Raw genomic sequence first — 72089 nt, 5'->3', positions numbered from 1 at the left:
TTTCCAAAGCATTCCTGTGATGCCGTCGAAAGCGCGTTTAATATCCACAGCAAACTAGCGGCTACAAAATGTGAGATAGCGCAGTATACGAGCTTTGATGAGTGTAATTTTGCAATAAATGTGACCATGTATGGGTTTGTGTGAGCACAAATTGTAGATTAAAGTTTTAATCGAACAGTTTAATGATAAAACAATGCAAGGAATATGCATTGAGACCATAATATTTTTCATATATGTATGTACAATAGAGCAGGTCGATTCTTTTTCAATAAAGTAGCGAATGCTAAGAAACTATGGGTCTAAAGCTAGTTTAGAGCCAGCGATTGGAGAATTATATATGATATTTATATAAATAAGCTCTAGAAATAATAACTCCAAGGTCTAGTAGACTAAAAGAAACTGTGAGGTATTTCTTTTTCAATATGTAAGAGTTCCTATCCGAGATATTAAAATTAACAATAAGAATAAAGTAATATCCACATAAACCAGAGTAATGGAATGAGTGTGGATTCAGATGCATAAGTTGATTAGAGAACAGGAAGGGATTCGTAGATATATCGGGTAGTCGAAAAAGTCTTTTCGTATTTTGTCAATAGATGTCGTTGCAGTGGTATATCTCCAGTGCCACCAATCATATTGTGTAAATGCCTCGCAAGCCACCAATGAAATTTGTAAAGCTTACGGAGACGATGCTATACCAGTTCTTGTAGCACAAAAATGGCTCGCTCGCTTCCGTTCTGGCAATTTCGAAATTTCGATTTACACTGATCCAATAATGTCTCTAGCGAAAAAATGGCAAAAAAGTGGTCGACCAAAATAGTACATATTTGTTTATTTATTTATTAGTATAAATACAAAAAAAAATAAGTTAAAATTTTATTAGAAATACGAAAAGACTTTTTCGACTACCCAATATTTATTATAATTTTGGATGGGTGTAAGTATCTATTTATGTTGTTAATAAATATAATAGTTACGCTTTACTTTGGATCGAAACCTCTAAAATGGGAATGAGAGGACTAAAACTTTGCACTTTACGGTCTCTCTGAGAATAATTTTTGCTAATTTTTAGCACGGCATAACGCAATAGAAAATAACGTAAAATAGCATATGTTAAAATAATATAGTTACCTAACTTAACATAATATAAAATAACATAGTACAGTGTGATATAACATAACATGGCATAACTTAACTTAACGTAACATAACATAACATAACATGACATAACGTAACATAATATAGCATAACATATCGTAAAAATACACAAATTAATATAACATAACGTAACTAAACATAACACAACATAGCATTGCATAACATAACTTAGCATAACATAGCATGACATATCCTAAAATGATACAACTTAATATAACATTACATTATGGAAGTTAACTCAACATAACATAACTTAGCATAGCATTGCATGACATAACGAAACTTAACATAACATAACTTAACATAGCATAACAAAACTTAACATAACACAATTCAACATAAGTTAGCATAACATTAACAGAGCATGACATAACATAACTTTACCTAACATGGGATTACATAATTCTCAGTACGCCGTCGGTTAATGCCAAACATAAGCATATACGGCAAGGAACAGTAAACAAAACGGACAGAAACAAGTTTCTAAGCGAAACTCGTTAAAACGTATCAAAAATAATAATATGCAAAAAAGTTCTGTTTTAGCGAAGCACACTGTACTTGGCATACAAATTATTCGCAGACATTGCAAAATAATGCTGTACAGCAAACTCATTTGAATTAATGTCGCTATCAATTAAATGTTACTTATACGCCCCTGCGCACTGTACATATATTTGTAAACATCTATGTACATTTCCATATATTTCTATACATCTACATATATACATTTACATATATGTGTATACGATTCGTTACATACAGAGCACATAATTACCACTGTAAGTTGACGCACAAGGTTGGTTAGCTTTTCATTAGGCGATTATGCTAATCTCACCACTAATTATGGGTCTGAAAAAGTTACTGCAACAGCAGCAAATTAATTTAAATGCCACAAACGGACCTCAGCAACAACAAGAAGAGAAAACCCAAAACACATTCATAAATGTTGGTGAGAGCTGCAAAAAGTAGGGAAAATGGTATGTTGTACTGCCAAATTGACCAGCAACGAATGATACAAATGGTGATAATAATGTTGAAAGGTAGTGCGAAAAGTAGTTCAACAACACACACACAGTCATACTTAGATACAAATAAACGTTAGCACGTTGAAAGGCAGCACTGAAAATGAAATGAAATTTGCGGAGCAGAAAAACACGCAGAAACATTTCCTCCACAGCCACAACTTCCTCACCCGCTCGAGCAGGTGAGCTGGTATGCGAAGACTGCATGTTATGTAACAACAAATATTTAATTTAATTTCGAATGAAAGAGGGTGAAAAATGTGCGGCAATAAATAAGAAGGGATCTACTTGTGTGTAAGCAGCAAATCCTGTGGTCAGCTACATTAATAACTGTAAGAGAACACAACTGAGTCGTCGGCTAGCCTGGAGCCTGAAGCGGAGTAAATGCAACAACAATTATATCAACACAAGCAAATAGCAAGCTATCTAACTGTGTTAACGTAGTTGCGAAAACCCGACATAGTCTAGATGGATAGTGAACTCGATGGTTAAAGTAAGCCATAATGAAAAAGGTCAAGAAAGGAAAGAGAATACTCGTAAGTGATAGCAGGTAACATAAAGCAAGAAATGAACAAATAAGAAAAAACAGTTAATTTCGATCGCATCGAAGCTATAATACCCTACACAATAAAAAAAAAAATTCCATACAAAAATTTGTTTTTGATCTGTCAGTTAGTATGGCAGCTAGAATGGTTCGAGATTATAGCGCATCTATAGGCAATATTTTTTACCATAGTTCATGAAGATATGTTTTCAAATAAAAAGATTTTTCATATAAGAACCTCATTCTATAGGTTAGTTTGTATGGCAGTTATATGCACTAGTAGTCGATCTAAACAATATATTTGGAAATTGCAGCATTGTCTTGGACATTAATCCGTGCCGAATTTTGTGCAGATATCTTGTCAAATAAAATAGTTTTTCATACAAGTACAAAGTCTTAATTTTGGTCGATCAGTTTGCATGGCAGCTATATGCTATAGTGGTCTGATATCGGTGGTTCCAACAAATGAGCAACATCTTGAAGAGAAAAATACGTCTGCATAATTTCGAAGCGATATCTCAAAAACTGAGAAACTAAACCGTCATATTTTATAGGTTTCCAGCTTTTCCATTTGGATGGTACAAACCTCTTAGCAAACTGTTCAGGGCATAAAAATCACAACAACAAATACAGCACAGTAAAAGCCTCAATGGCTAACTGCAGTAGTTCTCGTCAGGATATTCATATCCAAATATACAACGACACATATGTATGTATGTATATTTACTCACCAGCCGCAGCGTGAATTGGGTTAAAGACGAAGCTTGAAGAGCTGCTGAACTCTTTTCGTGCAAATTGCCAGCAAAAGGAAGTCAATGATTTCTGTTGCCTTACGACAAATTGCGAATGTAGACAAAACCACACACACATACAGCCAAATGTATGTACACATGTATGTAAACATATGTATATATATCCGCTCAGGTGTGCGCATTATTTACCCTGTGCACACGGCATTACCGTGGATTACAGTTTATTTCGTGCGAGTATTTATTTGTTATTGGTTTTCTTCATTTGGTTTTGCACTTTTATTGCGTCTCATTGCGGTGCCGGGATTTCTGTCAACGTAAAAACTGGATTTCAGCCTAGAATACAAATTGGCAAATGAAGCAAGTTGATCTTTAAAGATGGTCTCGCTTGCAGGCAGAACAAAGCAATATTTTGGAAAGAACACCAAAATATACTAACAAGCTAACAAGCAAGCTAACTTAAAAGCAAGCTTATAATACATAACCAGCTTTTTGTGGACTTGGATTTTGCTAATGATGTTTAAGTATCGCCTAATGGTTAAGAAACGTTTTAGGTGGATAATAGAATCTAATTAAGTTTGGGGTCCACACGAAAGTTCTCGGTACTTTAGTTACTAAAAGGTACAGAGCGACTTGGTATTTATACGGTAGCGTAATATTTTTCCATAAGTGGCTATACTTATCATTACGGCATAACCTTTGCTGAATAAAAATTATTTTTTTTTTTGCTCGTGGAATGTTCCTTACATATTAAGGAATTTGTTAAAAAGATTAAAAATCGGTAAATGCATAACATATCACATACCATAACATAAAATAACATAGCATAACATAAAATAACTTAACATAACATAACGTAACTTTGCATATTGTAATTTAACTTAACGTAACATAGCATGACATAACCTAACATAGCATGACATAACGTATCTTAACTTAACGTAACATAGATGACATAACATAACATAACGTGACATAATGTAGTGCAACATGACTTACCGTAACATCACAAACCATAAGATAACACAACATAACTAGACCTAACCTGATAACAGGACATAACATAAAATTGCATAACATAACATGATATAACAGAATTTCATCATACAACAAAACGAAATCCATAATACATAACAGACAGACAGACATAATTACGTTTCATACAGACAACAAACCAGATAAAGAACATAACAACGACAACAGCTAGGGCTGTCGAGGATATCTTGTCCAAATATCAAAGATAAACAATTGGAGATAAGCTTTAAACTCACTGACAAGTCAACTCGTCTTATGCATAATATCGGTTCCCGGTCATAGGAACATATTCGGCAACGAAAAGGCAGAAGACGAGTCGGCAAACTGCCTCTTTAGATCAGGGACACCCGCTGCAACGATCAAAAGAGAGCTTTATATTCATTTTATACAAATAGCTCAGAGCAGATGGAAATCAATAACAAGCAAGATAACAAAACAGATAAGACACAAGTATGACAAAAAAATAAACAAGAGAACCAAAAGAACCTTATTAAATAGGTCAAGAGATAGTATAGTATATACGGATTTACAGTCACAACAACTTGACACTTGTCCTTTGGAGATCGTGCGCCAAACGTGGAGCTGCCATATAACAATATTTACCGCAGCTGCAAGCTAGAAGGGAATAAGGAAACGGTTTTCCACTTACTCAGTGAATGCCCAACTTTATCATGAACCCGATACAAAATACTAGAAGCCCATCAGGCTCCAAATCTTAAAGGTTGTCCGCAGAAAGCATTACAGATATAAGTGGTTTCATCGAGAGTACCAAATGGTTTAAGCGTAACGCTGAAACGAAAAAAGTATAAGGACCTAAGACAGTGCATCACAAGCCCATCTGGGCAAAACTTCTATCCACCTACCATAAATCGGAAAATTTGGGAAGATAATTGGGTCTTACTTTAACGTACGTTCATCGTTTTGCTTTTAAGGGGTTACATGAGTTTACGGGTTTAATTTTTTATTGTCTTATTCAATTCTATACCACCTCTAAAATATTGTCCTAAATTTTCAAATTGAGCCGAGTAATATTATTTTCCGAGATACAGCCCTGAGAACTTGTGTGCTCGAGGCTAGCTAGGCAATGTGCGCCTTGAAACGTGTTTTTCGAAACTGCGCTTTTGAAGTCACCCCATGTTACCCCTTAAGGAAATACGTATTCTATACAATGTTTGTACTTCGAATTCTTCATGACAACTTGAAGCCACAATCTAACATAATCGTAATAAAAAATAATAAATAAAGGAAAAACATCGTTCCCTGTCATCTCGTCAATTTATTTCAAGTTATGAATTTCTTTAATACTTTATCGAGCCCGTTGCTCAGAAAAATTACGGTCTCCGTCTACAGATAAACTAGCAGGGCTATTAGGATGAGTTTATTAGAACTTTATTGATTTTTCCACCAAAATTTATGATCGAAAAAAGTAAAATTTTTCGAAAATTTATTACATTTATATTATGATAGGTTATACTTTAAAAAAAAAATTTTGAGCATATTCTATATTTTTGTCCTCATTCAGAATCGAACTTTGGCAGGTTAAAAATAATATATTTTTTTTTAAATAAAATGTAAAATTAAAAAAAAATATATTTTTTAATTCCTTTTTTTTATTTTACCCAAAAGGCCGTATTTTGTCTGCCAAAATTCAATTCTGAATCAGGTCAAAGTTTTTTTTTATTTTTTTTTTTTTGACCATAAGTCATTTTGCAGAAAATATATTTAAGTAGAGGAGAAATTTTTTTTTTTCGTGTACAAAAACCAATTCTGAAATGAAACCTTGGAGATACTCGTAAGCAGCTCTCAGTGTATGATTTTTGACTTTTTGCCTGCTAGCTTTTATAGTTTACTGAAAAAACATATAGATGTAACATTAAAGGTTCCTGCAATGATTTCTGCTGGTTCTAACAGCGAAACCTTTTTAAATATATGGCGGAATTTTGCGAAAAGACAGATTCCATAAATTATCTCGATATATTTGCTATAAAAAAGCTACTTTTCGTCACATAATTTTAGGAATATAATTAACATTTTAATGTCAGTATTTGTTTTTTGTTTTGTGACAATTTACTGAAGAACACTTAAGAGCTCTTAAGTTGCAGCTGCCAACACTTCCACTTCAACAGCTTCTATACACAGATATTTTCATTTTTCAGCTGAATATAAAAAGTTATATGAATACTCATACAAAGATTTGCAGATATATAGTATATATGTCTATAGATATACTATATGTATACATTAGGGTGTCCGTTATTTATCAATTTAAATTTTTTGCTTCCAATGATGCTTTAGTTTTTGCGCTAAAAATATTTTCCAACGTAAACAAGTTGTTGATTTGCCAATTAAATTTTTCCCATGTACTCAATTGCGTAAGCGGTGTGGTGTCTACGCCAACAAAGAAGGAGAACAAGATTTAATTCGGGAATTTTTGATATTTTGCCTTAAATTTGGCAAAAAGTAAATAAACCTACAAACTTTAATAAAAAGTTATAGGCAATTAAAATTATGCCTCAAATGTACTGAACAGTCATACAAGTGCCTTATAAATTCATTGTTGCTCATACGTCATGGTGTACTGTATGCAACCATAGACACTTGACAAATAACTTTAACTGCTTGTAACCTTTAAAGGAGTTGTTTTATGGAAAAAATCATTCAAAATTTTTTGTAAAGCGAAAATTTGTGTATTAGAATATTATTTTTTCAAAATTTTAGGTTTAGTTGTTTAAAGGCAAAATAACAAAAAACGATTTGAATTGAAAATTTTCTTTTTTTAAGGTAAAAGCTCTAACTTCAGTGAGCGTTTGAAAAAAATCAACTGAAACAACACCCTAATTTGTATATATATGTTTTCACTGATAAATGTCTAACATTTTGCTTCATAGACATTCACATTCATTGCTTTCATGCTCTCGTGTACAAACATTTAGCAAACAAAGGTCTTTTCACTCTGCCGCCATTTTTATTGTTCCTTTATATTTTATTGTTGCTGTTTAACAAACAAAATCCATCAGAATTTGACAAGTGGACAATTAAAGGGGAGAAAACACACATTAAGCGAGCGCACACACAAACACTTTCACAAACAAAGTGATGAAAGCATATATGCAACATAATAAATGGTGAAAAATATACAAGTGTGGCACGAATATTCATTGTGTGGTGGGTATTGAGTATATACCATTATATGTATATACAGTTACGTATATAACCATGTATATATATACAGCCAAATATAGCATATTGGAGCAGCAGATTGTTGCTTCACTTTCACTTGACTCTGCTGGTTCTGTGTCTTCGAGCCAGCCAAGTGCTGCAGCATGCCATCCATTATCTCTCCTTCCAGCAGAAGACGTCTCAACACAGATTAACAGCATTCTGCACCCTTCAGCGTACATTTCTTGCCTTGCGGTAGTGTCTTGTGCGCTTGTGTACTTGAGTATTTGTGCGTGTGTGTGTGTGGCTGGCTTGAGGGTTGCCAGCAAGCATATTGCCGCTTGTTGCTTTCGGTTCTCATTTGTGCTTGCCAACTTTGACAATTACACACGCAGTGCCCACTCAGTTAAATGACTTTTGCGGTATTAATGTTATTTGTGTTCTTGTTGTTGCTGTTTTTGCTTTTCTCACAGCTATTCTGAGCATTTCATTGCGTTGGCTTATCTTCGCTGCTGCGTTTTATACACTTTCCTTGGCTCTTATTCATTACACTCTGCTTTTGAACTTATCTCGGTTAATACAGTACATTACAAAAGTTGTTGTTGTTGTTGTTTTTTATTGCTTTCACTGTTCGTTGCGCTTAATTCGCTCGCCGACACCGCCCTTCGGTTGCACGCCCCACCATAAACCTTTTTGGTTTTCGCAGGCGTCTTCAGTGCTCTGGCACTTTGTCTTAAACGCGCACATACAAATGCACATGTATATATATATATATATATATATATGTATTTGTGTGTGTGTTTATTGCTTACAGCTTAACGCTTCGCCACGGCTAGCTAGCCAAAGTATGAGATAAAAGTAAATTCGTTTCATAGAAAATTATTCGCTACGAGTATCACTCGGCCGCCGCCATCGCCGCTCTGCGCCGCTACTCTCCACCTATGCAACCTTGCAGCTGCAAGTTTGCCTTTCATTTGTTGCCGACATTTTGTTCAACTTTTTTGTATTTGTTTTTCTTTTTTCGTTTATCTTTGTCCGGGTCCATGTGTGCGTTTCCGCCACAAGGTCGTTTTATTTCCGCTTGGTTGCTGAGTTTTTGCGGCGTATGCTTCGGGCGTACAGTTAGTTAGTGTCTGTTTTTAATTTTCCTAGCTCAACAGGAGCAAAAATAGCGCACTCATACATACGAACACATACTCCTTTGCACATGCAACGGTACTTGGTACGCGAGGAAGCAATGAATGTGAAATATGCGCCTCTGTAGGCATGCAGCAACTGTTGCCAATCTAAATATGTTTTGTGCGAAGCCATTTTAGGGGCGATTTTTTTCTATTTTACTTTCGCTTTCGTTCTGTTTTTATTTTTAGAGCGTTTGCAGCAAATAGAAAATTCCTTGTGATGCAAATAAATTTTATGTATATACATATGTGTAGGGTGTATGATATTTTATTATATAGCATTTAAAGTAAATAATTCAGTGTAATATTAAGGAAAGATTGTAGATAAACTGTAGATGTCGCTGTTGCCAAAATACGCCTCATAATCGCTGCGGCTTCTAAATTAATTCAAGATTGAATTATACTCTTCTAAAGCCCTCAAAGGCTATTTAATGACTGATACATACTAACATTATGAAGGGAACAGTGAAAATACAACGCCAGGAGCAGGCGAACCCGTTTCCACAATCAATGACGATGGAGCAGATGTTCCGTTACCCGAACATAACGAAGTTCGAATAGCAATTACCCGTCTGAAGAACAACAAAACGACTGAGGTCGATGGATTGCCGGCCGAGGTATTCAAATACGAAGCGAAGAAATGATAAAGAGCATGCAAAAGCTTCATTGTAGAATATGGTCGGCCGAAAGCATGTCCGACGATTGGAATTTAAGTGTGCTGCCCAATCCACAAAAAGGGAGACCCCACCATCTGCACCAGCTACTGCCGGGCAAGCCTCCTCAACATCGCATATAAAATTCTATCGAGCACATTGTGTGAAAGATTAAAGCCCACCGCCAACAAACTGATTGGACCTTATCAGTGTGACCTTAGGCCTGGAAAATAAACAACTGACCAGATATTCACCATGCGCCAAATCTTGGAAAAGAACCGTGATAAGAGAATCGACACACACCACCTTTTCGTCGATTTTAAAGCTACTTTTCACAGCACGAAAAAGAACCGCCTTCATGCCGCCATGTCTGAATTTTGTATCACCGCACAACTAATACGGTTGTGTAAACTGACGGAAAGACCTTTCCGATCCGTTCGATACCAACCGAGTTTCCAGGCAAGGCGACTCCCTATCGTGCGTTCTTCAGTCTACCCCTGGAGAAAATAATTCAAGCTGCAGAGAGGGCTATAGAGAAGGCTATAGAGAAGGCACAATATTTTACAAGAGTGTACAACTGTTGGCGAGCGCCGATGACATCGATATCACTGGCCATAACAACCACGCCATTAGTTGAAGATATGAATGCGGAGCTATTCATGCGGTTTGTCAAGAGACGCCTTAAAATTGATTATTAGTCAATTGTTTTCATATTCTGAACATGCATTGGTGCTTTTTTTCAGTATATATCTTTAATTTAATGCGTAAAGAACATTTTTTTCACTGTAATATGTTGAACTTTGTGCTTAAAAAGTGTTTTGGCGAAAAGTTCTTCTTCTTTATTTTAATATAGAGAAAACCTCAGCAAAAGTTTTTTGGTGGAAATTTATGGTGAACATCTTTACCAGTACAGACCAGGTACAGTCGTTAAAAGCGCAGATTTTGGTTTGAACGAAGAACGTCCAAGTCGGGCAAAAAAGTATAAAGATGGGAAGCTGGAGGCATTATCCCAAGAAGATTACTGCCAAACACAAAAAGAACTCGCAGAACCTTTGTGAATCCAAGAGACGTAGCCCAGACGATTTTTCATTTCATAAATGCTCTTAAAACGACAAAGTAATCCTATTTATTTGGTGCAATCAGAAGGGCGTGCTGTACTATAAGTTTCTAAAGTTCGGTGAAATCTTTAACTTTGGAACTCTACCTCTAATTCATGAAATTGAAGTTATCGATGGCCGAAAATTGCACGGAATATGCGACTAAACACGAAGCAATAATTTACACGAAAACGCTCGGCCTCATGACAAGACCTAGTAAAATTTATTTTAAAAACAGCGGCTTGGAAATTTTCCTTCACTCGCCATATAGTGCAGATCTTACCCCTTCGGATCACCATTTGTTCCAGTGAATGCAGAAGGTGAATATGGTTCACATCATAATAGGGTATCCAAAATTGGTATATTTCATTCTTAGCCACCAAGCCGGCGTAGTTCTTTTGAGATGGAAACCACAACTTACTAAAAAGATGGAAAAATGCTATATCTTCACATTGATTATATGAAGAAACCCACACGAATAAGCTTCGGATGGGATGGCCTTTGGTGGCTCCAGCGTTAATTGGTTTTAACGTCATTTCAGGAATTTAGGGTCTTTACCTCTTTGCTACCTCTAATCGCCATTGCTTTTGCAAAAGATTCAGCTCTTTAACAGAGATGAAAGGGCGACACGGATAAAACGAGTTCTCGATGACTTCACTAAAATACTTTTGTTCGTGAGAAACACTTCTGCAACATTTTCAACGATTAAACGATATAAAAAACTCACGTTTTGGAGTCAAATTTGTCAGGACGGTATGCCTTTCTCATACGAAAATTGAGAATTGATTACTGAATTTTCCTTTATTCACTATATATACTCGGCTCTTTAAAAAAATAATACGCAAATACTCGCACTTTTTCGATAAACTCTTCTTCAAGCCTTGATTAGAAAAATGATGCTGAGATTCCATTTACATTTTGTTTCCTACGGACTTAATTTGATATCAATAACTTAACGTTAGTACTTCAGCACTTTCCTACAGCCTGGAAATGTGCAGAAATAGTTATGATTGCTAAACCAAAAAAACCCGAAAACTTAGTTAGTTCGTATCGCCCCATAAGTCTACTGGTCGCTTTCTCAAAGGTGTTCGAAAGAATTCTCTTACGAAGACTGATATTGGAAAATTTAAATATAATTCCGGACCAACAGTACGGGTTTCGCAGACACCACGGAACTCCTGAATAATGCCATAGACTGTTTAATAAAATAAGGTCAGCTTTAGAGCAAAACGAATATTGTTCAGGTGTATTCCTTGATGTGCAACAAGCATTCGATAAAGTCTGGCACCCGGACTGCTTTACAAATTAAAGAAAAATTTACCTGCTCGCTTTTTCTTTCTTATTAAATCTTATTTAAAAGATAGACAATTTTATATCAGGGTTGGAAATGAGTACTCAAGTATGTATAAAATAAAATCAGGCGTACCAGAGAAAAGTGTTTTAGGGCCAATCCTTTATTCGATATTCACAGCGGATATCCCAAAAAAACAACGATGTCACGATAGCAATATTCGCTGATAGCACTGCAGTCCTAACTTCAAATAAAGTGCATTCAGTATCTTCTGACATAATACAAAATTACTTATTCCAACTAGAAGACTGGCTCAAGATGTGGAACATTAAAGTCAATTCAGATAAATCTGTCCATGTTACTTTTGCCCTAAGAAAAGGTGATTGTCCTTCAATCAAAATTTTTAATACAGCCATACCTGTTAGTGATCATGTGAAATACCTGGGGTTACACAGAGATAGAAGGCTTGCCTGGAAATATCATGTAAAAGCGAAAAAAGAACAAATTAATATAAAATTGAGAAGTCTTTATTGGCTTCTGGGTAAAAAATCTGTTCTTTCTCTTGAAAATAAACTGCTAATTTATAAAACCATCATCAAACCTATTTGGACTTATGCGATACAAATATGGGGCACGGCAAGCAATTCAAATATTAAAATAATACAGCGCGTTCAATCAAAAACTCTCAGGTCAATTCCAAAAGCTCCATTGTATGTTTCAATTCATACTATTCACAGAGATTTAAAAATATGCAAAGTGAAAGATGAAATAAAAAAGTTTAGTGAAAAATACAAAATCAGGTTAGAGATCCATCCCAATCCTTTAGCAGTGGCATTACTACAGGCACCCACTACAACAAGGTTAAAAAGAAAAGACATATTAACTTGTAAACCAGCACGCATGCACGTGTAAATGTAAATACATAACTTTAGCACAAACTAGTGTATGATTATGTTATTTTAGCATAAAGAAAATAGCAAATAATTATGTAAATTAGTATGTATGTAGTTTGAATTTTTATTTTTATTATACTGTCACTAAACAGAGGGTCACTTAATGAAGTAACACTCACAATTTGTTTGTACCTTAACAGCACATTTACTTATTGTCTATTAACATTAAGACAGATTGCAAATTTAACTTGAATAAAAAAAAAAGTGCTTCGGAAATGATATCTAATGTTGCGGAATAACGTAAAGAGGCCTAAAGTTGTTTAATCGCACGTCTGCTGGATCTCAAAACCGATCAAACGCTCTACGGTTAATCATTTCATATTATTGAACAACATCACTACGCCGGACGGATCTTAATAAAACTTAATAAATTTTAGATCAAAATTATTTCTAAATTAAGTAAGCCATTAATCAGAAACATCGCTACTTTGGTCAATAATTGACATAGAGAAGTTCCACAAAACATTCACAGGAAAAATCGTAGCGGAGTTCATGTCGTTCTCTTGTGGTTATAGTGCGTTTTGTGGTATTAATCAAAATATTTCTCGGTATTTTCAATGCAATCACACATTTTTGCTAATTTTCCGTAACAATTAGTTTGGACTCACGCTTCTCGGAATTAGTTTCATTTTATTTACGCACCCGTATTTCCATTTTTTGGCGATTTTACTTTATGATCCTCCAATTAAGGCAGATGCCTTCGCAAGAATTTAATTTATCCCATAATAATTTCTCAAATAGAAATTTACTTTTAATAGAAGTTATTGTTTGTGTATGCCAAGGCAGAGATTCACAAGAAATATGATAATTTACTGATACAAACCGCAAAGACCAACAGAGAAAATAATAAAACCAACCAAAGACGAAACTAAACCAAACAAACAAAAATAGCACAAAGACACAGCAGCAAATGAATTTTGTTTTTGTAAAATGAGATTTTACGATGCAAAAACGAAAACTGAAATGGAGCCTGGACGGAAATGAGAGGAAGGACACAGCCGCTTGGCAGACTGGCCAGAGGCAGCTGGTTGTTTTTGAAAATTTGCTGATGGCCAAGCGTGTCTGTGTGTTTATATATAGGCATTGCGCGTGTGTATGTGTGCGTGTACAGGCATACAACTTGTATATTTATGTGTTTTGCTTTACTCGCTATGTATTTATGAATGTAATAAAATGCTGTGCGGAGCTCCTTGCCCTCTACTCCCGGAGTGTCATCAACAATTCTGTAAATTTGGAATGCCTAGAAAAAACAAAAAACAAAAAAAGACATGGATGCTGAGTGTTGCACGCTATGTGGGCATGAAATACTTATTAAGGGGTATTTCGTAGTGTGGGGGTAAGGAAATTGCCCTAATGCGCTATACCAATGGTTTTCGGGTTTCAATCCACAATTACCATGACAAATGGAAATATTTCATTCAGCTGCAAACGCAATCCGTGAAGCATACTTGTGGGCGTGCAAAAGACAAATAATCAGTATTGGACGAAGTTTCTTGTATACAAGGCTTTGTATGAATATATATTCTTATATGGATTCGTAATGATGCTAGGACTGTGCCTGTTTTAAGTGTAGCTTGCGTTAAACCACTAAGTAAGCAAGGTGATAGTCTAAAACTAAATTGAAAACTTTTCTGTAAATATAAAAAAAAATATCAAAAAACATTTTTGATACGTGAATTATAATTTTTTTTTCAGTGAGTTCAGGTTGGAATGCTCAGACTGGGAATAGAATTTTCGAATTTCTTGATAAATTGCCTCATTAAATTGATGCTGTGTCAGCTAAGAACTTAATTTCACCAAATATTTACATTATTACATAAGATTATTCGTTTTGACTTATCTTATTCATGAATATATTGGCCCTATTTGGTTTAAAATGAACTTGAAATGGAGTTCTTATTCATCCATTCAACATTATGTCCAGATCTTAAATTAAAACCGTCCCAAATACAGCTTGAGCAAGAACTGAAGCCGCCCGAAATTCCCAAACGACATCACTTCACTCTTCGGGCTCTTGGAAAGTTCCCATTTCTAGATCAATGGGTATGTAAACAAGCATAATTGCCGCATTTGGGACGAAGAGTAACTTGAAGAGATTCAAAAGCTGCCATTTCATCCAGAAAGAAATGTTTTTTTTTTCCTGTGAGGATATGTGATTTCGAAAGTCTATGCGGAGAATTCCATTTCCATTCAGCCCCGGAGCAAAATTTTCAAGCGTGTCATTCGCCAGTTACCAGTCGAAATGCTCGAACTAGTCAACGAAAATTGGACTCAACGGATGGATCATCTAAGACCTAGCCGCGGCCAACATTTGAAAGAGATAATCTTGAAAAGAAAAATATGATCCAGAAAGTAGTTGTCCTGCCAACGCGGGCGCATCTATTATCCGAGGGGTCACCGGAAATGGCATCGCAATGGACGAATTTAAAATATTTTTTTTCCAAAAATATCAGAATTTCTTTGTTAATAGTGTATGTTTGTAATAATAAAAAATTCTAATAAAATATCTCATTTTTTATATGAGAGAAACATTGTTGAAAAAAGACTGTGTTTTACCCGAAGAAACCCATGGAAGCCTGGATAACTTTTTACATTTATTTGTACATAATTTTAAGTTTTATTTAAAACTTTTATTAATTTTTATAGAATCCTTTGACTTACCTTAAACCGCAAAATATATCTATATATGTATGTATGTACTTGTAAGCTATTGCTGCTAATCCGTTGCTACACTAAAACGCACTTGAAATGAATTGGAATTAAACTATGAATTATTAATTTAAAAACCGCACTTAATATCTTTTTTTCTTTTTTATTATAATTTTTTTTATTATGAATATTTTTTTTAGATTTGAATAAATTGCTTTTTTTATTAATTTCGATTTATTTATATTTAATGATATTGGTTTTATAATATGCACAGATTTTTGTGGTAAACCTTTTTTATGAGATTTTTTTATGTTTTCAGTTTTTTGCTATTAATTTGGTTAACAGTGATGCCATATGGATGTTTTAAACTTTAATTCTTTATTGCGTTATTTTTTTGTTTGGCCTTTGCATTTGCTACTCGTTGCAATTTTTTTCAATTTTTAATCATTCTCTAGTGAATTTCACGTGCCACACAATTATTTATTTATAATTTTTTTTACGGTCTGGCATTCACTCTTTCCGTTTTGTTTTTTTTTTTTGGTTTTATGTTTCGTTATTTGCTCTGAGCGGGCGGGCTTTTTATTGATATGCCTTGTTGCAGTTAATGATATATGCTACATTAATTATAATTAAGCAGAATTGTTTTTTTTTTATTGTTATTATTTTATTTATGCTTTTCTCATTTATTTTATATTTATAGCGATTTTTATTTCGCTTTTTTTTTTAATTGTTTTTAATAAAAATACTGAATTACCGCCTTAACGCCTGTGATTCTTCACGTTTTAGCCAGTTTATTGCACTTGTTTGTCACATTTTATTTCACTTGGAGCGACGCAAATATTTTTCGCTTCAATTCAGTAAAATTTCTACGAGCAATTAACGCGCCGAGCAAGGACATAGTCGAGCTGCAAGTAAACGAGAAACGGAAAAACTAATTAAAACTCTTAATAAAAGCTGCAAAGTATCATTGAATATTATAAGAGTACTCCTAAAAGCAATAAATGTCATTACTGCGTGCGTATTGGTTGTCTTATATTACGATTTATAAATCACGCTTTTATATACACGCTTTTGTATAATATAGACTTTTTTCACAGTAATAATAATTTTTGTAGTTCTCCACTTTCACTAACGCTCCTTCCTCTCACACTACTTTTTGTATTTTAATACCTTACTTTTCTAATTTCCTCTAGCCCTCTTATACACAATCAGTGCCCAACCCACGGCAATAAATGCATTTGTGCACAAAAATAGCGGGGAAGAAAAAAATTCGCAAGCACTTGGCTTTGCCGTCAGATAATAAAATTCTCTGAAAATTGCAAAAGTTCGCAAATGAATGCGTCGCCCCGCCCACTTGACCGGGAAGCACTACAGTTACCGCAATTTGCAGATACTTCACACTTCCGCTTTTCAAGTTCTTCTTATTCTTACTTGTTATTACAACAAAAAAAGCAAGTGGAGCATATGCTCAACCCACACTCACACACATCACCTACATACTAATGTATTACATATACTTACACAGATATATTTTTATGTTTTGCACTCACACATCTGCACACAAAACAACCAAAAAGTTCGGGTTTCCTGCATTTGGAAATTGCTGTGTTTAACCTCGATTTTATTTGTGTTTTATTGATCGTTAGCTAACAGTACTTTTAAATTTTAAGGAAAGAAATATTCTACAACAAATGCAACTACAAACTCTTCATTGAACAGCTTATTACAGTAGCTTTATCTGCCTCTTTGAGAATTTCAAATTATTCAATACTTTATACATGTTTCAGGTACCTGACGATTCGCTTTTTTTGCCTTTCTTACATTGCTAAGAACAATCAATTATTTATAACAGAATTGGGGAAGGTTGATATTACTACCCGAAATACTTTAAAGCCAACTAGCCAGGCTAACTAGAAATATGATATCAGACTCTCTCTAGCATTCAATAGCTAGGAGTTCAGGGCATCACAAGCGTCTCCATTTATCCAAGTGGGAGTTTTCCTGGGCTCCTTTATTTACCTGACCTAATTTAGCCCTATGATATTTTTTATTACACTGTTATAGTATATATTACTAGTGGATCCAGCAAGGAGTGGCCTGCTGTGGTATACATTTTATACTATTATTCATATAATAAGCTATTCAATATATAAACCATTAAATATAAGATTTATTTACGAATAAAGGTGAAAAGGATGTTGTCGGTATAAGAATCCAAAGAATTGTACTTGATGTTTAATTTCGAATATGTTCATAGAAATAAATTTCATTGGAAAAAATAACGAATTTAAGGCTGCTTTCTCAATGTCTGGTTACCAGCCTTTCTGTACTGTTGAAAGAGTTGTCCGCTTAATAGAGCGTCCATTTAATAGAGCTTTCACTGTATTTTTTACTTATGAATTGCTTTTACTATCCTATCTTCTAAGTTAGTTCAAACCGGACACAGTGTACTAAATTTTACTAAAATCGGTTCAGTAGTTTAGGAGTCCATCGCGGACAAACAACGTGACACGTACTTTTTATATATAAAGACTTATGTCAACAATAAGCAAAAAAAAATATTTTCACCTAATATAAGAATGTATATTGGCAATAAAAAAAATAAATTAAAGTTCGGAGCTCCACAAATTTCATATAAGGGTATTGGTGCGATATGTGTCTATTTGATACCTTGGCAATATTCAAGAAATTTGCCTATTTTAATAATTAATTATGTTCTCTACTTAATATGAAGTCAGACTCGTTTATGGCACTATTCAATAACCACGAAAAGTTTCAACTAAACAGCTTCAGCTTCCATATTAGAATGCGGAAACTTCGTTGCTAGTAGGGAGAGAGAGGGAGAGAGGAAATAAATTATGACAAAAAAGTACCCGTAAATTGTAAATAAAACCCAAAATACTTAATTATTCATCAATATTAATTTAGTCGTTTTCCAAGTAATCCCCACCAAAAAAAAACAGTTATGCAAACGATTTTTTTGTCCTCGAAACACTTTTCATAAACACTTTTTGAGATGGGCTTCAGCTCCTTCAGCGAATGCGAAAACGGCATCCACGGAGCGGTTGTTTGAGTTTGGGGAACAAGAAAAAATCACACTGAACCAAATCAGGTAAATACGGTGGTTGATCGCATTGATTGCGTTTTTGGCTTTAAATTTTAAATTTTAGAGCTTGTCAGGCTGCGAGACCCTTGTGGTATTGTAGCATGGTTCATGTCACCTCTGATAGGAGTTCGGACTGAACACTGACTGGAGACAAGCGGTGAGTGTGCAAAACTTATCGCACACTGATTTCCAAAATTGTATGATGAAAGGCCCTTCTTTTACCAGACTGAAGTTGATAGATATCGATGTATTTTTATATTATTTTGGCCGACTTGAGATGGTTCACACTAATGATAATGAGCTGTCTCTGCTGCTTTCATTTAATTGCTTTTTTTTTTCAAACAGAAAAATTTTCATGTAAATCCATTCGATAAGGCCTACATTTTTGGGTTTACGGGTTTCAAAATATCGTTTCTTTTTTTATTATTATATTATTATTATTATAATTCTACAACAATAATATATAATATTGTCCTAAATTTTCAAGTTGATCCGAGTAATAGTTTCGGAGATACAGTCTTGAAAACTTGTGCGCTCGAGGCTAGCTAGGTTAAGTCCGCCGTCTTTAAGCGTATTTTTCTCGAAACTGTGTCTTAGAAGTCGGTTGGCAAACTTTCTCGAGAACTACTCAAGCGATATTCATTAAATTTTACACAGGTCTTTGAAATACAGTTCTTAAAGACTTGGACGAAGGATTTTTTTCGATTACAATAATTAAAAACAAAAAAAAATCGCGAAATTTTAATTTTTTTGTAAAAATGTTTGCCAAAAATCCAATTTTTAGCTTTTTGCCTTCGTTCAAGTTCTAAGTTAAGGTTTTAACTAAAACACGTATTTTTTCAATTTAGAAGATCCTATAAGGAGCTTTCCTGCCAAGACGGGCGCATCTTTTTTCCGAGGGCTCAGCGGAAATGGCGTCGCAATGGCCGAGTTTAAATTTTTTTCCCAAAAATTTCACATTTTTTTTGTTAATAGTGTATGCTTGTAACAATAAAAAATTCTAACAAAATATCTGTGAAAAGATTTATTTTTTATTAAACACCATTTTTTTTTTAATATTTATCCTTCCGTAAAACTTCGGTTTATAGTATGTCATTACATTTATTTTTATCACATTGCGAAACTTTTTTATTGCCTATTTTTCATATTTTTTATATTTACGCATGAAATTGTATCCTTGTTTAATACACAATAAGGAAAAATACCATATACACACACACTTGGCCGCAGGACATCCTAAAATTTCAAGGACACTTGCAAAGACAGAGCAAATTGCCCTGTTAGCTTGAAAATATCATACACATGCACATAAACACAGTCACAACCATTAGTATAAAGCCATTTTGTTTTTTGCGTTTTTTTTTAATTTTTTTATGGAGTTGAAAGTCTCAATATTCTTTTGGTAGGCGCACACGAAGCTAAGAAATATTTTAGAACACAGAAAATAATTAATGCTTTACTTGCTATTTTTATTTGAACGGCAAGGCACTCGTTTTTGGCGATTTGCTTAATTACCTCGAGCAATGAAATATGCCAAAAGCGAAGCACACAACGTAATCGTAGTAAATCAGCAAATTCACCGATAGGAAGCGTAAATGTAGAGGTCAATGGAGAAGATGGTGTAGCTGCTGTGGGGTATGAAGATTTTCATTTTACGTCACTTGCTTTGATTGCGAAGTATTTTGTTGCAATTTTTGGTTTTTTTTTTTTTGTTGGTTTTTAATTATAATTTTATTTTATTATAATTTTCGGTTATTTTATTTAAGTTAAAAAAATTATAACTTTTCACCTATTGCCACACACATTTCGATTTTCAAGCACTACCACAGCCAAGTAACTGAGCTGTGGTCAAGAAGAAGTGGGTTGAGCGACTGGCTTTGCAATTGAAAGAGAGTAACAAGTAAATGGAAAATTTATTTTCACTTTTCATATCTTAATATTATGACAATATTTTTAGCACAATTTTCAGTGCTCAGCACTTTAATTTGGACACGCACAACCGTTTAAATTTGGCAAGACTTCCACGTCAAAGGCTGAAGAACGCTACAGCCACTTGCTTTTGTATGTTTGAGGGGATGTTAAGCTGAAGAACACACACGTATAACGCGAAACACAACCTTTCCTAAGTGCCTAGTAGTGCCACACACACAACCGCATGCATTATCCCTCATAAAACTCATTGGACGAGGCAGCGCGCTGCGACGCACTGCGTCAGTGGTCCCGGCGACCATTAGCCGAACATTGGGCGATCTTACTAAGCACTGTTTGCTGCCAGCCAAAACGATCCACGGATTAGATGCTAAAAGGACAGCAAACACACATTTTTTTTCGTTTGAAACTCCTGTTACGCACTACCAAGCATACGTATACTAAATCCGCGCCTTAATCACCCCCGTCTAGGGCGACTAGTCCGCTTTTACGTGGCGAGCGGATATTCACCAGTTAACCACCCACTTTGAACACATACAGCCACTTATACTTCGCTCGCAATGCTTCACTGCGTTTTGCTCCTTCGAAAGCGGGTGTGGGTGCGGGTGTGTTGTGGCCCCCTTGCGCCTCGACTGGTGCCTTCACTTTTCACTGTTTCCCTTTATTTCACATTTCCGTCGCACCACATTGGTTCAAAGTGATGGCGACACCGACGATAGTGGGCGCAATACAACAACACTACAACGATACCGATACCGATAGTGACAACGACAACAACAACGACGACGACGGCGGCGGCGGCAGCAACAACAACGCATGAACGACAACAGCGACAACTTCGTTTGCGTACGCGGTTCTTAGCATCGCGGCGTATTCCCAGCGACTATCAGCCGCAAGCACACTGAGTTTTCTGGAGACCGACCAACCAACCACACCGAAACGGCAGCGAAACAACCACCGCACGAGCGACGACGAACGTAAAAAATCGACAAACCGAAACGAAGCGTTGTGCAAGATTCGAAAAAAAGTCGATTCGGTTGCTGCTTAAATGCAGCAACAGTGGGAGTATTGCGCTCCGGCATGTGCCGCATAAAGAAAGCGCTGCGACTTAGCTGGTATACTATATTGTGCAGCTAATTGGGAGATACACTTACCTTGAGCTTTTTTGGCCGACACAGCTTCTGTTCGTTGCCAGATTGTTAGAGAACCGGAGCGAAACTCAAAAGCGAAACAGAGAAAAGTTGGAGAACCATCAATTTGTGCTACTTTTTGGCTATTTCTCTCTCTATGGAGAGAGAGGCTCTCTAAAAGTGGTGTTCGGGAGAGCCGCATAGCGTTTGGTGAGATTTTTGTTTATTTTCAGATTAGCTTTGACAATAATACGACCAAAGCGACACAGTGTTAACGAGGGCGGTGTGGCTAATTTTTGGGGGTCAAGTGATTAAGACGTCATCGTATAGCATGTGTAACACGTCACTAGTCGCAAAAACAACTTTCAGGTAGAGACAGTGGGGTAAAATTCGAAATATGGTGAAAATGAAAAATTTTATAAAGAACAAAAATTGGACAGAGCAAGACTGTGTTCATACTTTTAAAATTATTAATTTTTCTTCAAAATCTATGTCGTCTCCGTCAATGTAATCCCTCATGGCCCCATAAATCCGACCTCTTTTTACAATTAGTTTCATGCAAACGACGCATAACAGTCAAATAGTATTCCTTCTTAACAGTTTCGGCTGTCGGAAGGAATTCGAAGTACAGCACACCTCGATAATCGAAGAAAACTGTCAACATAACATTGATTTTGAACCTTTTTAATGTGTTTTTTTCTTCGGCTCAACTTTTCCACGATTTTCGGCCAAATGATCGTTTGTTTCAGGGTCGAAAACATTGATCCATGTCTCATCACCAGTAATAATACGTTTCATGACATCCTGGTAGTCGGAAAGCATTGTTTCACAGACGTTAACGCGACGCTGTTTTTCGAAAAAATTTAGTGATTTTGCAACCAATCGTGCTTTTACTTTTCTTAGGCCCAAATGATTTTTCAAAATGATTTTCACTGATACTTTCGTTAATCGAACGATGCCAGTAAGAAATTTGAAAGCGGTGGGGCCAATGGATTGCCAGCCGAGCTATTCAAATACGATGGCGAAGAACTGAAACTCCATCAGCCCTAATCCACAAAAAGGGAGTCCCAAAATCTGCATATTGTTACATCGAGTGTATTGTGTGAATGATTAAAGACCGCCGTCAACAAACCGATTGGACCTTATCAGTTTGGCTTTAGGCCTGGAAAATCAACAACTGACCAGCTATTCACCATGTGCCAAATCTTGGAAAAGACCTGTGAAAATAGAATCGACACGCTCCACCTCTTCATCGATTTCAAAGCTGCTTTCGACAGCACGAAAAGGAGCTGCCTTTATGCCGCGATGTCTGAATTCAGTATCCCTGCAAAACTAATACAGCTGTGTACACTGACGTTGAGCAACACCAAAAGCTCCGTCAGGATCGGGAAGGAGCTCTCCGAGCCGATCGATACCAAGCAAGGCGACCCCTTTCTAGCGATTTCCTCAATATTCTCTTGGAGAAAATTATTCGAGCTGCAGAACTAAATAAAGAAGGCACCATCTTCTGTAAGAGTGTACAGCTGCTGGCGTACGCCGATAATATTGATATCATTGACCTCAACAACCGCTCCGTTTGTTCCGCTTTCTCCAGATTAGATAAAAAAGCGAAGCAAATGGGTCCGGTAGTGAGCGAGGGCAAGGCGAAATATCTTCTGTCATCAAACAAACAGTCGTTGCACTCGTGACTAGGCTCCCACGTCACTGTTGACAGTCATAATTTCGAAGTCGTTGATAATTTCATTTATATTGGAAGCAGTATTAATAGCAACAACAATGTCAGCCTCGAAATCCAACGCAAAATAACTCTTGCCAACGGTACTACTTCAGACTGTGTAGGAAATTGAAAAGTGAGATTTTCATTCTACGAACAAAGACCAAACTCTATAAGTCACTCATTTCCTGCTATGTGATACAGAGATTATATTGATGATTCGACATTACGAGTTTTCGAGAGAAAAGTTCTGAGAAAGATTTATGGTCCAAATTTATTGGCCACGGCGAATACGGCATGTGATGATATACGACGACATTGACATAGTTCAGCAAATTAAAAGACAGCGGCTACGCTGGCTAGATCATGTCGTCCGAATGGACAAAAATGGACTTCAGCTCTGAAGGTATTCGACGCAGTACCCGCCGGAGGAAGCAGAAGAAGAGGAAGACCTCCACTCCGTTGGAAGGACCAAGTGGAGAAGGATCTAGCTGCGCTTAGAATCTCCAATTGGCGCCAGATTGCGAAAAGAAGAAACTACTAGCGCGCTGTTGTTAACTCGGCAATAATAGCATAAGCGGTGTCTACGCCAGTAAAAAAGAAGAAGACTAAACTCATTGCGAACGAACTGGTTTTAAGACCATAAATTCGCATAGGCTTAACCCAAAGCTTAATTACCGGAAAAGCTCTCAAAGCTTACAATACAAAGCTACAAAAGTTGGAGAGCATAAACAGAGACAACTTTTTAAGCTTTCAAATAACAGCAGAAAAGTTGATGAGAAATCGAGAGAACTGTATTAATTGCAACTCAAAGAGAAAGCTATTGCGCTGAAGTATTCTCAACTCAGCCACACTCAATCATTCGCTTTTCAATCGGCTAATATAGAGCGGCGACTTCTTCCTGCAGCTGAGTGCGACTGTTGCTTTGCTGCTGCTGCAGCGTGCGGCTGGTCACATTCAAAGGATCTCAACGAGCAGCTCGTAAACTTCGTTGCAGGCAATATAGGGCAGTGATGGCATACGAATGGAGGATAAGCCGTGTGGTCTAGAGCGTACTTGAAATCCCATTTTTCTACATATTTGTTTTAAATTTGTGCTTCCTGCTGCATTTTCGCTGCTTTTCCACTTCTCTTTTCAACCGGATTTTACTACGAAAATGTTGGTCATAGTAGATTTTGCGAATTTTCACGCACCAGTTTCGCATGGTGCAGCTGCCGTGTGTTGAGTTACGGTGCTCGCTGGCGTTGTGGTGGCACATTAGTGGCTGGGAAGTGTATAGGCCAACTCATATGTGCGGTCGTTTGGCCTGTTATTTCAATGTGATGCTTCACCGAAGGTTTCCTCAATGGATGAACGTACAGTCACACACGCACACACACAGAGCAAAAAATCGGAAACTACGAGCGAAAAGGGAAGTGAAAAGTAAAAGCTGCCAGCAGCCACAACCGACGAAAGTGTCGAGAAACTGAAATAAGCGAGAATATCTGCAATCAATGCGAGTGAGGGAGCACCAATACACATGTACATATGTGTGTTGTGTGTTTGTGTGTATGTAAATGAATTGTATGCGAAAGCTGGCGTATTTCAACTTGATATGTGTTATATGTTATTTTCGTTGAAGTGTGTTTGCATAGAATTGAAATTCCGACTTAGCATTCTCTGCTATGTATGTATGTATATACATATGTCTAAAGTTGTATATATTGTATAGCTGCCATTTTTGGTAACATGTTTGTGCGTATTTTCGGCTGTCTAATGCATGAGTTTCAGCACGTTTGTTGCATGTTCAAAGGAAAGCAAACTTTCAACAGTTTGCGTTTAGTTTTGATTGGCATAATGAGCAGCGTTTTCTTTCCAAATACTTCTTCTAGTTTTATCATAGCGGAATGTAATTAATTGTTTTGATAGAAGATGAAATAAAAGGCCAAAAACTAAGATTAAATTGTGTTTAAGGGGAAAAAATAACTTTTGTGTGAATTTATTTCTTATATACGGATTGAGTAATTTTATTTGGACCTTTTGTACATCATTATGCACACTTTTCACAATTTAGGCTAATTATTACATGCAGAAATATTGATGCATAAGCCGGTAACAGAGCTTTCCCCAGAAAAAAACTTTACGGTGTTCACCATAACTCGGCTGAAAATTATCCGCAAATAAAAAAAGAAAAATTAGAAATTACAATCAAATCTTCCCCTCATCATTGAAGAGCTGGAAGTTCACTATAATGGGTGGATCGGTCTCGATGGTCACTATGTTCGATAGTGAAATAAGATTTTATTAAAAAACCACGGCGACGGAATCGGTGAAAATGTTGCCCAATTGAGTGGCATAAAAAAATCCGTGAAGGAAGTGAAGTCATGAAAACTTGCCTCATGGGAATCGTGCAACCACCTCTATTAATAACGATAACTTCGGAAAAAATGAAGCAAGATTACTTGAAAATCGTTATGTTGACATCGCAGAGACAGCAGAGGACCTCAACATTTCCTACTGATCGATTCAAACCAGCTTGGTAAGTTTATTTTATACGAAGCGTGACAAGGCTACACTCGTACCAAAAGATTTGCATCTTGTGCAAACAAGACGTCAATCTGTGCGCTCAAAAACTAACTAAATCCGAAAAAACGCGTCATACGAGTAGTCAGTCAAAAATCAAAGTAATGCTCATCGTTTTCTTTGATTACCCCGCAATTCCTATGCTTCTGCTAGGTGCTATTGAGGCGATGTGATCGCTATTTAGAAACATGGATCAAAGAGTCTTTATCCTGCACCTACAGACTGCTGTGCAGTCAATTAGCAGATGTGCGGAAGTTTCAGGCTACATGTCGCTGAACCGGCAATTCGCACAAGAAGCTAAGGCCGTGTTAAATATGTAAGTGCTTCTTGAGCTTATTGTGATTGAGCAGTGTAGAAGGCGACAGCAACTTGGCATGGCTTGGAGTTGTTGTCAATATCCCTCCCTACCTACTCCTTCATCCTTGCGGAACAGCGCCTTTATGGTATGGGGACAAGCCGCAATGAAAGGTTCGTATCCTGCCATGTTCTTGGATGCTGCGGAGTGGGCGAGCTCCTCAGCCAGTTCATTACCGGTTATAGCTTTGTGACCGAGCACCCAGATAAGGTACACTTGGTTACGATCTGATAAACTGTTCAGCCGATCTATAGACTCCTGCACCAATAGCGATTTGATCTCGTATACAGAGATAGCTCTTAATGCCGCTTGACTGTCGCTGAGTATAAACATACGTTCATTGCGATAGTTGCGTTGGAGGGTTATCTCTAAGCACCAACTTATAGCAAAGACCTCTGCTTGGAAAATGATTGAAAAACTTCCCATTGATATGGAGAATTCGGTGCGTGGTCCTTCGATCCTGCGCCAATTCCCTCCGATATTTTCAAGCCGTCGGTATGAAATTTGATTGTAATATCCCTAAGCAGTAGCTGAAGAGCGGAATCATTCTATTCAGCTCTACTGTTGAGGGTAACCTTGATCTTCCTAATGAAGTTTACACTTTTGCTAACGCTGTCCCTTGGTAGAAGAGCCAGCGGTATTGTGCCACTTAAGTCCTTAATGCGCTGGGAAGAGATTACCTGACCTTCTGCTGTCATTTGGTGCAGGGTGTGTATAGCAAGCTGGCCGATAACTAGATGAATCGATGTAAGATACAGCATGATTTCAAGTGCCGCCATCGCACATGTGCGCATGGCACCCGACATACAGATGCAGGCGTGTCGTTGCAGCTTCGATAGTTGAAGTCCTACCGAAGTCTGCAATGCTTTCGAGTCCTAAGCCACCGATCCATATGTGATAATCGGTTGCACAATCATGGTGTATAACCACCTAATAATTCTTTAGCTTGCAGCACCAGGATGTACCAGCTAGCCGAATGCACACCATAAGTGCTTTAGTAGCTTTGACCCAGCGTGATCAGTTCAACATGCTGCTTTCACCCTAAAGTGAAATCCAGGGTTAGATTAAGGTATTTGACCATATAAATGATCTATATCTTTCTGTCCTCAAGAGTTAGGTTTCCGATGCCAGACAAGGACCTATGTCTCGTAAACTTCTCTAACTTATCTCTCCATATTTTTTTTGAAGATATAAGCTTTCAGCTTCTGAAATCAAACGCTATTGAAAGACCATCTCAAAATATTCCAACATCAACAAACTTGAACTCCCTGCTGTTCAGTATCTAATTTCCTATAACTAAATAACTGCTCGAAAGGAGTCTCCGTCACTTCACTTGTTGCTTATTCGTTTTCAATATGAGTGTTTAAAGCAAATAACTGTAAATAAAGCACAATCAACTGGGGACAACAAAAAACTTTGTTAAAATGCACGCTAACACGACTAACAGTCACTTACATTTTTGTGTGGTTGACTGTTTCTCTGCATGTGCAGGAGTCGCATTCCATTAGTAAGCGAGCTGACAAACACGAGGAGGCAAAGAACGTAAAAATGTGAACGAAATAAATGAAAAAAACTATGATAGTGGTAAAATGCACGCGACCGCTAGGACACACACGATTTGCCGTTGTTGCACAAATAAGTTGCATGCACCACAAGTAAACAGGAAATAACACATACGAGCTGTGGCATGTCAACCCCAAGTCGGTTGGTTTTCCGTTGCACACAGCGTGAAAATGTGCTTATTTAATAAATAATTTTAATACGGTTGCTTATGTGTAAGTGTGTATGTATGTATGTAAGTTTGGTACTGAGGTGAGTATAGTTTACATATGTATACATATTTATACATATATTTATATATTTACATACATATGTAAAAAAAATACGATTTTTTGACATAATTGTCAATGGCCTAACTTAAACTATTCTTTTTATACCCGGAACATATAACCTATTTGCTGCAAAGTTTATAATGCCCAAAAGGAAAATTCGTGGACCAAATATATCACCCAAAGTTTTTAAGATATCGATCTGAAATTTTGCCCACCTTCTTTCCTCCCAAAGAAGCTGCTCGCTTATCCGTATCGTCGACATCGGACCACTATAGCATATAGCTGCCATACAAATTGAATGATCAAAATCAAGTTTTTATACGAAAAACTTTTTTATTTGACGAGTTATCTTCGTGAAATGTGGCACAGATTATTACCTAAGGCAATGTTTTAATATGCAACGAAATTGTTAAGATCGGACGACTATAACATATAGATGCCATACAAACTAGCGTTCGGAATAATGTGCTTGTATGGAAAATTGTTTCATATGACGAGCTATCTTTACGAGATTCGGCATAGTATATTACCCTAGGCTACGTTACAATCTCTGAACATATTTTTCAGATCGGACCACTATACTATATAGCTGCCATACAAACTGATCTCTCAAAGTAAGGATAAAGCTCTTTTTATACGCTTGTGTTATAACAAAAATACACCTGTAAAGGGTATTATAGCTTCGGTGTAGCTAAAATTTACAATTTCTCTGATTTCATTGTTGCAACACCAAATGTTGCATGTTGCAAATGTTCGCACTCTTAACCCCTTGCAGTAGAATTGAAGGGTCTATAAAACGCCATAAATTCCAATTATTATTTGGCTACAAAATTTTCAACAACAATAACAAAAACGTGTTATGTTTTTTGCTACTTGCCACATTGGCAACTTTCGCCGAAACAAATAATCAGCGTTCAAGCGCATAATTCAAGCTGCAATAACAATAATTTACAATAAAGTAAGGCGGAAAAAACTTACACAACAACAACAGCAACAAAATATGCACAAAAACAGTTATAATTGCAGACAACGGGTTTTCACAGCATTGGTTATTTTGAAAATTTGCCAACAAATATTTTTTTTTTCACAACAAAAACACTTGGCAGAAGAAAACATGTAGACACGAACAATCAACAAGTTTATAAATAAATTGTAATGCGGTTAAAGTTCTGACGTTAAAGCGTGCCCGCGTCGCCTGTTTGCAACACATTTGCCACTTGTTAAAGTGGAGTACTAACAATTTGAGAATTGCGAGGAATAATAATAAGTGAATTTTTGCAGTATGCAAACACGAAATCTTAAAAATAGCCCTATTAGAATATCATATGAGTAAAGAGTGAAAAAAGGACATTAACTTCGGCTACCCGATTGCCTTCACAGGTGCATCTTTTATAGCGTAAGAAGGTATAAAAATATTTTTTACTCGATCGGTTTGTATGGCAGCTATATGCTATAGTGGTTCGATTTAAAAAAATTCTTCAGAGATAACAACATGACCTTAGGAAACAACATACACCAAATTTCATAAAAATATCTTGCCAAATTAAAAAAGTTTTCCATACAAGCACTTGACTCCGATTTCTCAGTTTGTATGACAGCTATATGCTATAGTGATTCATTAACAGCAATTCTGACAAATGGGCAGCTTCTTGCGGTGAAAAAGACTTATGCAAAATTTTAGCGTTGATCAGATTTTTCAACGTACTTTGTAGAGCCTCCGACGTTTCCTTTTAAGGTTAAAATTATAAAAAATAAATAATAATGATATTTTTCATTAATCATTCTGAAATAGGCAGCTCTTAGTTTAATTATCAATATAAAGCATATTCAAATTCAAAAATATTTCCATATAAAGATATTCATTTTTATTATTGTAGGTTTCGTGCATATCTTTGAGGACAACACTGCGTATGATGAACATTTTAGCATACTCCTTAACACCGCAACATCGCAAGGCGTTCGACGAAACATTTATGTGCTCGCGCATTTTTATTACCCAAATAAACTCCATGTTGTTTATGTAGACATTTGTACCCACATAAACACACACACGTACAACCATGGTCAAAGTGTTTCCGTATGCTCTGCTTTCGCAACGTTTTACTCCATTTTGGCTTGCATATGGTATTTATTGACCTACGACATCTGCTGCGTGAATTTATGGTTGGATTTGAGTGTTAAAAATGCAATTGATTTTCCTTTAATATTTTCCAATGAAAATGATGGTGGCCCCATAATCTTTGTTGTTTTTATTCTATTTCACTTTATTTATGATTGTTGTGAAGCTCTTTTATGACCTTAGAGGAGTCAGTTTCATTCGTTATATAAATTTTCAATAACAAATGCGTTAAAAATTACATAAAATTGTGAAAAGGCAATATTTTTATGGTATTGTACCATTAACTTTTTTTAAAAATAATAATATAGCGGTATACCAACTGATCAAAATTGACCCGGATTGACAAAAAAAAATACATTTTCACGAATTTTGATACAAATCTTGATTAACACCTTCAAAATATGCTAATGAGTCAATACAAGTTCGCCAAGGTTTAATCCATTTTTCTATACACTTGTTACAAACTTCGTTTTTTTCGGTTTTGGCACATTTAGAGTGCCATTCGTTGGATTTGTGGACCGTTGCGACGTCATATTCAAAAACCCATTGCCATTCCTCGTCTTCAGCTACGTTCTCTAGCATCGCTTTTGCGACTTCTACTCATCAAGGAATCAAGTGTTTGTACAGACTATTGTCTTAAGCAAGGGTTTAATACCCGAATAAATTGTTCAGGTCGAATCACTAGCATATAGCTGTCAAACAAACATTCTGAAAAATTATAAAAAAAATAAAGTTCTGAAAAAATAAAGTTCTAGTAATATTTTGTATGAGTGAAGGATATTATCGCTTCGGGACAACCAAAGTTAATTCTACCAGTCTGGTTCATATTTGATCAGATGTTGTATCTTAGTGCGGTCCTCTTTAGAAAAAATTCCTAATAACTTTGAAATTAATGGCTGAAGAAGAGAAAAAGGAATAAAAATAAGACTATTCTCTGCACGTTCTTAATTCAACAGGCATAATATTAACAAACGAATTAACTCGATAAAAATATTCAATAGTTGTGAATAAATGTAACCTCAAAATTAAAAAAAAAATGCTACTATAGTTTTCTTTAAAAAAAAACTCCGAAACTCTTAAATTTTTTCGGGTGATTACACTAATCACTATTACATTACTAGTTGTTTCCTTAAGGGGTTATATGGGTTTACAGGTTTCAAAAAATCTATTTTTTATATATCTTATTATATTTTCTAACACCTCTAGAATATTGTGCTAAGTTGATCCGAGTAAAAGTTTCGGAGATACTGTCTTGTGAACTTGTGCGCTCGCGTTCTTCTCGAATCTGTGTTTTTGAAGTCCGTTGACATGATTTCTCGAGAACTACTCAACCGAACTTCATAAAAATTTACACGATGGATTTTTGTTCTTCCGATTACAACTATTTGAAAAAAAATTTCGCGAAATTTTTACTGTTAAGGTTTTTTTCACTATAGATGATCCTGTAAGGAGTTATGCTGCCAACGGAAATGGCATCGCAATGGTCGAGTTTTAAATATATTTTTCCAAAATTTACAAAGTTTTTGGTAGATAATGTATGTTTGTAACAATAAAAGTTTCTAATAAAATATTTAACTATTTATATGAGAAAAAAGATTGCTGAAAAAAGGCTGTTTTTTACCCGAGGAAATCCATGTAACCCCTAAAAAGCAATTATAAAACCGATAAAAAAACAAATTTGCTGATTTCTGTAGCTTTTTAATTAATATATAACTATTTAATGTTCACTTCCAATTCTCACTGTGTATTTTTGATTAATGATAACGCCTGTAAACCAACAAAAAAGTCATTAACGGTTTTTTCCACGAAATCTTATCGCCTTGTTACACTAGTATAATACAGTTAGAATATTATACTAACGACGCAAATTAAAATAGTTAACGTGCAAATAATTAAAAATCACTTAAGACTCTGTGATCGCGGCGAAAATTTTATAATATTTTCCTAATGTTTTTGAAAATAAATTAGAATAGGTAGTTAACGACTTATCTCTCACAAACTTACAGATTTGCATATACTGAACATTAAGAAAGGTATTTCTTTAATATATAAATTATATCAAGCAATTATCACGAACTCCAAAAACAAACGATTTTCTTATCGTTAACTAAAATTTATTTATTTTCCGTAAATTATTTACTGTTCATTCTCATTTCATACTTCGTGCATTAAATATACACTAATGTGAGCTTTTTACTTTATATATGATATAAGTGTGAACATTTGTAAATTTGAATTTTCCGTGCGAGGTTATGTCAACGAACGCATTTGCCTACTTCCATTTGTTGTTGATTAGAGTTATCCAAAGATTTTTCACGGCCGGAAGAGCTTTTTTTGCATAAATTCAAAGTTTCTTATATAACAGACAAATTTCAATGCTTCAGTAGCTTTAATTTTAGTTATATAATGTATAATCACGGATTAACACGTCTTCACGCGTCCGCATACTTCGGTTTTAAACGCAAAAAAAAAAAACATTTTATTTAGACTTTAGCTTCTTTAAATTACAATACACTGCAAACTTAGCACATTAATAGCTTTTAAGCGCTAAATTTTTACTAATAATCAACAATTTCACTTTCACAGAAAAATTAAAATCGACATTTGGAATATTTTAGAAATAACAGTATGGCAGCGGATGTGGTGTTGCCAACCACATTCCTTCCAATGTCATATTGGTGGTATTCACATAAGGGAGGAATTTGGGATCTAATTTAAAAAAGTTGTGGAAAAATTGAGACATTTTTGAATTTGAATATGGCGCCTAAAAATACGCAATGTGCAGCTTATTTTCCGTCTGCTTTTAAAAATAGATCATAAAGTATAGAGAAAAAATATGTAAACTTGGTTTTACATATGTATTTCTGAAATTTTTTACCAAAACAAAGAAAACTGAAAATCATTCTTAAAAAAACGCAGATTGATTAATAAACTGATATATTAAATATGCACATAAATATACTTGTTTGTACATACACACTTATACCAACATACACATATGTACATATAAATAACAAAGAAAAAAAAACAAAATTATATCTTCGGGTAATTAATTTTTGGTCAAGCACCTTATTCCCTGCAAAAATATATTGAAATCGGTATATTGACATCAGCAGCGCAGCAGAATTAATGCACCACGGCAACAGCAAACAAACCCATTCGAGATAACTCAAACAATATTTAATAATAAACAAGTTTATCGCCAAACGAAGATAAGACAAACTGATAACGAAAAAAGTAAAATATTCATTTTTATAAAAAATCTGAAAAAATTTCACTTTACTTTCAGCTTTGAAATATTACAAAAAATATTATCGACTTTTGGATACACGTATAACATTATATTTATGCCTAGATTTAAAAAACAATAGTTTCCGATTAAATGCAACAATATAACCGGCTGAGTGCGCTAATTCACCGGCGAGATTAATTTGCAATAAAGCACTTAAGGTTGCATGCGGAGCGCACCATCAATGCGAATAGTCTCACCATTCAACAATGGATTTTCATAGATGGACTGCACTAAATGCGCATATTCGGAAGGGTCCCCCAGACGTTGAGGGAAGGGTATGGATTTGGCCAAGAAGGTGCGCACCTTCTCTGGCAAAGCCTGCAACATTGGTGTGTTGAAAAGACCGGGCGCAATTGTACACACACGTATGCCTTGTGTGCTAAGATCACGTGCAATTGGCAATGTCATGCCAACAACAGCAGCCTTCGAAGCCGAATAGGCAGCTTGTCCAATTTGACCATCATATGCAGCAACGGAAGCGGTATTTATAATAACACCACGTTGTCCATCCTTATTTGGCTCGTTGACACCCATTACACCGGCCGCTAGACGAATGACATTGAAGGTGCCAGCCGTGTTGACCATAAGTACGCGCGTAAAATCTTCCAAACGATGAGGAACATCCTTATTGAAGTTATAAGTCTTGACAGCCGTAGCTGTGCCGGCACAGTTCACAGCTAAATCGAGACGTCCGAACTTTTCCTTAGCCGTCTGCACGGCACTTTGTACATCCTTCTCCGAGGTCACATCGACTGGTACAAAAATCACATTATCACCAATCTCTCGTGCCACTTCACTGCCTTTCGAGCTGCTCAAATCGGCCAAGACAACACGAGCGCCTTGACGTGCCAATCTTTCAACCGTAGCGCGACCCAAACCAGATGCACCACCAGTTACAAGAGATACGGCGTTCTAAAAGAATATATGAATTGTTATCAGTAAACGCGATTTGATTTGACGGTAACGATTGTATAATAAATCAAGTGTATGTGCGTGGTAAAGCCATATACGTACGCACCCCCACTGGGAGGTGAACTTTGGACTTTGTTTACCGGACAGCGAAAGGCAAGACCTACGTTGCTATTTATATTATTGTACTTGCCTTAATCATGTTGCTTGTTCTGTGTAAATATTAAAAATGACTTCTTTGTGTTGAATACAACTGTTTATAAAAAGGTACGACGATATTTTGGAAAAACACCGGTTGCTCCTGCAGTCAATTGAAACCAATTGGCAATGAGAATCCAATTAGAGCATATCAGTGTTCTAAAATGGCAGCAATTCTTTCCAGTGCAGGGTTGCATTTTAAAGGTCTCACTGAAATTTAATTAATAATGCGTCATCAGCTCTTAAATGAGTTCGCCCTTTGGACTTTCGTTTGTTTTGTTTACGTATTTAAAAAAAAAAAATAATGAAAAATAAACATTCGAATTTTGTATACCCTGAACAGCCTGTATTAACTTTGGAACGCAGTTTGTAACACACAGAAAGAAATAAAATATTTATATGTATAGAAATCGGTCCGTATGTCCAAAATAAAGTTTTTTTATAAAAACTTTTCTTGTGGAGCGTATAAAAGCTTCGATGCAGCCGAAGTTGAGGCTTTTTCTTATTTTAATAAGACTTTAAAACAAAAAACTTCAATTGTCTTTAAGTAATACATCCTACCTCCTTAAACAATTTAAATCCAAGTAATTTTTTATTGTTTTTTATGTTTTTCTATTATATTAATCCATATATACATATGCGGTGAATTTGTATTATTTATGTTCATATATGTATAATAAGTATTTGTATGCATATATTTATTGTTTTTATTTACCAAACAATATTATTTTTTAATATTCTCGAGAAAAAATATAAAAATTTAGCTAATGTTGCACTAATTCAAACTGAAAGTTCATTAATTCTCTTGAGTCACTATTTTTTGTACACATAAGGGTTAAGTGAGTCAGCTGTCAGCTGTGAAAAAATTGTTTCCCATTGAAACAAATTGCTGAAAAATAAATTCCACACGGTTTATCTATATTTTGTAAATTATTTTATGCATTTTCAAGGATTCCTAACAACAATAAGCAATGGAAAAGCGTCAGCTACGAAATAGCAAGTCCAAAACGGACGAATGGATAAAATGTCAGTCCAAACAACGGCCTGGCCAATATTATATGTTCAATAAGGCAACAGGCGAAACCAAATGGTGCAGTGAATTGAAAGAAGATTCGCCTTTAAACAAATCAAATGATACAAAGAAACCAGCATCGCCACCAAAAAATATAAGTAATTGAAACATTATCACAAACATAATTTTGTTGAATATAACATTTCATTTTTGGTTTCAGGTGCAAAATCCATACGAACACCAGCTCAGGATCGTCTTAAGCGTTTGCAACATGATTTAAAAAAGGAGCATAAAGAAAAATTAGCACAGAAGCAAAGCCATAGTACACGACGACAACGTAGGCAAGAACAAGTTGTAACAATAAGCAAAGAAAATAAGAGTATTGCGGTTAAGGAGACAAAGAATAAAACTCCAAGAACAAAATCCACAACAGTTATTACACCAACAGATTCCAGAAAGGATTGTCAGCCATCAACAAGCAAAGATGCTTTATTAGTTAATAAAGAAACCGATAAGCGAACAAACAACAGCTCATCACAAATAAATACCACCATAAATAAATCAAAACAAAAGTCATCAAAAACTCAAAACAAAAAACGTACATCCGCTGAAGCAACAGTCGATACGGCGATGAAACGAAAAAAACCTTCAAATCAAGACCTGCCCCTCAAAGAGAAAGATTCACCAAACACCGAAGACGTAAAAAATGAGGCGACTTCCCACAAGCAAACTGCTGTTGTAAGTGGTATTGGTAGCGGCATTGTAAACAAAATAAAAGCTATTTGCAAGAGTACCTTCAACAGCTATTGCAACGCCAAAAACGCTTTGAGCCAAAAACCATTAAAACCATGTATCAAGCCAAATAGTTTTAAAATACCAAAAAAACCAAGTGGAGCACAAAATTCTGCAAATTTAACAGTTCAAATTAGGGAACCTGAAAATCGCAACGCCTATGAGGATGGGAGCGAAAGTGATATATCCAACAATAGTAATGACATATCTAATGCACCGATGACCATTGTAATGAAAGGCACCGCAACGCCATCTAATGGCGATGCCACTGTGGATTTTAAAGCAATCGCCTTAACTACACTGCCGCCGTCACAGTTATATGCATCGCCTAATCGTGCCTTACCTGCCTACCCGCAGGGAAGTGGTAAGCTTCAATTGGTCTTTAGGTATACATAAATTCAGTTCTAACTAATTTGGAATATCCTTGCATTCAAGCTAATTCGCGCTTAGAACGTTTACGTAATTCACTTACCCAACAAGCGTTCTCAAGTGGCCAAAAAATGTCTACCCCAACGCGCCTATGCGCATCAGCGTGTTCATCAGCTTTAGCGTGTGTACTACGCGACACGACGATGGCGGACGAAAGTACTGAAAATATAGATGGTGCGTACAATTTAGAAATTTTTTTAAATAAACTAATATTTTAAATATATTTTTATTTCACATGTTTCTAGAACCAATGGACTGGATGCCAATTGAAGAGATGAAAACGGAAACAATTGAGTTATCTAGCAATGAGTCCAGCAATCAACAAGCTGAAACCATGGGCGAATACTATGGCACCGTCAATGAAAATCTACTACGTTACGCCGTAGAACAGAAAGTTGCTGCGGCAGGTACAATTGGCAGATGGCTTAATGATTATTATTATTTTGTTTTGGATACAAACGTGTTGTTGCAACATTTAGCATTCCTTGAAGAGTTATGCCATATGAAATTGTGCGGTTAGTAGCAAAACTAGTAAACAAATATTAGTAATGTGCATAAATGACTCAACGACCTTCTCCATCTTTCAATTAGATACCGGCGGTACCATACTGTATATACCGTATAGTGTATTACAAGAGCTAGACAAATTAAAACAATTTGCGGTGGGCGATGGCACCAAAGTGCTGGCAGTACGCGCTATCAAATACCTTAATTCCAAATTCGAAACAAAGAATAAACATTTACAAGGTAAATATTAGTTTTAGCCACATGTAAAAATATAAGTACATTTATATGTGTGAATATTCGCTCTAATTAGTGTTTTTTTATTATTGCAGCACAAAGCGCACTTAGCGAGCTGGAACACCTTGTCGAAATCACTTCGCCAGACGATCGCATAATCAACTGTTGTTTACAAGTCAAACAGCAAATTGATCATGTTATCTTATTAACTGAGGATATAAACTTGCGTAATAAGGCTATTTGTAATAATATTTTAGTGTCGACAAAATCGGATCTTCTAGCGAAGCATACATAATGGCGACAGCTGCATATTTAAATTGACATTAATTTGATATTTAAAAAATAAGCAGTTGTGTTCGACGTTATGTCTGACAAATGTGCTTAACTAGTGATATACTGCCATGCTAGACGTTTAAGTTTCATATAAATTCAATTCGTGTAACGTAGAACGTAAACTATTTTAAAAGCGATAATCTCAATCACTCGCAACATCACTTTGTTTCGCTGAGTATTTTTGAACAATTTGTGATATGGCGAAAAAAACATAACATTACATAGAATAATATAATAAATAATAGTTTAGTACTAAATTTAGTTTGTAAACTTGTTACAAGTATTCGCGGAAGTTACATTTGAAATATGTAAATGAATTGATATTTTTATACTCGTATGGAACGAAAATTACGTTAATATTTTTTCAATAAATCTGAAGAATTTCCAATGCAAGCAAAATCCATTTTAATACCCAAGTAACTGTATATTTAAACGAATTAGATTTTATGGGCCAGCTATATCTTTGGCCGGTAAGATGCGGACACAACAAATATTTGCACAAGAATTTCGTACACTGTTTAAACAAATTGCACGGCAGGTACAGTGGCGGTGAAAAATATTTTTCAGAGCAAATATTTTTTTAAGATGTACAAACTTCACTATTATCATTATCAGTGAAGATTTTTTAAACATTTTCAATTACTCACTCAAAGCCAAAAAAATGGTTTTCCGACTATTTAGCAAAGTATTTGTTAAAATTTAATTTAAGCGTGCCTCATCTAAATAACAGCACTGTAACCGTAAAGCTATATCCGAGCAACCACACGGATTAACAATAATTATTTATTTTGAACATCTTCGTTTTCAGACAATTAATAAAACTAAAAGTTTCTGTAGTCTTCAGTATTTCAGCATTTAGGTCTCTTTATTACGTTTTTATTTGTTGTACAGTGCAGAGGTGCGGTCACTCCTTATACCGCGGTGAGTTTGAATTTCATTTAATATTTTTAAATACAGCAACATTTTTTTAATAAGAAGAGTTATATTATAAAGTTATTAAATTGTGTTAAGTGTTTATACTAATTTTCATTTAAAAGTGCCACTAGTATAGAGCGTTCAGGTGTTGCACTTGTCAAGCGCGGTTCTGATGGTGTTTGCTCTCCACCAGTGGTGGCCCAAAACTATTCGTATAGAAAACAATTTGCCTGTAAACGTTCGAGCTGATCGGAAAGTGCTTTTTGCTCAGCTGTTAATCGATGTATTTCCTGCTGTTCCTCAAAGCTAATCGGCTTACGTTTGGCTTTATTTTGCATTGTGCGTTTATAAGCCTCGAGTATTTCTTGGTCAACCGTGTCGAGTTTACGTTTGATTTCCAAACGCTTTATTTCCTCAGCGGCAGACTCATGTAGCCTTTTCAACGCAGCCCCATTGTACTCAGCTATTGCTGATAATTCGGAAATTAAACGTTTTATTTCCGCATGTATTTCATCTTCATCATTATTTGGAAAGTCATTCAAGTCCAATATACCTTGCTCGATTAGTTCTCTTTTGACACGTTTTTCAATATCAATACAATTGCGTAGTAACGACAGCGAACGGAAATTCATTTGAGCGGAGGAGTGTGTATTTTCACTACTGCTATTACTGCTATCAGCCACGGCCGATGCCGCTAGTTCGCTGGGATTTTGTATCAACTGCTCTTCTAATAACGCCGACACTAAACGTTGTGTCAAAGGCCCAGTAACACACTCATCCATCATGGATTCAGCTTTTTTAAGCATACCACTTGCAGCATTATTTTGCGGTTTTAAACGATTTGAATTAGTGTTGGGATTTGAAGCTTGTTGCACTTCCTTCATATCTTCCGTAGCCCATATTGTTGAGTAATGCGGTCCCAGTTCGGGTATAGGTGGCACTAGTGGTCCAGAATACTGTTCCAGGAGATCATCAAGCAAACGCAGGTCTTCATTTGTTAATGGCATACAATATGGCTCGACGGAAAGCCAAAATTTATTTGGCGTATCATTTTTGGGTAGTGTGACTTTTTGCAGATGATGATCACGATTTTGTCCATGACCATGAGAACCGGTCGGTGGTACATAGTCCATGCTGTCATCAGTATTCGGCGCAACTGGACTGTTTTTAGCATGTTTTGTGTGTTTTAGTGACGAGGCGGGTGTGTGTTTGGGTTTACGTACACTTGATGTTTCCTCACGCTTACGTTTACCGCTGGACGAGCTATTTACATTGGCTGTTTGTGTTTCGCCACTAGCACCATGCTTCGTGCGGCGTTCGTTTCGTCGTTCATCTTTGTCCAAACTCTCATATTCTGACTTGAGTACGCGATAACGTAGGGCAACACTCGAAAGCAATGTTTCAAGTTCTAGTTGTATATTGTCTAATTCCTCTGCCGCCAAATAGTCATCGGCTGAACGTTGCAGCGCCGCGTGATATGTCGGTAGTTGTTTATTGTTGTCTTTAGTTTTTATTAGTGGTATGTTTATGCCAACGCTACTGGCGTCAGCATCAGGCTGAGACGTTGTCGAAACCGGGCCGGTTTTTCCACCAGTTCTGTTACCACCACCTGATGAGCTGGCGCCGAAATTTGACGCCTTAACTCCTTTTATATTACTTGTTGCCATATTTTGCGGATATTTGTGCCAAAAATTTATTTTAATTAAAAGTTTTTATTGCAGTCTTTTCACAATCTACGTTGTATTGATTGAGAATGATTTTATTCTGAGTTGTCAATGGTCGCGTTGCCAACTATAATAACAATATTGTTTACACATGTTGCGAGTGTTGCTCGTTTAATAATAACGTTTGTTTTAAAATTTTTGTTCTACTTTTTTAAATTAATGTAAAATTTTAATGATAATTTTTTTTTTTTATTTAATGAAGTAATATATGTGTGATCAGATGAAATGTATATATAAATGTGTGACGAAAATTTGATAGTTCAACGCTTTTAACTGTTTAATTTCCCTTACATAAGAAGTTTCACACGTTCCGTTGCCATGCAACTCTGTACAACCTGAGCGAATTGCTATTTTGTTCGGCAGCTCACAGCTGTTCTTTGTTTAGTCGCCGCTGGGAATTCGTCGCGTTAAGTATTTTATTAAAATTATTTGTGTGCATTATATTTACTTTAAATAAGGAAATTAACCTTGTTTTTATTAAAAAAAAAAGTAATAATTACTTTACACAGTGTCTTTAGTTTTAAGAAAACAAAACTTATACGAGTATCTAAAAAGCAACCACTAATGAAATAAAATTTAATAACAAGTTGAAATACGTACAAGTATCAAAAGTTGTGATATCAATTTTCAATTAGAAACAACAAAGTGTGATCAGTTAATCAGCTAGCTGCGGCACCACTACGGCGACTAATACAAAAACACCAATTGACGCTGCTAAATTCGATGCAAAGGGTAATATTCAGAAACGTTTGCACATTTCAAAATTCCACCTGATTTACGTTGGGTGGTCAATGAACACCCAATAAATAAATGAGTTTTAATTAAAGTACGCGCTGTATTCTACATCGATTGTGAAACAGCTTTTAATAAAGCAACGCGTAATTATCTGCTTTACTGATTAGTTGGAGTACAATTTAAGTACCTGAAAGCCCGAGTATATAACTTTACACGGAGTTATGAAGGGTGATTTGTTCACTCATAGTTATAGTAAACGTTTTTTATATTTTGTAACTATTCTAAATATTTATTTTCTGGAAAAGTTGAAGATCTGCTCCAGCAAATTCTAGAAAACACGTTCAGAAATAATTCACAAGCATTATTAGTTAATAGTTTATTTTTTTTAATACAAAAAAGCTTAACGTCATTAATATATTGTTTTCATGTGACTAGTTATGCAGTTAGGCGTTAAATAGCTTCTATGTATACAAATAAATAACTTTACTAATTGAAATATAAGCGTTAAACGGCAACTGAAATTGCCAGGCTATAAACATATCCTAATCGAACTCATTGTTTTAGAAATATCAAATAGATGCAACATATCACTTTATTTATAACTCGGCCTTTACCTTGGCCCAGTTAAAAATCGATTGTTTTTTATTATTTTTAGTTAGTTTTACTAAACTATCCTTCCCTTAAATTTATTTGAAAAAATGCTTGATGTGGGGCATTGCTGTCGGTTTAAATTTAATTAATGTGAGTAAGTGACATAAGAAAGCAGCAACTATGTTATTTGTTTATGATTGCTACAGCATTAAATCTTAATAATATTTAAAAAAAATTTTGTCGCGTCTTCATACTTTGTGCTCCTCCGCCAGACAAAGCAAAGAGTCGATAAAGCTAAGTGCGTTTATGTCAACAACCATTTAATAACTCAAAATAGTAAAAAATACAATTATGGCTTTGTCTACCAAATAACATCGACTGATGCAGCACACGTTTTCGGCACATGTCAAACAGGTTTAAAGTTGTTTTTTGGTGCATGGAATAAATTGACAATGCATCTGTAACGCACCCATTTAATGGCAATGAGCGACTATACATGATTTCTGTAGCCGCATGACCGCAATTTTGTTTGCGTATGAGCTTAAAAATTTACAGGAATCGCATTTGCAGCTTAATATACATATTCATATACATACATACATATGTACACAAAATTGAATTTCCTGTTTTTCACCGCAAAATGTTTTCCAATGTGTAATGTACCAAAAGCGCCTGCATATTCGACAACCAAACACACAAAATAAATATAAATGTTTTTTGAATAATGTGATATTTCTTTGGCCAATATTTACCAAGTGCTAATTATATTTTTTTATTGGAATTTGTTGCCTCTTAACTGGCGTCATTGTTTACTTATGTACATATGTATGTGGCGCTGATTTAATTTTTCCTTTATATTTCTAAATTACTTTTTTGCGTTATATTTGTGTACATATGTATATATGTAATTATTTACCCGTAGGGAAGCTAAAAATTGCAGCGAAATAGAGATAAGCACGACCCAAAACACGCTCATTATAGTCATAATCAGCGATAAGAGCTCGACAAACTCTTGACGAACTATTTAGAATGCCATTATTTATTGTAACATTCAAGTTGATGCTGAATTGCTTGAATCGCCGTAATGAAGAGCAGTTTGCTTCGAAAGCATACGCATTTTTATTCAAGATTGAAGTGATGTTGAAGTAGATACATGTGTACCAACTTCCACAAGCTTATTGGCAAGCTAAAAAGGGAAGAGTGTTGACAGAAATTTGCCATTTTTTTACATTGATTTTATATAAGAAATTGTCTGAGAGATGTAAGTTGGCGCGTGAAGCGCTTGTCAAATATTTATTGACAACAAGTTCATCTTTTGCTCACAACTAGCGCTGCAAAAATTTGATGTTTGCACACTTGCAAGCTTATCACTTCATTTTCCAACTTTAAAACGCTTACGATAGCTTGTAAATAGATAATTTAACGCTCTCCACTTGAAATTGATCACACCTACAACATATCGATCCATCAATTTTCAAGTGGATACTGATATATACGTACTATATGAGCTTACTTGTCTAAAGTTTTTAAATCATTTTTGTGCTTTCCCACCTACAGACATACATACTTACAGAGTATTGTACAAATGTGTGAACTAAACACATATACATATGCATGTATGTACATGTTTGTGCACATCAAAACCATTGGTCATAGCAGTGCACTGTGCCGTCAAACATGATTGATTGCCTGGGAATGCTTGTCGAATAGATAACACCTTGTATTTCGTATCAAATTGCATGTTAAGTGGATTAATCGAGTGAATTAAATGCTCATATTCCGATATGTGTACTCAGGCATTAAAATACATACATAATTAAAATTAATAACTGTTACAGTAGTCAATTTCTAAACAATTGCTTCTGTACGTTTTGGATGGCATGCCCCTGTTGATTGATAATTTGATTTTTATATACTGAACAGGATATATTAAGCTTATCACGAAGTTTGTATACCCAAAAGGAAACGTCGGATATCCTATAAAGTGTATGGTATATGCATATGTATGTACATATATGTAAATGATCAAGCTGAGTTGATTTACATTGGAGAACTAGTCTCTAATTGTTTAGATATTGATCTGAAATTTCGCACACGTCCCTTTCTCGCCAAAAAGCTGCTCATTTGTCGAAAGCGCCGACATCGGGCAAATATAGCATATGTATATCTGCCATACAAACTGAACGACCAAAACCCGCCTAAAAAGTGGAGTCCTATCGTCCGATAACTCTCCTCTCCTCACCGGTGAAGACACTTGAGTCTTGCTACTACCGATCTTCATTCACCACCTGAGCCTAGCAAACCACCCACAAGGCTTCCGAAAAGTACACAGTACCACCACAGCACTTAGCGTCGTAAACGCCCAGGTAGTTCGTAGTCTTAACCAGAAACCACCCTGTGAGAGAACGATCCTCGTAGTGTTGGACTTGTCAAAAGCCTTTGACACAGTCAGTCACACAACGCTACTGCAGGACTTTGAAAAAACTATGCTCCCTCCAAGACTGAAGAGGTTGACCATGAACTACCGTCGTCAATTATACGTACTGTTTCGTGGAAAAAATTCAAAACTGAGAAGAATTAAACAAGGGGCTCCGCAGGGTGGTGTCCTCTCCCCGCTATTGTTTTACTTCTATATCTCTAAACTCCCACAGCCACCAGAGGGAGTCTCCATAACCTCGTACGCTGATTATTGCACGATATTGACGTCGGACAATCAGACAATCGATGGCATGTGTTCAAAGGTAAACGGCTATCTGTCGGACATTTCTAGTTTCTTCTCTTCACGGAACTTAACACTCTCCCCCACCAAATCCACAGCGACCATATATACAAACTGGACGAAGAAGTGCAGATTTGACCTTAATATTGCATTCGATGGCGTCAAGATTCCGATTGTCAATAATCCTAAGATTTTAGGTGTAACTTTTGATAGTCTATGCTCCTTCACTCTTCATACGACCGCGATTATCGCCAAAGTACAGAGCCGCAACAAAATTCTCAAGTCACTAGCCGGTAGCACTTGGGGAAAGGACGGAGAATGTTTTTGGAAGACTACGCTGCACCAATATGCAGTGGATCCAATATAGGTTCCGCGCGCAATGACTCTGGCCACCTCTCGCACTGACAACCCTCTCCCATTGGTCCGCTCCCGTCGAAACAGAAGTTTCTTAACTTAGCTAATCCTTACCATTCTATCGGGGACTAGGTGCCCGCTAAAACTACAACAACCGAAACCCAGTCCTTGTATGGAAAGCTTTTGCGTTTCATGAGATATTTTTTATAAAATTTGGCATGGATTATTGCCCAAGGTAACGGCACAATCTTCCAAGAAATTGTTCAAATCGGACCACTAGAGCATACCGCTGTCATACAAACTGACCTACCAAATTTAAGGGATTGTCTCAGTTTGAAATTTCGAAAAATCGATTGTTTTTGTTGTATTATCGGATAGTATACACCGAAATAAACATTCTCTTAAATCTTTGAACTCGAAGTTCAAATTATTACGGTCGCTACAGCGTTTCTTGTAGAAAGGGAACAGATTGGGGAACGGAGCTAGACAATCTTAAAACGCGTTTTTCACAGAATGGTGTTTTTCAAAATGGTTTCCACTCTTAAAGGAAGAGTTTTGTAGATATATATGTAGTTTCTAGAACATTTTTATTGGCATTCTCTATCACGCTGTAGAAGCTTTTTGTTTTATTTTGAAATCTTATTTTTTTCTACGAAAAACTGTCGAAGAAAGGGCCAAATTCGACCAAAATTATTGCTAGATTTGTTTTCTAATATTTTTTTCTATCATTTATGCCAATTAATTTTATCAAATACTCTTCTGATAATCTGTTTTCCAAAGGTTTGAAGTAATTTGCTTAGAAAACACTCAGCTTCGATATTTTTCACCAAAGTTAGCAATTGTCTACAAATTGAGAGATCATTCTCTCAAATTCCTTTATTCATGACATCTGTCAATCATAAGCATAGTGTTAGGTATTGCAATCACCTTATTTGACTTACGATATTTTATAAATTTTTTATACAAACTTTGGTACTACACAAATAGAATCGTCAATATATGATACCGTGCTTCATAAAATTTATATATACCTCAGATTCATATCACTCACCCACTCTGCGTTCACATCCGTTTTTCGTTTGCACTTAAAATTTGCCTCTTCAGATGTCTCCATAACCAGAGTTGACTCATCTTATTAGATCTATCGTATTAATTGATTGAATTTGCCAATGGCTAGATAAGACAGTATGAAAAACGCTAACGCTTTTGCTTAAAATAAAATGTTATTATTTTCGCATTTACTGTCGCGTTATCGGAATTTTTTTCTTGATTGTGCAACTTTAAAAATTTATTGTTGTTTTTTTTTTTTATTTCGAATTGTTATATTTGCATTGTGACAGAGAATTTTTTTGCACTCAGTAAATTAGTAACTGTTTACTAAAGAGTGTCTTGAGAGAGAATACACACCAGCCCCAAGATAGTATATTATATAATGAATAAATTATAGAACAACTAGCTGGTTTGAAGCAAATTTCATAATGCCATTCTCATAGAAATTTCCGTCCCTATTATTAGAAAACTGAAACAGTCGATTTTCATAAACTTCTCCTGTGGGGAATTTTTCACCATAAAAATGATTCGCCATGTGTGTAAAAGAACAGATAAATGCTGTTGTTTTTGTTTTAATGGTTATCAGTCCCCGTTAGGATGATAAGGGTTATCTAGGTTGTCGTCGACGGGTCACACATGTCATCTAGCGGGAGGCCCAGAAAACGTGCTGTTTCGACGAGGTCGGACCAAAGGGAAAGAGGTGTTTTTTATACAGTGGGGTTGGTGGGGCATGCAAAAAGTGGCCAGTGTTATGCGAAGACTCATTGCATGCAGATCTAACCTCATTTTCGGCGATGTAACCCCGTTTGGATGGGTAAGTGTTAATCTAAACAGATAAATGGTGCCAGGTACGGACTAAAGGATGACTATATAAGTACCACCCATCCTGACGTTGTCTGACGGAAGACAATTCCTTTCTTAATAGCCAAAGACGGTCATTGCTTCCTTTAGACGGTCCTATTGTTGACAATACAGGTTCGACTTAAGAGTTTGGCCGTAGTGGGGGCGTAATATGAGCTCCCCATTAGATGATTCCCTGTCAGTTTCACCAACCACATGGCAAAACCTTCACAATCGTTAATCTTGAGCTAAATTATCAAGACTATACACACTATTTACATTTCCAGCCGCTAGATTCGCACTTTCGCCTTTATCGAAGAAAATCTGTAAATATATTGCACTTTCATGGGTGCTCAAAGAATACTAAGACAAGCAATCACAAAACTGTCTAAGTAGTTTTTTATTACAACATCTTGACTTTCAAGCGTCATGTAACGTCCTCACTTATACAACGCAGGCAGTTCACTATTACCGTCTATTGGAAAAATAATGGATTTCATTTCTAGACAGACATTATAATCTATCTAAAGAGTTTTTCTACCACTGATACCTGAAGAACTTGCGAAATAAGGGATCACGTCGTCGAATTTAGTCTCTGTACTTGCTTCCCGTTCATAATGTAGTGTTAGGAAGGAAAGAAGTAGGTTAGCAGCTCAAGTAACAATATTTTCTTCTTCTTCTTCTTTGGTTCTACAACCGAGGGTCGCTTTGGGCTGAGAACATAAAATTTCGCCAGTTGCTTCTGTCCTTTCTGAGTTCTCGCCAGTTGTATACACCAAGTGCAAACAGGTCCCTATGCGTCCTTCCATTGGAAGCGTGGGCGCCCTTGCTTCCCTTGTCCACCCATAGGGCCTCGAGTCGAGGGAGTTTTCCACTGGAGTATCATATTTATGCGCTTAACTATATCTATGTCCTATATAGTTCATACAGGTTCCATCTTCTTCGATATTCATCGCTCACGCGGATGGCTCCAAAGATCTTGCGAAGAACAGTTCCCTCGAATCCATCAAGTGCTTTCTCATCTCGGGTCATTATTGTCCATGTTTCTAGGCCTTATAGAAAGATAGGAATAATTAGATTCTTATAGAACGGAATTTTTGTTCGTTTCTGTTGGCAAGCGTTATTCTGCGCTTGATCTCAGGGCATAGACTATTGGTGAAAATTAAGCTGGTTAGAGATACAAAGTCCTTAACCTTTTCAAATTTATAGTTGTCAACAGTGACGTAGTTCCCAAAAAGCGAGGAATCTTTATATGTGACCTCCAGGTACTTTGTCATGCCCTCGTTCACCACAAAACCAACCTCTTTTGCTACTTTTTCTAGGCTTGCGAAGATCTTGCCCAGGTCTGAAACCACACTGACAAGGTCCAATCAGTTTAGTTACGATGGACTTAAGTCTATTGCCCAACACAGTCGAAAGAACCTTATACGCGATATTATGAAGATTGATTCCGAGATAGTTAGTGCAGACTGCGGGACCTCCCTTCTCATTTTAAATATTCTATATTCTACATAGTAAGTTGAAATCGAAACTCTGCCCCGCAAACACAAATTCCCCATATATGTATAATAAGTCATCGCTCCAAATTCAACGAAAAAGTATCTTTTACTTAAGAGTAGTCAATCTGTACAGTAGTAGGAATCTCTATAGCAGTAGAGAGTTTTCACCTACTGCTTTATCCATTGCAGTAAATTTGGAAACAACAGGAGTAAAGAATTTACGCCGAGTAGCGCTGGAAATTGATATCCATGTGAAATGATCTAGAAGGCTCAGCGCCGATTGAGCTAATGATCAACTTAATGATTATACCGAATGAATTTACCTAATCTAAATTTAGGCGTCTAGAGACAGTGGAAGACTTTCGAAAAGCTCTCGCTTTCGCTGCAGTTAATTTCAGAGCATTTAAGGGCATTTTTGCTATCAGAGCGGTTTAGGGTCTTCACTTTCGGGAAATACTTATACAGGACTTATTCACTGTCATTTTGAAAACTTAAATTTATAATCTTTCTGTAGGCTTCTTGCTGTATCAATTGTTGCAATTAAGATCTCTGTAAAGAATTAACTAATACCCATGGGCCTCTGGTTTAGAAATAAAGCAACAAAATCGCGTAAATGATGAAAAGATAACAAAATGCGCTGCCCCACACAGCTCTTATCAATGTGAATGAATTCGTTTGTACTACAATTATTTTATTGTTGTTATTTTCTTGTCAAACTCAGAAAATTAACACATCATTAGTTAAGGGAAATGAAGGAATACAAATCGGCAATCCAATTCTGCTTGCTGACATAATTTACACATCTAAATGAAGAGTGATCCATTTCGAGGTTCCCTAGATTCTTTGGCATTTATTTTTTGAAGATTACCTCTTACAAATGTTGGCCATGGAAAGGGTCAGATGGTCCATCCGTTGAGTCCAATTTTCGATGACTCGTTCGAGCATTTCAACTGGTAACTGGCGAATTACAAGCGTGGTGTTTTGCTCCAATGGCCGAATCGAAGCGGGATTTTGTCCGCATAGACTTTAGACTTTACATATCCCCACAGCAAAAAGTCGAACTGTGTTATGTCACACGATGTTGGTCCAAAACGTGAAATTATCTGCTCACCGAAGTATTAGCTCCATTGATTGATGCGATGTGTGGGAAGTGGCGCCGTCTTGTTGAAACGATATCGTCGCTAACATCACGAGCTTCAAATTCAGGCATCAAAAAGTCGATTATCATGGCACGATAACGTTCGCCAATGACGGTTGCGTTCTCCATGGCATCATTTTTTGAAGAAATACATATAGACCGATGATTCCACCGGCCCAAAAACCACACCAAACCGTTGTTTTTTCTGGATAAAATGGCTGCTGTTGAATCTCTTCCGGATGTTCTTCATCTCGATGCAGCAAGTTTGCTTGTTTACATAACCATTGAGCCAGAAATGGGCTTCATTGCCGAAGAAAATTTGGTTCGACAACGTCGGATCTTCTTAGAAATTTTCGCTAGCCCATAGAGCGAAGCGATGTCGCTTGGTAAGGTCGAGAGGCTTCAGTTCTTGAACAAGTTGTATTGTATGAAAAGCGTACACATTTAGGACCTCGACGTAAAATGCCCCAAGTCGTTCCATACGTCAATCCGAATCGACTCTCCACGGTCTTCTTGCTAAATTTTCTTCACTGTGTGTTGGACGTGGTTTATTCGGTCGAATAATATCAAATAATGACTGCGCGGTCTCAAGATGGGTGATGCTCAGTATGCCTGTTATGTTGACCCTAAGTTGAACGAAGTGCGCGAAACACACTCCTTACAGAACGTGAATTTTCGTAATAAAGTTGAACGGGTTCATAAAAATTACGTGACAGCTTGACACGACTCAGTTGTGATCTGTCACAAAAAGCCTATTGAAAAACTTGGATCACCCAAATCTTTAAACGATTTAGTCACTATACTGATCGTGTCGTGTAGGCACTGAAACCGATATTTTCACCAATGATTTTATAGATTCGAAAAGGCATAACTAATCTTAAGAAATATATGATTTCTGAGAAGATTGAACGATTAAATTCGATTACTGTGTATGTTCAAGCATCTTTTAATATTTTAGTTAATTTGCAAATACTGCTTGTCTTTGCTTTTTTATGGCCATCCATTCATTTCGTTGGGCAGTTGAGTAAACAACTCCAGTTGCCTTGGTATGGGAAAACTATTTCCAATAACACACCTGTTTTTCATCACCTTGAGTTTGATACTAAATCCACTCCGCTTGTATGCGTGTGTGTATAGTAAATAAAATACAGTGACGGCTACGTAATTAGGTACATATTTTACAGGTGATTCCACTTCTGTTAGTTTAAAAAAAGCGATTTTTATTTATTTTCGGTACGACATTACAATTTTGTAAGCTAATTGTTATTAAACTATTGTATTAGGATAATCGAATGGACCGATATACTATATATACCCCATATGGCATATATATATATCAATTTTGGCTGTTTTGAAGCTGTGTTCAGCAGAGGTCAGCAGCTTAAGCATTCGGATAAGCTTCCTACCTCTTCTACCAATTATTTCCTTTTACTTTATCTTTCACAGGAGCATTTCTTATAGAAAAATATCATTATCTCGATTTTGATTCGTCAGTTTGTATGGCAGCTATATGCTATAGTAGTTCGGTTTGAACAAATGTTTGGAGGTTAAATAATCAATGCCAAATTTTCATGAAGATAATTTTTCAAATAAAAAGTTTTTCATATAAGGACTTAGTTTTGCTCGGTAAGTATGTATGTATGTATCCTAGAGATTTCTGATATCAATGGTTCCGAGCAGCTTCTTGAGAAGAAAATAACGTGTGCTAAGTTTTACATTGATATCTCGAAAGCAAGGCAGGCGGACTTGACTGAGCTTGTCATACTGATCATTTATATTATATACAAGTATAAATTATAGACTCTCTGACGATTCTTTCAGGGTGTTACAAACTTCGTGCTAAACTTCATATATCCTTTTCATGGTATAAATTCAGAATATGACTTTTTTGAAATCTCTGTATTGATGAATAATATACATACATATCCTTTGCAAAAAAGTGACTTCCAATTGAATCGTACTACTTATGTACATATGTCTGAAACCCTTTGAGTAAACTCTTATTTTGAACGGTCCTCCAATTAATAATCTCTAGGTTCTATTCTTATTGTATCCAATTCTGTGACCACCACTGTAGTTACATTAGTTAGCAGTTTTTATACCGATGTAGCCACATACAAGTATATTCTCAAATATTACACACATACATAATTTGCATGTTTTTCCGAGCCGAACCGAGCCTATTTGTAATATGCGCGAAAACTTTATTCTCCAATTGGTGTCACGTGTTAGATATGTTAGTGGTTTAGATATGGCCATTGCATGGGGGAAAACTATCATTATCAATTTATTACGTATATTTATTGTTTTTTGCTGCCACTAACAGACGCTGAAAGTGGGTGGGATTAGTTGGGCACAAAATATCACGCATAACAACAATCGGCTTTTGTGGCGCTGAAGGCAGTCATGCCAGTAAGTGGTCTATAAATGGCGCTATTAAGTTATTACTCACCGAAGAACGAGGCAGCGTTTTGTTGTTTTTTTTTTTGTAAAGAGACTTACTTTACGTCAAGTATGAAGGAATTCCCGTTAGTAAAAATGTTGGTATTTTTGAGATAAAAGTGCTTTGTTGAAAGAGCTCTTGCTCATTTCTTTAAAGTAAGATAATTGCATACGCTCAACAATACTTTTAAGATTCTCTAAAAGTTTATGAATTAATTGATCAATCAATCGCATTTGATCCACTTTTCGTCTCCTGTTAACATTCGCTTCAGAAATGGTTTGATTTCTTTTCGTTTTAGCAAAGAATCGCATATGTTAATTCGGCCCATTAAATTTTTCACAGACAATTCATCAGGTACTCAAACATCGAGTTTTCTTTTTACAGCCAACCTTTTTTAAATGGTTCAAAACAGTTTGATGATGAATGTTAAGTTCTTTAGCATGTCATGACTGCTTATGTGACGGTCCTGATCAATCTTTTCCATAATTTCATCGACTTTTTCAACTATAGGTCGACCAGAGCGAGGTTCATCTTTCACATCGAGATTTCCAGAACGGAAGCGAGCGAACCATTTTTGTGCTACACGAGCTGATACATTCCCTTTCAAAATATAGCGAATTTCTTCAATATTTTCACACACTTTTTCAACTTCCCTGAATTTTTTTTTGTTTTGGCAAAATACTAAAAGAGTTTTTTGACTACCCAATATTTAGGGAATTTGTGTTTGTGAGGGCAGAAATTGCACTAAAATATAAATTATTAAATATGAGAAGGTAGATCCCGCAGTCTGCGTTAACTATCGCGGAACCAGTCTTCTTAATATTTCGGGTTAATATAGGTTTTTTCGACAGTATTATACGAAAGACTTAAGATCATTGTAAATAAACTGATTGGACCTTATCAGTGTAGCTTTAGACCTGCCAAACCCACAATAGACCAGGTTTTAACAATACGTTACATTCTGGAGACACTTCACAAACAGATCGATATCCATCACCTTTTTGTCGATTTCAAAGCCGCTTTCGACAGCACAGATAAGAACTGCCTATTCGACGCCACGTCTAAATTAGGGATCCTTGCGAAGCTCATACGACTATACAGAACGACGTTGAGCACAACCATCAACTCCGGTTATGAGAGTGAGAGGCTCGAAGCAGAGATTTGTCTTAGAGAAATTATAATTCGCAGGCCTTGAAAAGTTTTTTTAGCTTTTTCAACCAGGTCGAACCATACGGAGAAGTGTGTTATTTGAGTGGAGTTCGCTGCGCATGCAGAGAGGTGGTTAGTGATATGCGGAGACTCAATGTATGTATGCTGGATATATATTTGAATGTTGTGGTCGATATTAGGAGTTTAACTTGCCACATGATTCAGAACGAAGTCGCGCAAGGTTCACTCTAGATTCTCGTGACAACTCGAGCACTTTGTCTGCAATGGGTAGTGATTTGACTCCCAGTACGCCATTCACTGAGGGGGAGTCGATGAAGTTATTAATGGCTCCACTATGATTGGCAGTCAGTGCGTATCTGAAGTTAGTTGCATCTGAAGCCTAGTTGGATGTGTTCGACGTAGCCAAGAAAGGATCTCTTGCTGTTCCCAGATGGTCGTATCCCAGCAGGTACTGCTTGGAGAGGAACTCCTTATGTTCCTTAACCGGAATCAAACGGTCTTCGCTGTGTATGGGTTCAACCCGAGACGAGAACCCGTGAAGTTTTATGACAAGTCTGTACTTTCTTCGTTTGAGTTTCGCTACATCCAGGCCACCATATCGATGCGGCGAAGTTTATGACCGGCCTGCCGATCGCCTTGTATGTTGCGATTGTTGTATGGTAGGCTAGTCTGATAGTCTAATAAGACACGCATTGATCTTTTTTGGGCCCTAGCAAGATAGTGTGCCGTGGCGTAGTCCATCTTTTCCAGTGCCTCAAACCGTGAGGCAAAAGGGAGCGACCACCTGTTGGTTGTTGTTGTTGTAGCAGAATTATGCCGAGTTGACAGTCCTTGGCGGGATAAAAATCCGGGTCCGTTTCGGTTACCCGACTGTCGTGGGAACGGCCACCAGTTGCTAGTTCGGTTCGGTTGGTAGCGGATGCCTCATTTGTCGGATAATACAGACTAATTCTACTTAATACCAACAAAAGCAATTGATCTTTGGAATGGCATCAGTTTATCTGCCGCACATTCCACACTAACCAAGGGTATCTGCACCCATTTTCTGTGATAAGTTTCAGAACAACAAGATTAAACCCTTACTTTCAAACCAATTAGGGATTCTAATCTTCAGAAGATTTTCTACCGCTTTTTGCTGTTGGCACACAATGTAATTAACAGTAATGAGGCTTTTACAGTGTTTATTCCTGTTATCTAATATTTTTATAATTCCAGATAAATCGCTGCGGCACTGACGCTATAAAACCAGTTTATCAGCCTTACAAGCATTTAATTAACTTTCCAATTTGCATTTTTAAATGTTTTGATAAAAAAATCTTCCACTTACACAAAGGGTGCTGGCATATATGTATGTATATTTATATACACAAGAGTAATTCCCGTTAAGCACATCTTCAATGTAAGTAAGTGATCTGCCTCGGCATTGGGATTATCAATTGCGTGTAATTGTTGTTGGTAAAAGCCAGTTTTGATTTATTGGAGGTAAATAAACCACAATAAGCCAATGTTACATACAAACAATTTTTATAATATGCATATGTATGTGCATGTGTGTATACGCCGATTCGTGCCTATAAATCCCAATCAATCGCGGTACGATTTCTTGCTGTGTTGTTGTTGTTTATATATTATAAATCGGTTTTTTTGGGTTACCAGCAGGTTTGGGTGGCTGACAACGAGAATCCAAGCAATGCCACAGTGGCTATTGATCAAACGCGGCGCGTGATGTCTGACATTGATATTTTTTTAATGAAAATTCGAGGGAAATTAATATGTCAGGACATACGAACATACAAATATGTAAATATATATCTATATAAGTATATATAAGTGGCTGAATATGTAAATATATATCTATTTTATATACTTTGAAGTGGCTGTTTGCACTGCGATTCATCATAATTTATCTAAATCTTGAGCAGCGACGTAGACAAGCTTGTATAGATTTATATTTTATTTATTTTTCTGATTGATGGAGGCGCGTCACAATTTAAATATCTTAGATAAAAATACGCAACTTAGTCAACGAGCAATTTGTATACCCTGAACAAAATGTATTAACTTTGCATAAACGGAAACGACGGAGACCCTAGAAAAATATATATATATACTCAAACTAGTCCCTCAAATTTTGAGATATCGAACTGAAAATTTGTACACGTCCTTTTTCCCACAAGCTGCTGCTCATATGTCAGGCCTGCCGATATTGGACCTCTATAGCATATTGCTGCCATACAAACTGACCGATCAAAATCAGATCCTTTTATGGGGAACTTTTTTATTTGACAAGATATCTTCACGAAATTCGGCATGGGTTATTGTCCAAGGCAACTGTACAAACTCCGAACAAATTATTCAGATTGGACCTCTGTAGCATATGGCTGCCATACAAACTGACCGATCAAGACCAAATTATTGTATGGAAAACTTTTTTATTTGACAAGATGTCTTCACGAAATATTGCACAGATTATTTTTCAAAGTAAAGGTAAAATCTCCGAAAAAATTATTTAGATCGGATCACTGTAGCAAATGGCTTTCAAACAAACTGACCGATCAAGATCACATTCTTGTTTGGCAAACTTTTTTATTTGACAAAATATCTCCACGAAATTTTGCATGGATTATTTTTCAAAGTAAAGGTAAAATCTCCAAAGAAATCATTCAGATCGGACCACTGTAGCATATGGCTGCCATACAAACTGACCGATCAAGATCACATTCTTGCATGGCAAACTTTTTTATTTGACAAGATATCTTCACAAAATTTTGCACAGATTATTTTTCAAAGTAAAGGTAAAATTTCCGAAGAAATTATTCAGATCGGACCACTGTAGCATATGGCTGTCATACAAACTACTCGAATAAAACCAAGCCTTTGTAAAGCAAACTGTTTTTTTGACGACATATCTTAACGAAATTTGGCAAGGTAACGGTACAAACTCCGAACAAATTGTTCAGATCGGACCACTATGACATATAGCTGTCATACAAAGTCACCCATCAAATTCAAGTTCTTGTATGGAAACTGTTTTTATTTGTGAAGGCTATTATAACTTCGATGCGAGTTTACGTGTTATTATTTTTTTGTTGTTGTTTTTATATACTTTTTTTTTAAATTTTTTGTAGAGTAAATCAACGCTTCAATGTAAAATAATGTTATTTTCGCCTTTCCTTACAGCGGCGGACCATTGAGCTGACAAGATGAAATTCGCCGAACATCTCTCGGCGCACATAACGCCGGAATGGCGCAAACAATACATTAACTATGAGGTATATAACGCATTACATACATACTTAAAAAATATTAAATTTCGCATAAAAATCCCGAAACTCAACACAGGAAATGAAAGCCATGCTTTACATGGCCGTCGAGGAAGCGCCCTCTGTCGACAGCGTTGAAGATGAGGTGCTCAAACGTCATTTCGCCAATTTCGATGAGAATTTCTTTCATTACTGCGACAAGGAATTGAAGAAAATCAACACATTCTATTCGGAAAAGTTAGCCGAAGCGACACGTAAATTCGCCACACTCAATGCCGAGCTGAAGACGTGCATCGAAGAGTCGGAGCGCTCGGCGAAAAAATCGAAATCGTTGAAAAAACCCGGTTTGCCGCATCGCAAAGCGGCCGAACTGAAACTGGCGTTCAGTGAATTTTACTTGAGCTTAATTTTATTACAAAACTATCAGAACTTGAATCATACCGGTTTTCGCAAAATTCTCAAGAAGCATGATAAGGTGGGTGTCTTTGCATTTCGTTTGTGATATCACACAATTATAATATTTCTTACTTTACAATTATTGTTTATAGCTACTGCGCGTCGACACCGGTGCCAAGTGGCGTCAGGAGTATGTCGAAGCCTCACATTTCTTCACCAATAAAGACATTGATAATATTATCAATGAAACGGAGACCACCGTCACGACTGAGTTGGAGAGCGGCGATCGTACGCGCGCTATGAAACGTTTGCGTGTACCGCCCTTAGGTGAACAGCAGAGTCCCTGGACCACGTTTAAAGTTGGTCTATTTTCCGGTAGTTTTATTGTGCTTGCCATAGTGGTGGTGTTGTCGGGTAAGTTAGCCGTTTGGGGATTACATTTCGAAAATATCTTATTTAAAAATCTCATATGATAATGCGGTTATTGTAACAGCATCGATAGCATTGGTTGTATTTCTGAAGTTGCCGAATCTGGCACTAGAAGAAGCTAGAATGATTACCATCACAGATTGTAGCCTACGATATGAGAGTTGAGCACGATTGCTCGATCATTCCTATGATTTTAGGTATAACGTTGTTGGCAACTTATAAGGCAATCGGCCGACTCAACTACGCCGCACCAATATGGTCGCCTGGATGCAGTGGAACGCAGATGAGGAAGCTTCAGACTTGTCAGAACACTGCACTCTGGACTACGACAGGATGCCTCCTGACGTTTCCTATTGAACACCTACAATAGTGAGCCGCTTATGCTCCCAGTTAATGAACTCTTCTCCAGGCAGTCCCGGCTGGATGTTTTCGCAGAAATCACCCCCGCAGTCACCTGCTTGGAGCGCTCCTAGGAACATCAAGAGGTCATTCCTCAATCACGTTGACGAAATTAGACAGTACGCCGACCAGACTTCGGATGCAACAAACTTCCGACAAGCACTTACCGCCATTCATAGTGGAGCCATCAGCCCCTTCACCGTCTCTTCTAGTGAATGGCGTACTTGGAGTCACACCACCACCCATTACAGACGAAGAGCTCGAGTTGCCGCGAGAAACGAGAGGGACCCTTGCGCAGTTTCGTTCTGGTTAAACTCATACTTATCCAGATTAGACCCCGACATTTCCAATATATGGCCTGTGCAATGAGTCTCCGCATGACACTAGCCACCTCTTTGCATGCCCCATAAACACAACTCATCTAACACCTCTCTCCCTTTGGTCCGATCCCGTCGAAACAGCACGTTTCTTGGGCCTTCCGCTAGATGACGTCGACGACAACCTGGCTAACTCTCACCATCCCAACGGGGACTAAGTACCCGTTGTAACAACGACAACATCGTTCCTACGATAGTCCGACCTACGTAACCGGAAAAGACTGGAATTTATATACTGGAAAGGATTGTCAACTCGGTAGTGACTTTTATAACTACCATAGCCAAACCCTTGATTTCAGCTAGCACCTGGGATGCCTTGTACATTGATCTTACTCTGAAACAAACTATTATTCAAGAATTTGACGTCCTTGGTTTTAAAAATTTATTCTTCTGGACTGTTCTTGCCGTAATTAATAGGAACACCGCTTTCTATTCGCTCTTTAAATGCTAAGAAACTCTTTAAGAAATCCAAATTCAATCGCCAAATTTTTGTCGAAAATTATGAATCAAATTTACATAATTTTTGAGATAGAAACATAAAGATTTTCAAACTCGAAAGTTAAAAATATTTACTTCACGGCGTTTCTCCAACTTAGGACCTGATCTTTCTAGCTCCTTTTCATGCTTCTTTTCACTTCATAATATTCTAAATATATTTTATGTATTAAAATTCAAAATGTCTTTATATTACAGCAATTTTCCACGATATTACCGGCGAAAATCTCAAAGTCACTTTCCGTCTATATCGCGGTCCACTGCTTATCATTGAATTCATCTTTCTGATTGGCGTTAATATCTACGGCTGGCGTTCTTCGGGTGTCAATCATGTGCTCATCTTCGAATTGGATCCGCGTAATCATCTCTCCGAACAGCACCTAATGGAATTATCTGCGATATTTGGCGTAATATGGACGCTGAGCATGTTAAGCTTCTTATATAGCGCCAGTTTAAGCATACCGGCTTTCATTAATCCGCTTACACTGACGATTGTGATGGTGGCATTCTTGTTGAATCCATTTCATGTATTCCACCACGACGCGCGTTTCTGGCTGCTGCGCATAACTGTTAGTTTTACCGTTAAAATACATATTTATTTGTATGTTTAACCGTAGTCTTTTTGTACTCGCTTTACAGGGTCGCATGGTAGCGGCGCCATTCTTTCATGTCGGTTTCGCCGATTTCTGGCTCGGCGATCAGTTGAATTCACTCAGCACAGCGTTGCTGGATTTCGAGTATTTGGTGTGTTTCTATTTCACCAATGGCAATTGGTTTGAGGCGCTCGATGCTACAACATGCATGGAAAAAGATTTTATTATACGTCCGATATTTAATTGTTTGCCAGCGTGGTTCCGTTTTGCGCAGTGTCTGCGGCGTTACCGCGATACACGTGAAGCCTTTCCTCACTTGGTGAATGCGGGAAAATATTCGAGTACTTTTGCTGTGGTCATATTCGCAACATTAAGGAGCTTCAATAATCGTTAGTATTCGCTATTATAACTCTATGCCAGATTTTCACGTTTTCTGACTTTCAGCGCTTATTCAGCTGAAGATAATTTTAGCTGAATAAAGTGCTGTATGCTAAAGCACGTGGAAAGTGTGGTGTCTGATTGCAATTCCATGCCAGATTTTCAGGCTTTGCGACTTTCAGAGCTTATTCATGTTAAGTTAGTGATAGCTGAATAAAGTGCTGTATAAGGTTACACCTCCCAAACTGAAATATCAGACCATTTGGCTTTATTCAGCTAAGATTGTCTTAAGCTGAATGAGTGCTCAATGCTAAAGCACGTGCAAAGTGTAGTCTCTAATTGCAATTCCATGGCAGATTTTCTGACTTTCTGACATTCAGCACTTATTCAGCTTAAATTCGATACCTGACACCTCTTCACAAGAATTTTCAATCCATTAAGCTTAATTTAGCTATGTTTATCTTAAGCTGAATAAGCGCTGAATGTCAAATCACCTGTAAAGCTAAATAGTGAGCTTATCAATATTCGGTTGTATTTTTTTTTAGTTTATTAAACTTTTTATTTATTCCATTTTGACAGGCTACTATTCAAGCACATTTGACAATCCCTACACCTGGTTGTGGATTATTGCCTCAATCGTCTCATCATGCTATGCTTACACTTGGGATATAAAGATGGATTGGGGTCTCTTCGATAAGAATGCGGGCGAGAACACATTTTTGCGCGAGGAAATCGTGTACTCCACAGTATGTGCTAATTAAATTTATAAAGACCAAAGTAGACTATACATTTCATATATTTTTAACACACGCAGGGCTTCTATTACTTCGCCATCATCGAAGATTTGGTGCTACGTTTCCTATGGGCTCTATCATTTTACCTAACTGAAATGAAAATTGTTAGCAGCGATATTATGACATCCATAACCGGTATTTTAGAAGTATTCAGGTACGATTAAAACAAAAATTAATAATTTGCTTCGAATTTACAACATATTTTCCACTTTTTTCCATTGTCCAACAGACGTTTCGTATGGAACTTCTTCCGCTTGGAGAACGAACATCTCAACAATTGCGGTAAGTTCCGTGCCGTACGCGATATCTCAATTGCACCCATCGACTCATCCGATCAAACACAAATATTACGTATGATGGACGAACCGGAAGGCGTGATAAATCGTTATACAAAAACTAATCGCCCGAAGCCGAAAAAGAATAAGGATCCTGAGAAGCGTAGCTTGCTACAGCCACGTGGCTCGCTACAGGATCTAACCATCGATATTGATGGCACGAAAAAATTGTAAAATCGTGCGATAATAATGATCTGAAACTAAAGCTTAAGTAACAATTAAGTGCTGAAAGTCCTGATCCCCTAAATAACGGTACCGAAATGTATGCTTCCAATGTGAGAATTGTAAGGAATAATTAGTGAAAACGTAAAACTTAGCCAATAAGCCATAATAGTAATATGTATACGTTTGCCAGCCATCTTTTACACAAAACTTAGTTACATTTAGTACAATTTTCTTTGGGCATATTAATTTAAGTACTTAAAGTTAGAGCAGTTTATTTTTTATACCACCGCTAAAAACCAACAGTACTTTCAAACGTTTCGAAGTGTGAAAAGTGAAATTTCCACTGATTTGCTAGAACTCTTTGAACACAACACTATATATCTATTCGGCAGTATTACTTATGTATGTAATTACAAATAATTTTTCGTACTTACACATTTTTTGAAAAGTTTATTTTGTTTCGTTTGGTATTTTTTGTTTTTGTGCTAACCAATTCGTGCAAGCAAATGTGGTATGTAATTGAAAAGACAAGACACTAAACCCTTTAGATTTAGTATACATTTAAATATATACATATATGAAATAAAAATATATTCTAGGTTATGAAATTAAGTAACAGTTAGCGACATTACCTTTTGTTAACCCAAAACATTCCCCCAATTGGACTTTTGCTAAAATGTTAAACATTTACAAAAATATATACATATTGATTGATAATTAGCTAAAAATTAAAATTAACTAAAAAATTAAACATTTTTGCATATAAAATAAAATTTGTTATTGCTCTTTTTCTCACATATATATACATACATACATATGTAGTTAGCCCTAGGCGCATTTGCTAAATATATGAAACTAAAAAACTATGAAATTGTACACTCATTTTATTGATGAGCGTTATATACACATTCATACATACATATACCCCTGTATACCAAACTATTATTGTCTAAACCGTAATAATATTAATGCTAATTGGATTGTAAGCTTAAAGTATAGTCCAACGAATTACTGTAATACTAATAGTACTAACTAACGATACACAATAAAACTTCATATACAGAAAAAATCTTAAATATAATGTATACTTAATTTAAGACTAAACATTTTTAGAGTCAATATATTTTTAACTGTGCAAATAATTCTGTTTAATTAAATACAAAAAAATTAAAAAAAAAAAAATTAAAAAAAAACATAAGCATTAAAAAAATATAAAAATTAAATAAAAAATATAAAAAAATAAAAACAAAATAAAATAAAAAGAAAAAAATAAATAAAATAATATAAAATATAAAAAACAAAAATTATAAATTAGAAAAATTAAAAAATAAAACTTAATATTAAAATGTAGATTAAAAATTAAAGAAAAGAAAAATAAAATTTAAAATTAAAAAAGTAAGAAACAAGCAACGTTATTTATTAAAAATTAAAAAAAAACACAAAAATTAAAAATATAAATAAAAAATTAAACAAACTAAAAATAAAAAACATAAAATAAAATTATGAATTAAAAATTAAAAAAATAAAATTATAAATTAAAAAAATTAAACTTAAAAATTAAAAAAAAAATATTTAAATAAATAAATTAAAAATACAATTAAAAAGGAGAAAAATTTAATATAAAAAAAAAAGAAAATTAAAAATAAAAAAAAAAAAACAAAAAAATAAAAAAAAAAAAAAAAAAAAAAAAAAAAAAAAATAAAAAAATAAAAAAAAAAAAAAATAAAAAAAAAAAAAATAATAAACAAAAAAGTTTAAAACATAATAAAAATTAAAAAAAAAAATAAAAGAAATGAAAACCCAAATAGAGCAATTAGACGTGATGTGAACTTCACTAGACTGAGAATTAATGCGTATTTGAATTTAGCATTCAGCCTAAGCCCTAAACTGCTACTTCTTGACCGCTTTTTTAATTCTACATTATAACATATACATTTTAAATAAATAAAGAGCAAAGCATACTTAACAAAAAGAAGTATTTCACTCAAAATTAGTGAATATTTTCAATAGGTGAGATATTTTAGGTTAACAGCAGGTTCTTAGTTTTATTTTATGAATAATTTCGTGAACAACGTGAGTACGAAGTGCTTGACAAGCTGGTCGACAGGGGTAATACGTGAAAATTCTATGAAAATATGCGGTGACTAATAAAAGGTTTCAAGACGTACATATGTGGAATCCCCAGAGGTGATCTCGTGCCTGATGCCCAGAGCATACTGAAATTATGTAGGGAACACTTCTGTAGCCTGCTGAATGACAGTGAAGGCATTACATCAGGAGATGACAAGCCCGATTACCCAATCGATGACAATAGAGCGGAGGTTCCATTGCCCGACCATGAAGAATTTCGAATAGCAATTACCCGTCTGAAGAACAACAAAATGGCGGAGACCGATGGATTGCCAGCAGAGCTGTTCAAATACGGTCTCGTAGAAGTAATAAGGAGCATGTATCAGCTTCTTTGTAGAATATGGTCGAACGAGTGCATGCCCGACGATTGGAATTTAAGTGTGTCCTGACCAATCCACAAAAGTGGAGACACCACAATTTGCGCCAACTACCATGGGATAAGCCTCCTCAACATCGCATATAAATTTATCTCGAGCATACTGTGTGGAAGACTGAGGTGCACAGTCAACAAACTGATTGGACCTTATCAGTGTGGCTTTACACCTGGAAAATCTACAATCCACCAAACTTTCACCACGCGCCAAATCTTGGAAAGGATCCGTGAAAGGAAGATCCACACACACAATCTCTTCGTCGATTTTAAAGCCGCTGCAAAAGCTCTTTAAACCTCTAAAACGTCAAGGTCTAGTTAGTTTTCTTCCTTAGAATATTTCAGAAAAAAATGGTAACCTCGACTGCACAGAATCTATAATACTTATACCAGCAGGAGTATTTCTAATAGCATAAAGGGGCTACAGGCTATACGACTTTCGGAAATCCCCAAGTTCGCCCTCGAGGAACTGCAATTGGTCACTGGCAAGCGCAAAACTAACAAATCGCTAGACCCGGACTGGATACCAGCAGAAATGCTCAAAACAATCGCCGCGTAAGGACCCGCAGTAGTTTTAAACGGAATGCCTGCCTCGAATTAAACTGGAAGCGGCTTTCAATGAAGCAGGCGGACTCTCCCCCGTACAGCACAGTTTTAGACCCGGAAGGTCAACTCTAAGCGCTATTCAAAGCGAAATTGAAAGAGTAGAAGTTGCATTGCGTAGTGTTAGTGACTTTAGACGTTAGAAACCCCTTCAATAGCGCGAGATGAGCGGACATGATCGACGCTTTAGAAAAAAAATTTTAATTCCCGATTCCCTCAATGGTGTGGTGCAGAGTTATCTTAGTAACAGAAAACTGCTGTACCAGACGAGAAAGATATCGCGACAAATAGAAGTTACGTCAGGAGCAGCACAAGGGTTCATTTTAAAAGCTTGAAATGCCAGTGAATCATATTTAATCGGCTACGTGGACGACAAAGCAGCAGTTATCACAGCCCGAGACGTAGAGGAAGTCCGAGGAAAGCTGAATCAGGTCATGATTCGGACGCAAACCTGGCTTACTCATATAACCTCCTGCTCGCTACAGAAAAAACAAAGCTACTACTGCTGGCGAAGAAGCAAATTCCTCTCGTAATAAGCATGCAAACGACTAAGGATATTCTAAGGATGCAAAAAGCTGTGAATTACATAGGCGTAAGACTGGACTCCAGATTTCTGTACAAATCTAGCACGAGATTTTTATCTTGATCTTGATCGATATCGGTGGCTCCGATTAATGAGCACAATTTCTTTGGAAGAAAAAAAATGTGTGCAAAATTTCGTATCAATATCTCAAAAACTGGGGATCTGGGCAAACAAACGTTTATAAATTTCGTGGAAGCTTAATATACCCAGTTCAGGGTATATAAAAATCAAAATGCCTTTGTAAAGGTATTAAACTGAATCGTAACTGATCTGTATACCACACAGCGTTCTCAAAACACATAGAGTTCACAAGCGTATATTTCCTGAACTATTTGCCAAATGTATGAACAATTGGATTTGCCAGAGATTCTAAGTTAATCTGATTTTAAAACATTATAAATATTTATAGTAAAGATATGAAACTACTATTTTTTAAAAAAATATTTATCAGATATTTTAATTTTCCTTACATATGTAGCTTTTGTACCACTGTACACCCGACAAACAAAAAAAAATCTCAAACAATAATTAAAGCAAGTTTTTTATTTTTTTTCTTATCAATATTATTTCGTCCATGAAAGCTTTTTTATATGCAAATGAAACTTTGAAGTTGTAAGTGAAAACGAAATTGTAACCGACAAGCGGCAGTGTTTTGGAAACTAATTTTAGATTTTATATACATGCGTATTTATATAGGTAATATATATGTATGTACATATATGCATAGGACATATAATTTTAGAAACATCAAACTAATGCGAGCGAGATTTGTGATTCTGCAGTTTCCGACACGCACTGGCTCGGTTTAGCGGCGAAAAGTTCGCGTGTAAACAAATTTCGGTACAAACATACAAGTTCTGCTGAGTGTTATCATATACATATAATAGTCTTATCAAATGCTAATCCTAAGTTAACCTAAAGAGGTCTCTTAATAGAAAGAGGGGAACGTAAGAGAGTGCAAGACATTGGATCATATTTCTGTGTTCGATTTCATTAGCACATGTTCGGAATTTATACATATTTACATAAATAAGTATATATAACATATAAATACGATCTGTGTCAAAAATTGTAAAAAAAAGAGTGATTTTGAAACACCAAACAAGATTTATTTACTTTTCTAATGTGATTTCCACTTCGATAAACCGTTGAGTACGTCCGCTAGAGCTATGGAACTAGTTCGGTGATTATTTTAATTGCATTTGAAAATGATAAAACATAACAATAAAAAGTAGTTTCGGTTGGGTCTAAATAAATACTTAAGAATCGTTCAAAAGCACCTCACAAAAGATCAGGTCAATCGGGTTCACAGTCAGCACAGGTCCATGGTTATACTATGGTTATTCGAGCTTATCAGGACATTAGGAAAATATGCAACCGTTAGTGTTCTTTGTTAAGGGTGCTAAAAATCAAAATTTAGAGTTTTTTCTTCAATTGCAGTATTTTTCTCTTTGCCAACGCTCTTCCACTAGATGCTGGAGCATAAAAAGATAACACGTTCACCAAACTTGATTTTCAATACATCGATTGTGACATTTGCTGTAGGGCTTGTTGCAACGTGGTTCCACATATTGTCCAAGTCCACATCATTTAATTCAGGCCAAAAAATATTCGGTTATCAATGAGCGGTAGCGATTCCCATTCACTGTAACGTGCCCGTCTTGATCATCACGGAAAAAGAGCGACACCAAAACGTAATTTTTTCGGGATGCAATGGTGACTCATTGAATTTCATTGATATCCCAAACCTCTTTTTGTTTTATTTAAAAAAAATTGTGTAGCTCTGTTTGAAAAACCCGCTCTTAAAGTTGAGGCCGCTGACTCCAAATTTCGATAGTAAATTTTAGTAATTTCGAATCGTTGTTGGATCGTATATCTTACCATGGTGAAATGACAAACTTTACTTTACAGCGATAGAGAAATGTACTACTGTGAGCAAAAATTAGTAAGACTTTTAAATTTAAATTTCGCGCGACAACCCATTCGTCGAAATATTTTGTTTTTTTCTATGTCGGTTTGACTGTCAGTGACATCTCTGCCAAATTTCTAGTGCCGAAACGTTCAGAATGTTGGAAATGACCTTCGATTATTCGGTTGCTTGTCGCGATTAGTGATTAGTTCAAATTATTCAAAGAGGGTGGCGAACGCGTTTACGACGAACCACGTTCAGGACGACCATCAACATCTACTTATGATCTACACGTCAATAAAATCAAGGAATTGGTGTCTGAGAATCGATGATTAACAGTTAGAGATTTTACTGGCATTGTTGGAATATCGTAAGGATCACACAATTGGTTCCAAAATCACAAAATTTTTCGGCGTCGCGTTAACGTCTGTGAAACAATGCTTCCGCCTACCAGGAATCAAGGTTATGTTGAAAGTTTTTTTCGAATATCGAGGGTGCACCACACCTCCGAATTCCTTCCGACCGGCCAAATAGTCTACAAGGTATACTCTTGAGTGTTATACGTCGTTTGCGCGAAGCTATACGTAAAAAGAGGACGGAATTATGGGCCGACAACTCTTGGTTTTTGCATTACTATAATGCATTGTCTCATGCGGCATTGATTCTTCGTGAGTTTTTCGCCAAATTTTCAACCAATATCGTGACGCAAGCATCATATTCGCCTGATTTAGCTCCCTGTGACTTCTGGTTATTCAGCAAACTTAAGAGACTACTCCGGAGAAACCGTTTTGAGTCAATTGAAGCTATTAAACATGAGACGATATGTGTGTGAAGGCTATTCCCAAAATTGGCTTTAACAACTGTTTTCACATATCTTTTGAAGAATAAATTAAGAACTTGAAAATTATGAAAATAACCTTGCTCAGAGTAGTACGAGTATAGCAAAGATTTTTGTCAAATTTCAAAGGAATCGGTTAAGTAGAACTGGAGATATTATGCGAACTGCCGCAAAAAGAGTAATTTTGAAAATCACGCGTTTAAGCGCTGATACAGCTACAACTTCGGAAATAATTTGAATTTTAAAAAATTCTTCAGAGGGGATATTTTTGAATAGTTAAACTATTGAATTATGAACAAAAATTTCGATTTTTCCAAATTTTCAAACAAGAATACCCTCTTTTGCCGTTTTCGTAAAGTCATATCTCTTTGCAATGTAAATGCAAAGTATCGCGAGATTCAAAATTTCTGAAATATTCAAAACTGAATAATTTGAAACTCAGTGTAGGGTATTAAAGTAGACAAATTCACCAAAAAAGTCAGGCGTTGCAAAGCACGTGATTTTCCAATTTCCTTTACATGCCGGCACAGTGTGTTGAAAGACTTAATGATATGCCTATAAACTGTGTGATTGCTTAGAAATATATGTCCCACCGACTAAAACATAATTAGGTTTTCAAATAGCACGTGCGGTGTATATTTCAACATATTTACATAAGTAAAATATAAAATATTGACATTACTTGAATGATCGAACAGCAAGCGGCTGTGCAGTGGGCGGCAACTTTTAGCGTGGGACAATTTTTGGCAAATTTAAATTCAAGTCCAATATCCACCAGTCTATGGTATATGCAAACAAACAGGTGAAGGTTCTCTAAACAACGGTGAGCAATTAAAAAAAATTGAAAAAAATGAACTAATATGAAATATAATACAAAAAAGCAGGCATGCAGGAAATATTAAACATTTTTTTATAGCCAACAGTGTACGACTTTTCTTTTTTTAATTAATCAAAATAAATATTTGACATACCAGCCAAGGAAAACAACAACCACAAAAAAAATAGTAAAATAGATAAAGAAAATACATAAACGGTAAAAAGTCAACAAATACACAAATAAAAAAAATTATAATATTCAAATGCGAAACATAACGGTTGTGAGTTTTTCAAATACTAAACTAGTTTGAGTCCAAGTTTGGCATTCGCTAGTCGCGCACCGGTCAGTAGTAGAAATTACAATTTATACTAACTATAAGCAAACCAAATGCAAGCAACTTTTCATATAACGGTAAGCAGAACGAAAGGCGCTCTAAATGAAATTTCAACAAAATCTGCAATCGCATCTAACACCCGAATGGCGTACACAATACATCGATTATGGCGTAAGTCTGGACACTCATTGAAACTAACCTAAAAAATTCAGCTGCTTTCACTCAATACTACACCCCTCTTTACCCCTACTTATATACTTACGCAGTTCATGAAGCAAATGATACTCGAAGCGGTTGAGAATGCGCCAACCGTTAACAGCGCCGAGCTAACGGAACATTTTACACAGTTTCAGCAAAAATTCTTTGAAGTTTGCGATAAAGAGTTGGAGAAAATCAATTTATTCTACGAAGCCAAATTGGCCGAGATCATTCATAAGTACACATTACTACGCGATGAGATGAAGTTGGCCGAAGAGACGGCCGGCACGGAGTTGTTGGCGCGTCCATCGATACGCATTAAAAATCGTCAATATCGACAAACGATCGACATGACGAGAATATTGACGCGACACGCGACGCACGACTTCAAGGCGGCCTTTAGTGAGCTCTACTTGAACGCGATACTCTTGCGCAACTATCAGATTTTGAATTATACCGGCTTTCGTAAGATGCTCAAGAAGTACGATAAGGTAAAGTAGAAGAATTTTCATACTAAATGTCTGTTCTTTTAATAACACACCTTGTAGCGCATTAGTGGCAGAGCCGGCTATCACTATTTGACCGGGACGGTGGATAAAGCGGTATTTTATACGAATCGTGAAACAAAAGTACTTTTGAAAAAAATCGAGGACATAATGACATTTAATCTGGAGCATGGTAATCGTCACAAAGCTATGGAGCGGCTTCGTGTGCCGCCGCTCGCTGACAAATCTCATCCATGGACTTCGTTTCGTACAGGCTTTTCTCTGGGTGCACTTATTATACTCGCTATCCTGGTCGTTTTATCGTGTGAGTATTATTGGCGTGCTGTGAGCGGTCGCTATTAATCGTTTTCAGCTTTCTTTTTATACGAATGCAACATGTTGTTACAGAGTATAATAGTTTTGTTCAGCGAACAGTTGTCACGATAAGAAGAGTTGAAATTCGAATGACTGTCTGTCCGTCCGTCTGTTTATTCGTCCAAGCGATAACTTAAGTAAAAATTAAGATATCTAAATGAAACTATAAAGTGCCATAACTAAGCACTTAATTAAGATTTACAATTTGGCACAGGGGAACGCTGCGGCAAGGAGACCTTGGGGGGTTAAAAATTGAAAAAATCGGCTCGGTTTCACCCTCTTTAAGATTTAATATATATATCTGAACCACTTAAGGTACAATATCCAAATTCACTCAGCACGAATCACTTAAGCACCTTTAAATCGATGAAAATAGGTGTCAATCCCGTCTTCACCATATAAATGTTCCCTTAAAAACTATTAAAAGCGAGGTAAACCAATAAATAAATACGCCAGAGGCATTAAATTTTATACCTGGGAAAATACGAGAGGACTTTATAGGAGCCGGGGTTAAAAATGAACTATAAGGGTGGCACAATTCGTTGAAAACCCACATCTCAGGACCTACTCGACTGATATCCAAAAAATATGGTATATAATATTACCTTGACATTCCTATGGTTCAAACGAAATCGGGGTCATCTTTGCTCCTAAAATGGATAAAATTGGGTGAAAACTTGCCCTAGACCCTAATATATATAACTTACAAAGCTTGTGCACCCGAAAGAATTTCCCAGGCTTTAATCCTGGCAAGTTGCAAGTGTTTGAAATGTTCTGTTGCACTCGAACTTAGACTTAGGCTTAGACCAGTTAATGGCCACTTAAAACCCTAAGCAAAGATGAAATTTTTTACCAGTTCTCTCCTATTAGTTCGAAAACATTACTTTGGCAGATTATCAAACAAAAAAAAGTCTACCTAATCAACTTTCTAGCCAACATTTAAGACGTTCCATTGAGAAAAAACTTTCCTAAGCTGCGAGTTCCAATTTATGCAACCACTCCAGTAAAATTTTTGCAGAAATTTCACTGATTATCATTAATTTCTACATTTTTCTTGCCAGTCACAATGAAGGTCATCGACGTGGATGTGGTAACATGTGTGTTACTTTTTCGTGGTCCTTTTACGATGATTTTCTTTCTGGGACTGCTCAGTTTGAATTTCTATGTTTGGCGCTATGTGGGTATCAATCATGTGTTGATATTCGAATTGAATCCTCGAAACTTTTTGGCAGCTGTACAAATTCTGGAGATCGCCGTTGTATTCGGTTGTATATTATCATTGCTGACACTCGCTTTCCTACATTCCCAGTACCTTGGCATGCCACCGTATGTGTTTCCGCTGGCTATGCCAATAATAATGATTGTCTTTCTCATCAATCCAATACGCATATTTCATTATAAATCGCGCATGTGGCTGCTGCGCTATTTGGTAAGTGTGTTAAGACCCCATATACCTATATAATAATAAATTTGAATCCAATTGTGTTTGCTTTTTTATCATCTTTAAGGGTCGCATTGCTTGTGCACCTTTCTTCCGAGTCGTCTTCGTGGACTTCTGGTTGGCAGATCAGTTCAATTCACTCGTAGCACTGTTCGTTGATTATAGTCACATTATATGCTACTACACTACACCGTTCGATTGGTATCATGCCAAGGAGCCGACTACTTGTCACATAAAACAACGTTATACGGCGTTGATACGCGTGTTGCCTGCTTGGTTTCGTTTCGCACAATGTTTACGCCGCTATCATGATGAACCTGAAAACGCTAAGAAGCATCTAATCAATGCCGGCAAATATTCAACTAGTTTTTTTGTTGTGTTTTTCGATTTAATGGCGAGAAACTACGAAGGTAAGGAAGTAAATCTGATTCGTGAAGAATAGTGGTTATAGGGGGTGATAGGCGATATATTAATCTAATGCATGCGATATATTTGGTGGCGACATGAACAGTAATTAAAAACATCTATTTTTTCTGAAAGCTTCTTACAACAGCCGATTGGACAATCCATTTATCTGGTTCTGGATATTAGCGGCCATCGTTTCATCAACATATGGTTTAGCGTGGGACTTTCTAAGAGATTGGGGTATCTTCAGTGCGGATTGCGGCGACCATAAATATTTACGTGCGCAAATTCTCTACAAACCGGTTAGTATATTTCAAAGGAAATTGGAGAATCCGGCAACTATTATTTGTCTTTAAGCCGAAATATTTCTTAACGTTCAACTTTCCAGAGTTTCTACTACTGCCTGATTGTGGAAAATCTTTTGCTGCGTTATCTGTGGGCATATGTATTCGTGTTGGACGCATCAAATGTGGTCAGCCAAAGAGTCATGGCACCCATAGCGGATATATTGGAAGCAATACGGTAAATGGTCATTGCAGTACATTTATGCTATACTATATTTGTGTGTATTTTTCCTTCAGTCGTTTCCTGTGGAATTTCATTCGTTTGGAGAATGAGCATCTCAACAATTGTGGCCGGTTTCGTGCTGTCCGTGATATTTCAATTACAGTTATTGAACAGCCCTATCGTGGTTCTTTTGCGCCTATTACTGAACCCCCTGCTAAATCTGAACACAGTTGGAAAGGTCGTGTTAAACTGAAAATTCAAAGTGATTCTAAACAGGTTGTCAATGTTGTATAGTATTAAAATAATTAATTAATTAATATATGAATTGAGTAAGCATAAAAAGTCATGATT

The 72089-nt window shown here is 36.2% G+C and overlaps 5 protein-coding genes across 5 annotated transcripts; 3 read left to right on the top strand and 2 right to left on the bottom strand.

The window, feature by feature from the left end:
• Nucleotides 1-33551: 33551 nt before the first annotated feature.
• Nucleotides 33552-34770, bottom strand: LOC120775631 (3-hydroxyacyl-CoA dehydrogenase type-2). Its single transcript, XM_040105885.1, has 2 exons — nucleotides 34630-34770; nucleotides 33552-34439 (listed from the first exon to the last, which is right to left on the bottom strand). Exons 1-2 carry the CDS (start codon nucleotides 34636-34638, stop codon nucleotides 33681-33683), a joined length of 768 nt encoding a protein of 255 aa, XP_039961819.1. The 5' UTR covers nucleotides 34639-34770; the 3' UTR covers nucleotides 33552-33680.
• Nucleotides 34771-35519: 749 nt separating this feature from the next.
• On the top strand, nucleotides 35520-38327 carry LOC120775617. Its single transcript, XM_040105864.1, has 6 exons — nucleotides 35520-35804; nucleotides 35867-36802; nucleotides 36874-37041; nucleotides 37113-37382; nucleotides 37459-37614; nucleotides 37704-38327. Exons 1-6 carry the CDS (start codon nucleotides 35606-35608, stop codon nucleotides 37901-37903), a joined length of 1929 nt encoding a protein of 642 aa, XP_039961798.1. The 5' UTR covers nucleotides 35520-35605; the 3' UTR covers nucleotides 37904-38327.
• Nucleotides 38328-38769: 442 nt separating this feature from the next.
• LOC120775561 (transcriptional adapter 3-B) lies at nucleotides 38770-40620 on the bottom strand. The gene has a single exon (XM_040105786.1). The coding sequence runs from the start codon at nucleotides 40521-40523 to the stop codon at nucleotides 39063-39065; it is 1461 nt and encodes a 486-aa protein (XP_039961720.1). The 5' UTR covers nucleotides 40524-40620; the 3' UTR covers nucleotides 38770-39062.
• A 416-nt stretch (nucleotides 40621-41036) lies between these two features.
• LOC120774862 (xenotropic and polytropic retrovirus receptor 1-like) lies at nucleotides 41037-61819 on the top strand. Its single transcript, XM_040104690.1, has 9 exons — nucleotides 41037-41312; nucleotides 56300-56391; nucleotides 56462-56857; nucleotides 56931-57192; nucleotides 58677-59047; nucleotides 59118-59460; nucleotides 60029-60195; nucleotides 60264-60397; nucleotides 60473-61819. Exons 2-9 carry the CDS (start codon nucleotides 56323-56325, stop codon nucleotides 60750-60752), a joined length of 2022 nt encoding a protein of 673 aa, XP_039960624.1. The 5' UTR covers nucleotides 41037-41312; nucleotides 56300-56322; the 3' UTR covers nucleotides 60753-61819.
• Nucleotides 61820-68429: 6610 nt separating this feature from the next.
• LOC120775815 (xenotropic and polytropic retrovirus receptor 1 homolog) lies at nucleotides 68430-72032 on the top strand. The gene is made up of 8 exons (XM_040106169.1): nucleotides 68430-68498; nucleotides 68594-69016; nucleotides 69074-69335; nucleotides 70447-70814; nucleotides 70894-71236; nucleotides 71367-71533; nucleotides 71620-71753; nucleotides 71813-72032. Exons 1-8 carry the CDS (start codon nucleotides 68430-68432, stop codon nucleotides 72030-72032), a joined length of 1986 nt encoding a protein of 661 aa, XP_039962103.1.
• Nucleotides 72033-72089: the final 57 nt, after the last annotated feature.

This window comes from Bactrocera tryoni, chromosome 4 (assembly GCF_016617805.1).
Source record: "Bactrocera tryoni isolate S06 chromosome 4, CSIRO_BtryS06_freeze2, whole genome shotgun sequence".
Classification (NCBI taxonomy): domain Eukaryota; kingdom Metazoa; phylum Arthropoda; class Insecta; order Diptera; family Tephritidae; genus Bactrocera; species Bactrocera tryoni.
This window is presented reverse-complemented; position numbering and strand designations above follow the sequence as displayed.

Coding starts and splice junctions, on each gene's coding strand:
- LOC120775617 (XM_040105864.1), top strand. CDS start 35,606: ATGGAAAAGCGTCAGCTACGAAATAGCAAGTCCAAAACGGACGAATGG. Junction 35,805..35,866: donor ATCGCCACCAAAAAATATAA/GTAATTGAAACA, acceptor TTTTGGTTTCAG/GTGCAAAATCCATACGAACA. Junction 37,383..37,458: donor ATGCCATATGAAATTGTGCG/GTTAGTAGCAAA, acceptor TCTTTCAATTAG/ATACCGGCGGTACCATACTG.
- LOC120775561 (XM_040105786.1), bottom strand. CDS start 40,523: ATGGCAACAAGTAATATAAAAGGAGTTAAGGCGTCAAATTTCGGCGCC.
- LOC120774862 (XM_040104690.1), top strand. CDS start 56,323: ATGAAATTCGCCGAACATCTCTCGGCGCACATAACGCCGGAATGGCGC. Junction 60,196..60,263: donor AGGAAATCGTGTACTCCACA/GTATGTGCTAAT, acceptor TAACACACGCAG/GGCTTCTATTACTTCGCCAT. Junction 60,398..60,472: donor GGTATTTTAGAAGTATTCAG/GTACGATTAAAA, acceptor ATTGTCCAACAG/ACGTTTCGTATGGAACTTCT.
- LOC120775815 (XM_040106169.1), top strand. CDS start 68,430: ATGAAATTTCAACAAAATCTGCAATCGCATCTAACACCCGAATGGCGT. Junction 69,017..69,073: donor TGCTCAAGAAGTACGATAAG/GTAAAGTAGAAG, acceptor CACACCTTGTAG/CGCATTAGTGGCAGAGCCGG. Junction 71,534..71,619: donor CGCAAATTCTCTACAAACCG/GTTAGTATATTT, acceptor TCAACTTTCCAG/AGTTTCTACTACTGCCTGAT.